At 43.5% G+C, this 72089-nt stretch overlaps 4 protein-coding genes and 1 pseudogene across 6 annotated transcripts; 2 read left to right on the forward strand and 3 right to left on the reverse strand.

Moving 5' to 3' along the window:
• Nucleotides 1-2221: 2221 nt before the first annotated feature.
• Nucleotides 2222-4851, reverse strand: LOC139446795 (uncharacterized). Its single transcript, XM_071228124.1, has one exon. The coding sequence runs from the start codon at nucleotides 4849-4851 to the stop codon at nucleotides 2242-2244; it is 2610 nt and encodes an 869-aa protein (XP_071084225.1). The 3' UTR covers nucleotides 2222-2241.
• A 12617-nt stretch (nucleotides 4852-17468) lies between these two features.
• LOC139445925 (filaggrin-2-like) lies at nucleotides 17469-34655 on the forward strand (annotated as a pseudogene).
• Nucleotides 34656-45934: 11279 nt separating this feature from the next.
• On the forward strand, nucleotides 45935-49213 carry LOC139445693 (uncharacterized). Its single transcript, XM_071226888.1, has 2 exons — nucleotides 45935-46650; nucleotides 48193-49213. The coding sequence occupies exons 1-2, from the start codon at nucleotides 45987-45989 to the stop codon at nucleotides 49137-49139; spliced, it is 1611 nt and encodes a 536-aa protein (XP_071082989.1). The 5' UTR covers nucleotides 45935-45986; the 3' UTR covers nucleotides 49140-49213.
• Nucleotides 49214-50151: 938 nt separating this feature from the next.
• On the reverse strand, nucleotides 50152-51423 carry LOC139446655 (collagen alpha-1(IX) chain-like). The gene has a single exon (XM_071227929.1). It carries the CDS (start codon nucleotides 51421-51423, stop codon nucleotides 50152-50154), a length of 1272 nt encoding a protein of 423 aa, XP_071084030.1.
• Nucleotides 51346-63628, reverse strand: LOC139445694 (probable methyltransferase-like protein 24). Of its 3 annotated transcripts, none has more exons than XM_071226893.1 (8): nucleotides 63575-63628; nucleotides 59356-59457; nucleotides 58913-58984; nucleotides 57437-57504; nucleotides 56682-56810; nucleotides 55374-55448; nucleotides 54771-54906; nucleotides 51346-53756 (listed from the first exon to the last, which is right to left on the reverse strand). In XM_071226893.1, exons 2-8 carry the CDS (start codon nucleotides 59443-59445, stop codon nucleotides 53454-53456), a joined length of 873 nt encoding a protein of 290 aa, XP_071082994.1. In that variant the 5' UTR covers nucleotides 59446-59457; nucleotides 63575-63628; the 3' UTR covers nucleotides 51346-53453. The 3 variants fall into 3 exon arrangements, with proteins under 3 accessions (XP_071082994.1, XP_071082990.1, XP_071082991.1); XM_071226889.1 differs by having other exon boundaries at nucleotides 59353-59457; XM_071226890.1 differs by having other exon boundaries at nucleotides 59353-59457; nucleotides 63579-63622.
• Nucleotides 63629-72089: the final 8461 nt, after the last annotated feature.

Genomic DNA, 72089 nt, shown 5'->3' on the forward strand with positions numbered 1-72089 from the left:
TATGAATGTATTGCTACAGTATCATCTCATTACATCTTTGCTTTGAATGTATTGCGACAATGGAACCTATTACATCTCAGCTACTGAATGGATGGCTACACTTGAACGCAATCACACTTTAGTTACTGAATGGATTGCTACACTTAAATGTAATGACACCTTAGTTACTGAATGTATGGCTACACTTAAATGTAATGACACCTTAGTTACTGAATGTATGGCTACACTTAAATGTAATGACACCTTGGTTACTGAATGCATTGCTACACTTAAATGTAATGACACCTTAGTTACTGAATGCATGGCTACACTTAAATGTAATGACACCTTAGTTACTGAATGCATGGCTACACTTGAATGTAATGACACCTTACTGAATGTATTGCTACACTTGAATGTCATGACACCTTAGTTACTGAATGTATGGCTATACTTGAATGTAATGACACCTTAGTTACTGAATGTATTGCTACACAGAAACGTCATCACATCTTCGTTACTGAATGAATTGCTTCTGTGGAACCTGATGCAGAGGATTACGCCATTTATGCTAAATGTCCTATATTGGTAATAAACAATTTATTCCTCGAGCCTTACGAACCGAATGATCCTGTGTATAACATGCACATCTTGTTCCTGATTAAGATTTAACTTCTGAGTGTTTTGAACAATACTAATGTCATATCACTGTGTTAATTGTATATCACACTTTTTAAGAATCCAGTGTCATCAGGTAAATATGTTCACTGTCGACCGACTGACCATTGTCTCCTACACCAGAAATACACACATCAATATCCCTGTGTCATTAGGTGGATATGTACATTGTTGTGGCGACAGATTCATCCTTGTCTCCCCATATCAGTAATACGAAGATAGTCTCACCCGAGTTTCTTTTGATATCAAGGAGTCGATAAAAGTTTAAGACTCCGGGGGATATCTCCTTGGAAGCCAGATCAATACAACTATCCTTGCTCGTTGGTTTCACTGCTCGGTGATGAACATACACGGGGCGGACATACACGAGGCGGACATACACGAGGCGGACATACACGGGGCGAACATACACGGGGCGGACAAACACGGGGCGGACATACACGGGACGGACATACACGGGACGGACATACACGGGGCGGACATACACGGGACGGACATACACGGGACGGACATACACGGGGCGGACATACACGGGGCGAACATACACGAGGCGGACATACACGGGGCGGACATACACGGGGCGAACATACACGGGGCAGACATACACGGGGCGGACATACACGGGGCGGACATACACGGGGCGGACATACACGGGGCGGACATACACGGGACGGACATACACGGGACGGACATACACGGGACGGACATACACGGTACGGACATACACAGGGCGGACATACACGGGGCGGACATACACGGGACGGACATACACGGGACGGACATACACGGGGCGGACATACACGGGACGGACATACACGGGGCAGACATACACGGGGCGGACATACACGGGGCAGACATACACGGGGCGGACATACACGGGACGAACATACACGGGGCGGACATACACGGGACGGACATACACGGGACGGACATACACGGGACGGACATACACGGGACGGACATACACGGGGCGGACATACACGGGACGGACATACACGGGGCGGACATACACGGGGCAGACATACACGGGACGGACATACACGGGGCAGACATACACGGGACGAACATACACGGGGCGGACATACACGGGACGGACATACACGGGGCAGACATACACGGGGCAGACATACACGGGGCAAACATACACGGGGCGGACATACACGGGGCAGACATACACGGGGCGGACATACACAGGGCGGACATACACGGGGCGGACATACACGGGGCGGACATACACGGGGCAGACATACACGGGACGAACATACACGGGACGGACATACACGGGGCGGACAATATCCTGCTCTCTACGGCCCTCCAGATGTAGAGGTACAGATGGGAAGATGAACACGAAGCACTATGCAAACAATAGAGAACAATGTTTAATACATCACCCAAACAGTGAGAGCTGGGAAATAACCCGAACCCTAACCCTAACTCTGTAAATAATCATTACCCATGGTGGAAGCGACAAGGATATAAACGTCCTGAGACGTGAGTGTCAAGTGTAAAAACATATTGAGGCGAGAGTGTCATGAACAAATAGTTTCCATCACAAGGTGTCCACGATTGCTTTCATAACTAGATTTAGGGGCTAACCGAGGCGGATCTGACACAAGAAATAGCACCACACGTGTCCTCGTCTTCTTTCAACTCAGCCTCATCCTCTTCGAATCCACATATTTCTGGTGTATTTACACCCGTTAAATCCACAATGATATCAATTTCCTTATGGGTGGCGGTTTCAGATTTGCTCCCAACCGCGCCAATATTCCACGTGGACGTGGACACACCATTTCCGGCAGGGGGGACAACCGTTGGTCTTGCCCTGTCTGCATCCGTAACTGGAATTATGTCGTCTATCTTCCAAGACTGTCGAAAGAAGTTCTTCATTTCGTCAAGTTGTGTGGTGAACCTGAGATTTTCAACATCAAGTCTGGAGCTGCTGTCTTTCTTAAGGAAGAACTTTTTGAGTGCGAATGGTATCAAGCCTGTAACAAAAGTAGCGAAGAATTGTCCCTCCGGGGATATGTAGCTGATATCTCCATAGGCCATGACTATAACTAGGAGACAGGCCAGGAATACAATAACTCTACAGAATTCAAATATTGCTTTGATAACGGACCATGTAACGTTACCTGGCCCGCCATGACAGTTGATACCTGTCGTCAGATGGAAGAACTTTTTGGACAAGTATGGTGTGTCGTCTTTGTGAAGAAACAACACCAAACCTCTAGTATTCATACGCAGAGTGCCATCTTTCACCGAGAAAAGAGGTCCTAAGTATCGGTGAACTTCTTCCTGGGTACAGACTTCAAATACAATATTTTCCTGGTCATGTAGGCTCTTCTGCGCGACGTCCCGGAGCGCCTGCATCTTGCCAGACATTATGAGGCCCAGGATGGTGTTGTGGTAGGACAGGTAGGTGGAACTCACCTGGCTGAATGTGTCCCGGATGTAGAAGACAAGGAGGAGGATGACAGGCAGGATCCGCATCGTCAAGTTGATGTTGATGACCATGTCTATTATGACCATAGTGATGACATGAAGCAGGAAGTTGAAGCCCACGGTCAGCACAATGAACACAGCAAATATAGTGGTGCTGAAGGCGAGGTTTTCAAGTGTCCTTCCACCTGTCTCTTCCTGTCTGTTGCGCTTGCTCTGACATGTTCCAAGGAGGAGTCTGAGAACCCGGATGGCGATTCGGAACACTGGTGACGTCACAATGAAGTACAAGAGAAGAATGACCGGGGAAATAACGAGGCACACTAACCACAGAGGAACAATAATGAGACCAAGTTTTTGAACTGGAAGAACAAATGTTCTTACTACTGATTGTATCCGGTTCGTGTTGTATGCCACAGAAGACCTTGCTGCGTTGCTGTATAGTAACTCTCCGTACAGTTTTCCCAAGTTTCTGTCAAGTATTCCGTCAATGACGACAACGGCAACATGCAGGACATACACGGCGCTCAACACAGCAACGACGACAGTTCCCGCGGTGATGTTGATGTCGTAGTTATAAGTCTGCTTGAGACCAAGGTCGGTCATTATTTTGTTTACCTCCCGGTAGTGGAGCTGAGGTGAACAGAAGTAATAGAGTCTTGGCACTGCCGGTAACGCAAGGAGTGCGAAGATAAGGATGGTCCGGAGTGCTCGAAGTAGAACCTGCCACTCCGGGCATGCGCGGCAACTACACTGGCCACAGACTCTGCTGGTACAGCAATCTTCCAAAGGGTCGCTATGGCGGATCTTAAACCTGATCAAACTATCAAACAATGCGCGGAGGATTCCAAATGGCGGTTCATTCTCAGCTAAAATACGATCAAAGCCAACTTGAAAATCCACTTTCTTGACTTGAAATGTATGTACAACATCTGTAGGTATTTCAGATAGCATCGTACGAAATTTGGTCATTGACAGACATTTCTTGAAAGTGACAAGTAATGTCTTCTGCGTCAAAACTTTAAAACCAGGGTTTCGAGTTGTCATTATATTTACGAATTTCGGCGTTTCAGGAAAGTATGAAAACACGTCCAATTTGTAACTTTTCGGTATCAATAATGGGAAATACAGAAACAGCACCACAGACGCTATAATTATCAGGGACCGGAGAACCCAGATCCAAATATCATCTGCAACCAGATAGCAGGTCAGGCCAGCAGACGACATCCGGCAGCACTTGTAGCCCTGTTTCCCCCACCCGTTGTCGTCAATGATCCTCATGGAACATACACTGGTATCTGACGCCGTCGGCGTGGTGGTGTTGTCGGTTGGAGACATGTTGTTGAGGATGGACAGTTTAACTAGCGTTTCAATCTCCACTTCTGACATTCTTCTCAAACAATTTAGAGGTTCGGTAGTAATGTCCACCTTTTGCGTCTTGAGACCAACATTGACTAAGGGTTTGAACATTCCGTAGTAATAATGAAACAAGAGCAGAAACCTTTCCGTTGTAGAGCTGCTGCATTTATAAAAACGGGTAGGATTGTACCAATATGGTCCAGTGGCCTCGCTCCAGAACTCAGAGGAATACTCGTTAAATAGCAGGTCATATTCGATGATATTAACCCCATCTGACAGTGCTTGTTTCTCCTCCAGTATATGCGGCGCTGTAAGAGCACACCCTGCAGCTTCACTCCGCCCCTGTAGAACACACACTACACATACAACCACCACCAGTCCGACCCCTCCCATGGCTCAAATGTTTCTACGGCTGCGGTCCACAATCCCCCGGCAGTGTTGACGACGGAGGTAGGCCTGGATACCGGCGTATTTGTTTCACGGGACGCCCGTGCTTACTCCAATGTACTGGGATCACTATGTGCTGCTTCACATAACAAGTCGTCATGCCGATGTGTTGATGTATGTGCAAGGCCGCTGTGTCGTTTCTAGTATGTGTCAAGTCAGGATCAACTTTGGACTAGTGTCTGTGATACCCGGTACAAATCTCCCACCCTGTCGCAATAACATTCCCTGTTTTATTAACTCTTTCTGTCATAACACCCAACCCTATCGTAATAACTCCCCCTAATATAATAACGCGCCCTGTTGTATTAACTCAACCTATTGTATTGACTCATCCTATTGTATTGACTCAACCTATGGTATTGACTCACCCTATCTTAATGACTTTCCCTTACCTAATGCCTCACCCATATCACAATAACTCAGCCTATTGTATTGACCCACTGCGTCATGATTACTTTCCCTTACATAATATCTGGACAGCCCCCATGGTCTAGTGGTAGAGCGTCCGCCCGGAGAGCAGAAGGTCCTGGGTTCGATCCCCGGCCGCGTCATGATATATGGACGTATTCCGTCCCTGAGTCCTCCCAGGGAGACAAGCATGGGAAACTGGGTAAGAATTCTGCCCTTGAATCCCCGCGGGGAAACGCATGAGTTCTGTATGTACTGGAATACAAAAGGGGTGCATGCACGGGCACTAGGAACTGATGTCGTAGTTTTACAGGTGGAGTAGAAGTACCATCATGTGATTCGGAGTAAACATGACTGAAAAGGTGTTATCAAAATAACTGTGTGGGGGTTAATATCACGTGACATTAGATAAAGTAGGGAACTTGAGTTTATTTGTTTACTCGGTATGTTGAAAGTGTGTAGATTCCGCTGGGCGGCAGCTGTGCCACAGACATGCCACGCACAGCATGGGCAAGGCGAGACACACTGTTCAGGCGATACATCACAAGAAAGTGAAGTGTGAAAAAATATTACTAATAACTCGATGTCACAGTCGGCGATCTACTAGACATCTAGTGTGTTTAATTTTGTGAGTCATCAACACAGATCAAGATGCTTTTTACAGCAGTGAAATTTAAACGATTGTGGATCTAAAGTACACATACATGGTCACAAACAATATAGAAGACTGGTAGTGAACAAGCCTCCACTATCAAAGGTAACACGCAGTGTCTAATGTGTTGGACGGTTCTTACAAACAAAAACTTATACTGGGAGCATACAATGTCTACAATGTTGGACGAATGCAAATTTTCTATACAATACTGTGTGTGAACAAGCCCCTGGCATTAAAGGTCGCATTAACGACGACTGAAACAGGTAACGTCTAAACCAAAAACATTATATGACGATAGATAGATGAACACAGTCAACAATAGCTAGTAACTGTTCGCTTGTACATCCATCAAAATCGTAAGCAGTAGCTAGTCCTATTGTACAACATATGTTTATCAGAATAGAAAGCAGTAGCTAGTCCTATTGTACAACATATGTTTATCAGAATAGAAAGCAGTAGCTAGACCTATTGTACAATACACGCATATCAAAAGCAGTATCTTGACCTCTTGGTACTTTCATGGTCTCGCACAACACCGCTCTGTCTCGTCATTGTCACGCATAACACCTCTCTGTCTCGTCATGGTCACGCATAACACCTCTCTGTCTCATCATGGTCACGCATAACACCTCTCTGATTCGTCATGGTCACGCATAACACCTCTCTGTCTCGTCATGGTCACGCATAACACCTCTCTATCTCGTCATCGTCACGCATAACACCTCTCTGTCTCGTCATGGTCACGCATTATACCTCTCTGTCTCATCATGGTCACGCATAACACCTCTCTGTCTCGTCATGGTCACGCATAACACCGCTCTGTCTCGTCATGGAGCCAGCACCGCTTTGTCTTGTCATCGTCTCGCACAGCACAGCTCTGTCTTGTCATCGTTTCGCACAACACCGCTCTGTCTTGCAGCCTCTCGCACAACACCGCTCTGTCTTGTCATAGTCTCGCACAACACTGCTCTCTCTTGTCATCGTCTCGCACAACACTGCTCTGTCTTGTCATCGTCTCGCACAACCCCGCTCTGTCTTGTCATAGTCTCGGAAAAACACTGCTCTGTCTTGTCATGGTCTCGCACAACACCGCTCTCTCTTGTCATCGTCTCGGAAAAACACTGCTCTGTCTTGTCATGGTCCCGCATAACACCGCTCTCTCTCTTGTCATCGTCTCGCACAACACCGCTCTCCCTTGTCATCGTTTCGCACAACACCGCTCTCCCTTGTCATCGTCTCACACAACACCACTCTCCCTTGTCATCGTCTCGCACAACACCGCTCTCTCTTGTCATCGTCTCGCGCAACCCCGCTCAGTCTTGTCATCGTCTCGCACAACACTGCTCTGTCTTGTCATCGTCTCGCACAACACCACTCTCTCTTGTCATTGTCTCGCACAACCCCGCTCTCTCTTGTCATGGTCTCGCACAGCACTGCTCTCTCTTGTCATCGTCTCGCACAACAACGCTCTGTCTCGTCATGGACCCGTACAACACTGCTCCGTCTTGTCATGGTCCCGCATACCACCGCTCTGTCATATCATGGTCCCGCATACCACCGCTCTGTCATATCATGTTCCCGCATACCACCGCTCTGTCATATCATGGTCCCGCATACCACCGCTCTGTCATATTATGGTCACGTACAACGCCGGTCTGTTTTGTCATGGTCCCGCATACCACCGCTCTGCCATGTCATGGTCCCGCATACCACCGCTCTGTCATATCATGGTCCCGCATACCACCGCTCTGTCATATCATGGTCACGTACAACGCCGGTCTGTCATATCATGGTCACGTACAACGCCGGTCTGTTTTGTCATGGTCACTGGTGGTTAAAGTGTTTGCTTGTCACGCCGAAGACCCGTATTCGACCCCCCCCCCCCCTGGAATATTGCTCAAGCGGCGTAAAACAACACTCACCCACTCACTCTCCCTTCAGTCCCGCACAACACCGCTCTGGCTTATCGTCCCATGATTCCGCGCAACACTTATACTCCTCGTCTTGTCCTTGCGGTTTTGAACGCCGCAGTTCTAAGTCAACAAACTTCGTATTCACTATTCACGTTGAGATCAATAGACTATTGATTTTCTTAACAGATTCTCTGACAGACGTGGAAGTTGTTAGAACATCTAAATGCATGCTTTTAAAGGAACACCTAAGATATTCACACATCGACGTCACTTACATCGTCCTCAATACACCTTGTAAAAGAAGCACCTGAAGCTCTAGTTCATGTTCGTAGAACAATAGGCACAAGCGCGCCATCAATGGCACAGTTTCAACAAAATAATAAGGCGTGATTTACGTCTTGGCTGACCAGAGGTCATGTGCTGTCCAGTGTCCACATCCCCAATGTATGTGTCGATCCTGGAAGATCCTGTATGTGGACACTGGTCCATCTATATCCCACATATTTAAGAAATAAACGACTCGTAGTCATTGTTTATCTTACAATAAAACAAACCTCTCGGGGAACAATGAAACACGAAAGGGAGAATAAACCCTGCGGGGCAGAGTCCCGAGAAGTATATTCCTCCTGCAGAGTTTTATTGTACGACAACAAGGACCATGAGTCGTTCATTTCTTGAATGAGATTTCAACACCATATACAGCCTATTTAAGGATGTTAATAAAATGTACAAGCTTTAAAAATATTTACCCGTATTATCGTATCGTATCCCGCATAGCCAGTACGGTGTTAAACAACAAACAAACAAAACATCTATTGGAGAACTCACAACACACTTTCCCCGTGTCCCACGTGTGTGTGTGTGTGTGTGTGTGTGTGTGTGTGTGTGTGTGTAAGCTAAAATACCAAAATGAAACTTTCAAATGGTAAAGGGGGGGAACGGGTGGCCCAGTCGTCTAAGGCGCCGCGATTCGCCGTGCAGAGTTGCGTCCCTTGGGCAGGCCAGAAACCTATGATTGTGGGTTCGAATCCCGGTTCGCCCCGATTATGTTTCTAAGTTTGTCAGCACCATACCCGTGCTCGTAGGTTTCACCGAAGAGGTAAACGTCTGCGACCCGCATCACTTCGGGCTTTCCTCCCACATTAAGCTGACACGCCGCGATATAACTGGAATACTATTAAAAACGGTGTCAAAACCCAACTCACTCACTCACTCAAATTGTAAAGGGGCTCTTTTTTTCTTTAATACTCCATGCATAAGCGAAACAAGCAGATGTTAAAAGTTAAGGGTGCATGGCCTCACAAGTATTCACATACTGCATATCTCGATAAAGAACATACTAAAAGGGTTAATGAGGTTTTCACGTACTTACATCCTCCATATCTCGATGTGTAATTGATCTACAAGACATCTTCTCTTGTGGTTGCTAACCAGAATATTTTCCCAGCACTGTAATGATGTTTGCGTTGTTTAGGAAATATTTGACAAAGCTGCCATGACGACCAGCCGTGGGTGTACGCCCAGTGTCTAGGGGATACAGTCAGTGACAGCCACCCCTGCACACACGACCTACTACCGAACAGTACAAATATTGTGCAATGCTTATATTGATCACGAATCCGTCATGTTCTGAGTAATTACTTGACGTGATGTGTGAGGAGAGAATCAGCAGATACGTCTATTATGCTTGAGCTTGGATATTATTATTATTATTATTATTATTATTATTATTATTATTATTATTATTATTATCATTATTATTATAATTATTATTATTATTATTATTATTACCTCTATGGGCAATAGCCCTATTGCAATTGTTCGATTTAATATTATTCTTTATTATTATGTACACATTCAAAAAAAAAATGCAGTAAAGAGAGTTTAGGTGATCCTTGGACAGTCAGGCTGGTTAGGCTCATCATCAGCTCAGTTTGTTGGCCTGGATACGTCTGAGGCTGTAAATATTCCAAATAATTTTGTATTTATCATTTTCCATGACGCCCTCTACATATTCCGGGTCGTACCATGGGTGGACCTCTGTGTCAAAACCACAAGCATTGCGAAGACGGTAATAAAATGATCGAGCTACACCATCATGTCGCTTAAGATATTGTGTTTGTGCCAAAGCTGGGCATCCACGGACAATGTGTTGGACAGTCTCATTAAATTCATTACATAATCTACATTTCAAATTCACATATTGATGCAAAATCACACATTGACGGTTTCGAGTTGTAAGTGACTGGTCCTGAGCAACAAACAGAAAGCCTTCTGTTTCACTTTTCAGGCCAGACGACTTCATCCAAGCGAAGGACTTTGTAGGATTGCTGATCTTCTCAACACACTGCACATTAACTCGATGCAGTGGTCGTTCAGATAGCCTCTCCTTTAAAAACTGAGTTTAGGCCGATTTGATACGGCTCTTCGCTTGGTTGACACTCATTTCTGTACCGACCAGCAGTACAGAACCATCAACAAAATCAAAACCGACATTGAGATTATGCCCACATCCTTGGCTTGTTTACGAAAACTATGGAATGCCTTGTTTTCATCATGTATCTTGACATGCTTCAAAGGAGGATCATCAGGCAAAAAAATGTGTGCAAAAGTGCGCAATACAATTGTATCATGAAGAGCCTCCACGTTAATCAAACCACGTCCTCCCATTATGATTGGTAAATATAAGCGATTGAGGGAAGAGCGAGGGTGGTGGGATCTATTGTCTGACATGATTCTTCGTGTGAGGGTGTCAATACCCTACATTTATTGATTTGTCAAGTCAACAACATCAAAGGAATATGAAAGGACAGCTGCAGGTACAGCAGGGTTAGGGTTAGGGTTAGGGTTAGGTTAGGTTAGGGTTAGGGTTAGGGTTAGGGTTAGGGTTAGGTTAGGGTTAGGGTTAGGGTTAGGGTTAGTTTAGGGTTAGGGTTAGGGTTAGGGTTAGGTCAGGGTTAGGGTTAGGGTAAGGGTAAGGGTAAGGGTAAGGGTTAGGGTTAGGTTAGGTTAGGTTAGGTTAGGGTTAGGGTTAGGGTTAGGGTTAGGGTTAGGGTTAAGGTTAGGGTTAGGGTTAGTGAGCTGGTGTGCTTTATCATGGGAAGGGCAGATAATTGGGGTAAATAATGTAATTATTTGAAGCAACATAAAATGTACCTGTTACCTTATCCCTTGCCGATAGGTTTGTATCAATTCCCCTTTGTGTTCCTAACCTGAAACATGTTACCCTAGCCGCTAGAGATGGTTATGCGGGATAAGCCAAGACGAGAACATTTAGATTCTTATACATCATGCAAACAAGCTGAGCGAGAATTCAGACGTCGCCACAGACAGTCAAAGCAGGCTTATTCCAAGAAATTTGGTTTTGACTTTTGTTGTGAGACTGATGTGAATACGTCTGTTAGAAAACTACGTAAGCTGAAGATCGGAGTTGATACACTTGTGTACTTATGATAACGGTAATGCAACAACCCCCACTGGCATATGTCAGCTTTGGGGTAGGTATAGATAGATAGATAGATAGATAAATAGATAGATAGATAGATAGATAGATAGATAGATAGATAGATAGATAGATAGATAGATAGATAGATAGATAGATAGATAGATAGATAGATAGATCTTCTTTATTTCCTCCATTTCATGAGGAGTACAAGGTATACAGTGATAAGACAATATTTATAGGATAAGTGCACACACACACACACACATATGTATATTACATATATTTGGAAGAAGTTCATATACATCTGTATAATATTGATTATTGGAGTAATTAAATGGACAATTAGCATATGCTCTTTCCAAGTGTACACTTGCTTACAATACATTCATTGTTTAGTATAAGCAGCTTCGGATGACTTCATCCTACTTTGTAAATGCGCCACCAATATTTATCACGCTTTCTGAACATACATTGTAGTCTAATTCATCTTCAAGTTGTTCAGGTAAACCTCCGGGCAGAAAAGACAGAAAGGTATCATCGTCTGTCCTGATTCCAACAAATATTTTACCATCAAGCAAATCAATGATTTTATAAAATTTGATATTTCTTCTACATGTCAATTATAGGGTAGGTACAGTGCAGATCTAGCAAACTCACACGACTCTGACCATTTTAAAGATGGTATTGGCCATGGAATTGAGAAATTAACCTCTAGTAATGAAACTAACTCATGTATTGATAATATCATGTGTTGCTGAAATATCCGTTCACGAAGTGACTAGATATGTACAGACACTGAGGAGGAACAACTCACCTGGCCCTGACAATATCAATAATGAACATGTGATGTTTGGTGGTGAGCTGCTGCTAGCACGGAAGTTAGCACTACTATTCAATGCTAGTCTTGAACTTCAGTACACACCTGCAGCTGATCTGACTTACAGACCCTGATACAAATATATCAAATACAGCCCATGCAAGTCTATAATGTTGGGCAAGTCTAGATTTCTGCAGTACCTGAAAACGAAGAGAGTCTCTAGGCTCCTTTTTATTATTTTTTAAAGATAATTTAACAACTGCTTTTTTTCTGTACGATATGTTCATTTCAGAGACTAGATGTTTGTCTAACCTGCAGCCTATAGACACGGGGCAATTATACCTATCTATGAGGTCAAAAAAGACAAACCAAACCCTGTCAATTATAGAGGTATTACGCTTACATCTTGCCTCAGTAAGCTTTTTGAGAAAGTTCTCCAAGAAAGATTAGAAACGTGGACATGCCTGTAACTTTCCCGATTTGTTGCAGTTTGGTTTAGGAAGGAGCAGGCTATTGTCACGTCGCTATGTACTCGCACTGAATGTGTAGAAAGTTATGTAACAGGGGATCATGCATCTACACAGCATTTCTAGATAACGAGAAAGCTTTTGGTCGAATATGGCACTCGGGTCTCTTCGTAAAACTCCACATCTTGGTATTAGAGGTGGCCTCTGTTACATCACTGCTATACTTCCATGTATGCGTGTGTTCAGTATAGGGGCGAACAATCTGATGTATTTGCTGTAAGACAAGGTATAGGTCAGGGTAGAGTTCTCAGCTTAGCTTTTTCTGGTGCACATAAATGACCTTATAACTGAGCCTCGGCAATTAGATACAGGAACATATGTAATTTATATAATGTATATAAATGCGTGTTACTGGTTGATGATACTGCACCTGAACGTCTACAAAGAGCTTTAGATACAGTTGTTAATTACGCATCCAAATGGCGATTAACTTATAATGCATCGAAAAGTAAAATTGTTGTGTTTCATAAAAAGTAGCAATTATTGCAATTGCTTACGCATGCTTATCACTTTGGGCATTATGACATACCTGTGTTTGATAATGCAAATATGCGGGTGTTGCTCTACAAAGTAATCTTTCTTTCATATTATGTATTGAAGAGAGTTGTACAAAAGCAAGGCGCACTGTTAACTCTCTCCTCTATGTTGGTCTATAAAGTAGTGATTTACATCAGTATGCAAGTATTAAGAAATGGAAAAGAATGATATTAACAAGTTTTTTTCTGGATAAGAATTACTACCTCCTCTGCATGGTGGGGGGGGACGGGTGGCCCAGTCGGCCTATGTCTGTTCCCCCCCACTGATGCCAATATTCCTAAGCTGGGCCTGTGGAGCATGGCTGGCTATATAGATAAATGTAGACTACAGCTGCTGGGGCGTCTTTGCAACAACTCCTGTGTCGCAATTTGTAAAACTATTTACTGCGCATCTCGCTCCATTATTTTCATAACAGTAATTTACGCAGTTTATGTCGAGTTTTGCTTTCAACAGCTAGGAAAAATAATCCACTCCATCATGTATTTCACAACGTTTGCACAGGGGAATTCCCGAACAATAGGTGTGTAAGTATGGAAATATGAATTATCATGTAGAGCTGACCTGTTTCGATATTCTAAACTTCACACAACGCTTACTCAGCATGTGCAATACAGCATTGTACTGTTGTATCCAGAATGGAGAAATACAATATGTAATAAGGATTGGATCCAGGAGCCAAATATCTGAGGAATGTACAAAATGTAAAGCTTTTGCTAATGATTATTATCACTATGTCATCTTAAACTGTGAACGTGTACTTTCAGAGAGAGAGAGATGTACTCTTTCCCACTCTAGTTGATAATCTTGATGTTGAAATGTATGTTAAAATAGAGATGATGGAAGACCATGATATGTTAGCATTCCTTCCTGGTGCAGATAACAATAACATTGATGAAATAATGTGGCATTTCACTATTAAAGAATTCTCAACATTTTTATATCAAATTAAAAATATGTTTAATTATTTTGTTATTTAATCATTTTATTACATAGTTTTGATGTTTTGAAAATCTTCGGATTTACCTGGAGGAAATAAAGACATTCATTCATTCCTTGACACGGGCGGTGGTCGCATGTTTTTGCCAGTAGGCGTCATTTAACGCATTAACATATATAGCGACGTGCATGCACGTGTGTGTGTGTGTGTGTTTGGCTGCTTGTACTAGTCCGGACTGATGCCGATTTATAGTGCTATCACACTGAGATACCATGCCGCAGTTTAACATGAATACCCCACTCAGACAAAGTATACAGACTCCGAGCTGACCAGTCCTTGTTTTAGCCCCTTAATGCCGAGCGCCAGGCAGGGTAACAACAAGTACCATCTTTTAACGTCTTTTGGTATGACGCAGCAGGAGATCGAACCCCGGACCTTCCGCTCTACCACTTGACCACGGAGGCGGTCTTAACATGAATAGAGGACTATTTATACGTAATACTCCCTATATCGCTCTAACAGCTAACTACTATATTGCATTCCCATGCAAACACTCAATACGACAGTGTGGAACGGCGGAACGCAAACCAACCAATCATGAGGTGGAAATATTAACATTGGTGGTAAAACACATCCCTGTTTAACTCCCCTTTTCGCTGAAACGAATGACGCCAAGAAATCATTCACTCGCACAATACAAGTATCGCCAGAAAGTGATTGTATATTGTTGTCTGTTGACATTATCGGAAGCTTTTTGAAAGTCTGTGAAGCAAGTAAATGTTTTCTGCTTGGGGTCATGTTTTTGGGTTGTTGTTTTTTATAACCGTGTATGTACTGTCACTACCTGAGTTCAAAGCTTCTCTTGCAATAAAACATCAGTGAGGTCAAGCTGAAATGTGTCACAAACACATGCAGAGGCAAGTCATCTGTTTATCTGAACAAACATGGGAACATGTGGTGTAGTTAGAATAGGGAATTGCCACAGACATACTGTTGGTCACGGAGAGGTCAAATATAGAAACTTACTCCACATGTGTACCATGGAGAGACAGGCGTAGGGAAGGTCGGGTATTTTTCGAAAAACAAATGTCCCTGAAAATTCTTGAATACTTATGCCTGCCATAAACAAACTTGTACATTGTTGCAGACTCATATTTTTAAATGAATATCTAGTCTCGAGACAAAATTTCAGCCTCCGAGCCCACCGTTCTGACAGTAAACCTTGACGAGTTGTCTACCCTTGAGCTGTGTCGGGCTTAGCATGAGCGGCACATACGCTGACCCAACACTGTACCGGGGAATAGGACACCTGGCTCGGTTCAGGGGAGGCAACTCGTGACGGCAAACTAAACGTGACTTGTATAGCCACACTTTACGCCCAACAATATACGATACTCGCTTTCATTGAAGTGAACATGAAGTGTTTATATCCACTCCTTTGTGAATATGATACTTGTTTATATGGAACTAAACATGACTTGTATCGTCATACTTTATGTAAAACAATATAGTTTTTTACGATACTTGCATAACAGGAATTAGCAACTGATTTTGTCACTGGCTGCTCCCACGGCGGGCGTTGAAGTAACGTGGAATAACTGTCCCCCGAGTACCAAAGCCACGTCTCTCAAAGTATTTGTTGTTGTTTACTTTAATCAGAGTATATCTGCACATTTAATTGTCGGCTAAACTTGCCACTTGTCAGCGGCTAAAGGGATGGCGTAACTCCAGCTGTGAGGCCATGGGGAGTCACCATGCTTGCTGGCGATCTGTTGTCCGAGTGTTATATTGAGTTGTAGCTTAATACATGTCGCTCATCTTTTTCATGTTCTTGATAGTTTTAAAATGCACTTCTGTTACAGTCCACTGGATGTTTTGCTGTCCTTTGTCGACAAGTTTTTATATGACATATAGTTACTGAATGGTCGTCACAATATGGCTGAAATATTGCCGATGTTTGTGTGCATTGCACGCACTCACTCACTCACTCACTCACTCACTCACTCACTCACTGACTCACTCAGCCACTCACTCACTCACTCACTTAGCCACTCACTCACTGACTCACTCAGCCACCCACTCACTCACTCACTCAGCCACTCACTCACTCACTCACTCAGCCACTCACTCACTCACTCACTCAGCCACTCACTCACTCACTCACTTAGCCACTCACTCACTGACTCACTCAGCCACTCACTCACTCACTCACTTAGCCACTCACTCACTGACTCACTCAGCCACCCACTCACTCACTCACTCAGCCACTCACTCACTCACTCACTCAGCCACTCACTCACTCACTCACTCAGCCACTCACTCACTCACTCACTCAGCCACTCACTCACTCACTCACTCAGCCACTCACTCACTCACTCACTTAGCCACTCACTCACTGACTCACTCAGCCACCCACTCACTCAGCCACTCACTCACTGACTCAGCCACTCACTCACTGACTCAGCCACTCACTCACTCACTCAGCCACTCACTGACTGACTGAGCCACTCACTCACTCACTCAGCCACTCACTCACTCACTCAGCCACTCACTCACTCACTCACTTAGCCACTCACTGACTGACTGAGCCACTCACTCACTCACTCAGCCACTCACTCACTCAGCCACCCACTCACTCACTCGTCCACTCACTCACTCACTCAGCCGCTCACTCGTCCACTCACTCACTTAGCCACTCACTCACTCACTCACTTAGCCACTCACTCACTCACTTAGCCACTCACTCACTTAGCCACTCACTCACTCACTCACTTAGCCACTCACTCACTCACTCACTTAGCCACTCACTCACTCACTCAATCACTCACTTAGCCACTCACTCACTCACTCACTTAGCCACTCACTCACTTAGCCACTCTCGTCCGCTCACTCACTCACTCAGCCGCTCACTCGTCCACTCACTCACTGAGCCACTCATTCACTTAGCCACTCACTCCCTTAGACACTCACTCACTCACTTAGCCACTCACTCGTTCACTCACTCACTTAGCCACTCACTCGTTCACTCAGCCACTCACTTAGCCACTCACTCACTTGTGAGTGTTGCCTCTCCATCAGATGCGTCTTTAACATAAAATGTTGTTATCCCCGCAATTCATAACAATTAATATATCACTGTACTTAAAAACAATACAGACAGTAAATTCCCTCACGGGTCTATCTATTTACTACTATACATTTTCTAAAAGTGCAAGCCGAGGTTTGATCACGGGCTGAAATTGGAGCTCGTCATGTGACAGCGGCTTTGTTGTTGTTGTCCAGTCGGCATGGTGCCGTCAACTCCCAGTCGGTCGACTCCGTCACGTAACCCCAGTATACAACCTGGTCGGCTGTCCTCGTCAGTGTCAGGTTAGTTTACTTATAATGCTAGTTTAACAGATGTAGGCAGCATAACGATACACGTAGCCGACATAAGGGAGTGTGTAGAGCTCATCTGTGTGTACTTTGTAAACTGTTTCGGTGAAAACCCGCCTGAACTGCTAAAGGACTGTGCCTGGACGTGTGATTGTTAGAGCCGTGCTGGAACTAGTAATCATTTCAGGGAATAGCAGGAACAGCTGGCAGTGGACTGATTATCTTAGCGATGTATTGTGTAATACAGTAGGGTGTTCAATGTGATATATACAACACAATGGCCAGTTTAACGTGATTTCCTCAACAAAACTAACTTCTGTTTCCTGTCTCCTTCTAGTTGATTTTTCGAGGTGTTCGTTGGAATATGTTCATGTATGTATCTTACACATATTGTAACAACATATTAATATAGAATATGTAGAACTTCCAGAATACAATCAAACAGTAAGTCTAATAGTCATCTGAACACTTGACACTCTTATGGATAACAACCTGTTTGTAACAATGGTTCAGGTCTACTTCTGGCCCCTTCATCAGGTGAATACTGAGTTTGTTTGTTGTTTAACGCTACACTCAGCAATATTCCAGCTATATAACGGCGGTCTATAAATAAACGAGTCTGGATCAGACAATCCAATGATTGACATCGTGCTCATCGATCCTAGCAATTTGGATACGGTGACATGCATCAACCAAGTCAGCGACCCTGACCACCCGATCCCGTTAGTCGCCTCTTACGACAAGCATTGTCGCCTTTTATGGGTTGCTGAAGACCTATTCTACCCCTGATCTTCACAGGTCGAATACTGAGTAAGTGTATTAAGTTAATATATTAGAGCCCGTCACAGCCAAGTCTTTCCCAGACACGAGTAGCCCCTCTTAAGTACAGGCCATATATACACGCCCTGCTACATACACGCCCTGCAACATACACACCCTGCTATATACACGCCCCTTCTATATACACGCCCTGCTATACACACGCCCTGCTATATACACGCCCTGCTACATACACGCCCTGCTATATACACGCCCTGCTATAAACACGCCCCTTCTATATACACGCCCCTGCTATATACACGCCCTTCTATATACACGCCCCTGCTATATACACGCCCTGCTATATACACGCCAATATAGGACATGGTTGTTGTGTGGGAGATCACCCTGTCCTCAAATACACGTGGACACTGTGGTCAAGGCACTTCTACTCATGTTGTATACGAGTTGCCACGTCCAGGTATATCGGTGGACAATATCTCATGTGTTGTGACCCGTTGGAGAACCCCTTACTAATGCTGTTTTGTCTGTTGGTGGTTGCCCAGGGTAACGGCCCCATGGTAGGCACATGCCATATAGTCATTAGACAAGATCACTGATAGGCTCTTTCATACGCTGTGAATAGTCAAACTGACTTGACTCGGCCTCGACCTACACTTTGGTTACATGAAACACGTTAGACTTATAGCTTGTGTGTGTTACATACATACGTACGATTTCATAACTGAATAAGCATCTTGACGAAAACCCCATGGTTTGCCTGTTGTGCCAAGATCGTGTAATTTGAGCAATATTAAGCCGTCTATTCTTACTTTGCCGGCAGGCTGGTGGATTAAAACTAACGGTCCGGGATTTCAAAGCTAGTAAGAGTAAACTAAACTCAAGGCGTGATGCAGCCAGACCTGGGTGTCGTTTCACAAAAGCCTCTTAGCGCTACGACCTCTTCAGCAAATCTAATTTTACGAGGAGGAGCTCTTAAACGCTATTTCCTGCATTTTTGGACCGTTTATGATTGCTTTTATTTGCAACAAATATTGGTGACAAATGAAATTTTAACTCTAAAACGAATCGATAATATTACTTTATGTGTTTTTAAATGTTCATTCATAGTATGTGACGGTTACTTATTTTTTCATATTTTAATGCGCGCTGAACTATCATTATAATGAAACTAATTGTGTGAGCGCGGTTTCCTTTTATTACAAACCATCTATCACTAAAATCCTAAAATGCGAAAGATTAAAGACCAGAAGACAAGAAGGGTTGGTGAGTTACAGGGTTGGTGAGTTACAGGGTTGGTGAGTTACAGGGTTGGGAAGTTACAGGGTTCGGGAGTTACAGGGTTGGGGAGTTACAGGGTTGGTGAGTTACAGGGTTACAGGGTTGGTGAGTTACAGGGTTGGTGAGTTACAGGGTTGGTGAGTTACAGGGTTGGTGAGTTACAGGGTTACAGGGTTGGGGAGTTACAGGGTTGGTGAGTTACAGGGTTGGTGAGTTACAGGGTTGGGGAGTTACAGGGTTGGTGAGTTACAGGGTTGGTGAGTTACAGGGTTACAGGGTTGGGGAGTTACAGGGTTGGTGAGTTACAGGGTTGGGGAGTTACAGGGTTGGTGAATTACAGGGTTGGGGAGTTACAGGGTTGGGGAGTTACAGGGTTGGTGAGTTACAGTTACAGGGTTGGGGAGTTACAGGGTTGGTGTGTTACAGGGTTACAGGGTTGGGGAGTTACAGGGTTGGTGAGTTACAGGGTTGGGGAGTTAAAGGGGTGGGGAGTTACAGGGTTGGGGAGTTACAGGATTGGTGAGTTACAGGGTTACAGGGTTGGGGAGTTACAGGGTTGGTGAGTTACACGGTTGGTGAGTTACAGTTACAGGGTTGGGGAGTTACAGGGTTGGGGAGTTACAGGGTTGGGGAGTTACAGGGTTGGGGAGTTACAGTTACAGGGTTGGGGAGTTACAGGGTTGGGGAGTTACAGGGTTGGTGAGTTACAGTTACAGGGTTGGTGAGTTACAGGGTTGGTGAGTTACAGGGTTGGGGAGTTACAGGGTTGGTAAGTTACAGGGTTGGGGAGTTACAGTTACAGGGTTGGGGAGTTACAGGGTTGGGGAGTTACAGGGTTGGTGAGTTACAGGGTTGGGGAGTTACAGGGTTGGTGAGTTACAGGGTTGGGGAGTTACAGGGTTGGGGAGTTACAGTTACAGGGTTGGGGAGTTACAGGGTTGGTGAGTTACAGGGTTGGAGAGTTACAGGGTTCGGGAGTTACAGGGTTGGTTAGTTACAGGGTTGGAGAGTTACAGGGTTGGGGAGTTACACGGTTACAGGGTTGGGGAGTTACAGGGTTGGTGAGTTACAGGGTTGGAGAGTTACAGGGTTGGTGAGTTACAGGGTTGGAGAGTTACAGGGTTGGTGAGTTACACGGTTACAGGGTTGGGGAGTTACAGGGTTGGTGAGTTACAGGGTTGGAGAGTTACAGGGTTGGGGAGTTACAGGGTTGGGGAGTTACAGGTTTGGTGAGTTACAGGGTTGGGGAGTTACAGGGTTGGTGAGTTACAGGGTTGGTGAGTTACAGGGTTGGAGAGTTACAGGGTTGGTGAGTTACAGGGTTGGGGAGTTACATGGTTGGTGAGTTACAGGGTTGGTGAGTTACAGGGTTGGTGAGTGTTGGGGAGTTACAGGGTTGGGGACTAACAGGGTTGGTGAGTTACAGGGTTGGGGAGTTACAGGGTTGGGGAGTTACAGGGTTGGGGAGTTACAGGGTTGGGGAGTTACATGGTGAGTTACAGGGTTGGGGAGTTACAGGGTTGGGGAGTTACAGGGTTGGTGAGTTACAGGGTTGGGGAGTTACAGGGTTGGTGAGTTACAGGGTTGGTGAGTTACAGGGTTGGTGAGTGTTGGGGAGTTACAGGGTTGGGGAGTAACAGGGTTGGTGAGTTACAGGGTTGGGGAGTTACAGGGTTGGGGAGTTACAGGGTTGGGGAGTTACAGGGTTGGGGAGTTACATGGTGAGTTACAGGGTTGGGGAGTTACAGGGTTGGGGAGTTACAGGGTTGGGGAGTTACATGGTGAGTTACAGGGTTGGGGAGTTACAGGGTTGGGGAGTTACAGGGTTGGGGAGTTACAGGGTTGGTGAGTTACAGGGTTGGTGAGTTACAGGGTTGGGGAGTTACAGGGTTGGTGAGTTACAGGGTTGGGGAGTTACAGGGTTGGTGAGTTACAGGGTTGGGGAGTTACATGGTGAGTTACAGGGTTGGGGAGTTACAGGGTTGGGGAGTTACAGGGTTGGGGAGTTACAGGGTTGGGGAGTTACAGTTACAGGGTTGGTGAGTTACAGTTACAGGGTTGGGGAGTTACAGGGTTGGTGTGTTACAGGGTTACAGGGTTGGTGAGTTACAGGGTTGGTGAGTTACAGGGTTGGGGAGTTACAGGGTTGGGGAGTTACAGGGTTGGTGAGTTACAGGGTTGGTGAGTTACAGGGTTGGTGAGTTACAGGGTTACAGGGTTGGGGAGTTACAGGGTTGGTGAGTTACACGGTTGGTGAGTTACAGTTACAGGGTTGGTGAGTTACAGGGTTGGTGAGTTACAGGGTTGGTGAGTTACAGGGTTGGTGAGTTACAGGGTTGGTGAGTTACAGGGTTGGTAAGTTACAGGGTTGGGGAGTTACAGTTACAGGGTTGGTGAGTTACAGGGTTGGGGAGTTACAGGGTTGGTGAGTTACAGGGTTGGAGAGTTACAGGGTTGGTGAGTTACAGGGTTGGGGAGTTACAGGGTTGGGGAGTTACAGTTACAGGGTTGGGGAGTTACAGGGTTGGTGAGTTACAGGGTTGGAGAGTTACAGGGTTGGGGAGTTACAGGGTTGGTGAGTTACAGGGTTGGAGAGTTACAGGGTTGGGGAGTTACACGGTTACAGGGTTGGGGAGTTACAGGGTTGGTGAGTTACAGGGTTGGTGAGTGTTGGGGAGTTACAGGGTTGGGGAGTAACAGGGTTGGTGAGTTACAGGGTTGGGGAGTTACAGGGTTGGGGAGTTACAGGGTTGGGGAGTTACAGGGTTGGGGAGTTACATAGTGAGTTACAGGGTTGGGGAGTTACAGGGTTGGGGAGTTACAGGGTTGGGGAGTTACATGGTGAGTTACAGGGTTGGGGAGTTACAGGGTTGGGGAGTTACAGGGTTGGGGAGTTACAGGGTTGGTGAGTTACAGGGTTGGTGAGTTACAGGGTTGGGGAGTTACAGGGTTGGTGAGTTACAGGGTTGGGGAGTTACAGGGTTGGTGAGTTACAGGGTTGGGGAGTTACATGGTGAGTTACAGGGTTGGGGAGTTACAGGGTTGGGGAGTTACAGGGTTGGGGAGTTACAGGGTTGGGGAGTTACAGTTACAGGGTTGGTGAGTTACAGTTACAGGGTTGGGGAGTTACAGGGTTGGTGTGTTACAGGGTTACAGGGTTGGTGAGTTACAGGGTTGGTGAGTTACAGGGTTGGTGAGTTACAGGGTTGGGGAGTTACAGGGTTGGTGAGTTACAGGGTTGGTGAGTTACAGGGTTGGTGAGTTACAGGGTTACAGGGTTGGGGAGTTACAGGGTTGGTGAGTTACACGGTTGGTGAGTTACAGTTACAGGGTTGGTGAGTTACAGGGTTGGTGAGTTACAGGGTTGGTGAGTTACAGGGTTGGTGAGTTACAGGGTTGGTGAGTTACAGGGTTGGTAAGTTACAGGGTTGGGGAGTTACAGTTACAGGGTTGGTGAGTTACAGGGTTGGGGAGTTACAGGGTTGGTGAGTTACAGGGTTGGAGAGTTACAGGGTTGGTGAGTTACAGGGTTGGGGAGTTACAGGGTTGGGGAGTTACAGTTACAGGGTTGGGGAGTTACAGGGTTGGTGAGTTACAGGGTTGGAGAGTTACAGGGTTGGGGAGTTACAGGGTTGGTGAGTTACAGGGTTGGAGAGTTACAGGGTTGGGGAGTTACACGGTTACAGGGTTGGGGAGTTACAGGGTTGGTGAGTTACAGGGTTGGAGAGTTACAGGGTTGGGGAGTTACAGGGTTGGGGAGTTACAGGTTTGGTGAGTTACAGGGTTGGTGAGTTACAGGGTTGGTGAGTTACAGGGTTGGTGAGTTACAGGGTTGGAGAGTTACAGGGTTGGTGAGTTACAGGGTTGGGGAGTTACAGGGTTGGTGAGTTACAGGGTTGGGGAGTTACAGGGTTGGTGAGTGTTGGGGAGTTACAGGGTTGGGGAGTTACAGGGTTGGTGAGTTACAGGGTTGGTGAGTTACAGGGTTGGGGAGTTACAGGGTTGGGGAGTTACATGGTGAGTTACAGGGTTGGGGAGTTACAGGGTTGGGGAGTTACAGGGTTGGGGAGTTACAGGGTTGGGGAGTTACAGGGTTGGGGAGTTACAGGGTTGGGGAGTTACAGGGTTGGGGAGTTACAGGGTTGGGGAGTTACAGGGTTGGGGAGTTACAGGGTTGTTCAGTTACAGGGTTGGTGAGTTACAGGGTTGGTGAGTTACAGGGTTGGGGAGTTACATGGTGAGTTACAGGGTTGGTGAGTTACAGGGTTGGGGAGTTACAGGGTTGGGGAGTTACAGGGTTGGTGAGTTACAGGGTTGGTGAGTTACAGGGTTGGGGAGTTACAGGGTTGAGGAGTTACATGGTGAGTTACAGGGTTGGGGAGTTACAGGGTTGGGGAGTTACAGGGTTGGTTAGTTACAGGGTTGGGGAGTTACAGGGTTGGGGAGTTACAGGGTTGGGGAGTTACAGGGTTGGGGAGTTACAGGGTTGGGGAGTTACAGGGTTGGTGAGTTACAGGGTTGGGGAGTTACAGGGTTGGGGAGTTACAGGGTTGGGGAGTTACAGGGTTGGGGAGTTACATGGTGAGTTACAGGGTTGGGGAGTTACAGGGTTGGGGAGTTACAGGGTTGGGGAGTTACATGGTGAGTTACAGGGTTGGGGAGTTACAGGGTTGGGGAGTTACAGGGTTGGGGAGTTACAGGGTTTGGGAGTTACAGGGTTGGGGAGTTACAGGGTTGGGGAGTTACAGAGTTGGGGAGTTACAGTTAGAGGGTTGGTGAGTTACAGGGTTGGTGAGTTACAGGGTTGGGGAGTTACAGGGTTGGGGAGTTACAGTGTTGGGGAAGGGCGGCAGTACTCTAGGCCTGCCTCGGACTAGAAAACCTGAAAACACAAAAACAATTTGATAATACCTTAGCATCAAACTGACATAAATTCTGACATAGTACACTATATGATACTCAGAATACAATTATACAGATATATGTATCAGTGATGTTACCGTTATCTCTCTGAAGTACCAATACTGACACAACAAACCATATCTGAAAGTATCAACTTGAAGCAATGATAAACAATAGTGTCATATGGATAGGCAGCCCGACATTAAGTTGAAATAGAGCATAACGACATAACCTATAACACCTGTAGTACAGATAGACTATATAACACAAATAACAAAGACAATTCATCCCTCTCAAAGTACCAGTTAAATGATGGCAATGGACATTACATATTAGTTAAATGACCTTTGACCTATGGTGGTGCAGTGCACTTTACCGGGCGCACTTTTTCATTTCCAATTAGCTCTGTGAAGGCTCGAACACGCTTCTGCTAATTAATGCGTCAGATAGCCCACGCTCTACCACTGGACCACGTGCGCTATCACATGCAATAAGTGCTCGTTTAACGGGTCATTAGCACCCCATTAACAATGTCTGCCTATAGCTTCCATAAAATACCCGACAATAGTACCACGACTAGAGATATATTGACACAAGGCTGCTATCTGATAATATACGTCAACATTCAGTCACGAAAATTCAGGAGTCGTCCACTCGGTATATTATAGCTGTGTGCCTCACTTCCCGACAGTGTTTGCCACTATCGGGTCAACTGCAGTATTTGGATCCCAAATCTTCTTCTTTGCATTATTTATCACTGTATTCGTAAAGGCGGAATTCAGCGTGTCAAAATTACTTTCCACACATAGAGGACATAATGGCATCTATGTCAGCCGAGGAGAATTTTCATTTTCTTTTCTTTACTCCAGAAGCGTCCATTAAATATTTTCATGTCGTCTGCCGTTTCGAAGGGAAACAACTCTAATATTACAATGTTCCGTGTTTCCACACAAGAGAGTTACTATTGTTGCCGATGCATCCTGCAACTTCGGGGAATCGCGGTACTTGTCATGTACGCTAAACGGAACAAAATGCACTCACTAACCTTTATGTTTATTCGTGTTCTCTATATCAGATATCATTTATTTTATCAAACAATGCATATTTTACTGATAAAAGTTCATTATTTACATTAGTAGCTTCGAGTAAAAGCCGGGCCTCGCGCTCTGTTTGACAAGGGAGAGAACTCCATCGTATCGCATTACAGAGAAAAGTTATGTATGGAGGTCCGAATTGGACAAAAAGAGGACATAATTCTACCAACCGCTTGGTATGATCATGCCAGACATCACTGATTTGTCCAGACAAGTGCAAAATCAGCACAAGTAAAATTCTAAATGTGTTATCAGCAATAGGTATTCAATACATATTTACCGAAAAGTAAGAGAAAAATATTTTTATAGGTCCACATCAAAATATCAGAAATGATATTTTAAGACTGTTTAAAAAAAATGGATGACAATAATTTGTCACAAAATGGAAAAATGTTAAAAGTCAACAATAAATATATAAAAAGCACTCCTAGTAGTCCCAAAGTATGTATTTATCTTTTGGCTACTAGAAGAAAGTACTTCTAAGTTTGGCATTATGGCCCTTATGATCTCCCAATAGATTCTGGGCACAGAGCGAGAAAAAATGTGCGGACTACGTAACTTCCGTTACCTCATTAGTCGCTATGAATATGCAGATGATCTAGTTCAGGTCGATAGAGAAAGTTTACTTGGGGAACTGCGGGTTATATCGTTGGCCATTGATAGATGGGGGTAAGGCAATATTACAACAGATGCCAGAAATATGTATCAAGGATTAATAACTCCTTACTTACAGAAGACGGAACATTCCGAGGAAGTTGAAATTGTTTACGAAGTGAGCACTTCCTGGTTACTGATTTGCATTAAAGGGGAACTGATCTAACGCAATGCCCCGTGACTGGTTGTTGCCTTTGTTATTGTTTTTTCCCAGTGAGTACCCGGATGTATAGCAGAAATCTAGACTAGTTCGCGACCTCTGCTGCGCCATTCGTAAGCGCATTAGTCACTTTTATTGTTAGTAATAAGGGCGTATGGTCACATTGATCAACAAAATGAAATAGCACCGGTAATGGTGACGAAGTTTTGATAAGTCACTTGCTTGGTAATTTTGCGATTTTCGTTTACACTATTTTGACTTGCAACACAAAGTAAATATTTCACCTGAGCATTGCTTTTTTTATAGTGTGTATATGTTTTTACTGTCAAATGTGTAACACATTTATTAAACTTCTAAATATTCAGTTATTTTACAAAGTGACTGAAAAACATTTCCATCTGTATTATTATGATAACGAATTCCAAACATTTTGATGTTTAATGTCATCACCAAGAGACTGAAAATGTTACGTTGAAAAGTACATTTCTATGTTGTTTGGTTTCTAATCCTACATAATAATCTGTTGTGATGTTTGTAGGCCCTTTTGATCGTCTTAATCAATCTGGACAGATTACACATTTTATAAATTGCCTGAGAGAATCACATTTTACAAATTGACGGTAATATATACACGCTTACAAAGGAAAAGACTTGTGAAAACAACGTCTATCGCGCATTGAAGAATTTCCCAACCAAGACGTAGAGAAACAAGAACGAATCGGTTTAAAAGAAGGAAAACAAAATGCAAATATCATAATTACAACCTACCAAATTTATGTGTATAAATTTTAGGCAGCTTCCTTGTTCGAGGAATGTATCCGTGAATATCCACACAAAGGAACAATATCCCACTCGTCTGCAGCTGTACAAAGAAACTTATTCGATGTCACGGGTCTCACTAACAATCAAATATTTTAAAATATATATATCGTTTCGGGATATTATAACCCGTGTTCGTTTCTCAACTGATCACTTGGATTGTTTCAGGTGTTTTACATAGGTGTCACGTCTTAATGGTCGGCTGAGAAAGCCCACGTGACAACTATTTTCATAACGTCCGTGGTTCCTAAAAAATCCATTGAGTGATAGATAACAATGATCAATCAATCAACGTATTATCAGTTTACCCTTTGAACAAAGTATGTTGTTTTTACATCGGCACTTCACGCCATTATATGAGTGTATTCCCTTTTTATTAGAAAACCTAGACATGTAAACACTCACTCCTGACATATCAACTGTGCAAGATAACAGTGATTAATCAATCAACGTATTTTCTGTTAATCCTTTGATGACTAGGAATGATCCGTTGATTTACAAAACCAAATAAATCAACTGATCATTCATCCCTTGCTGGGCTGACACGTGCATATTACATAACACACATTTCACCTCACTTCAAACCTGGATTTAGATTGAATAATTACCCCAGACACAATAAATGCCAAATGGGAACCTTTGTCAGGTAATGTAAGTGGTGCTACCACTAATTGCACCTGTAATAAATTCATTAACTGAGCATCAAGTGAATGACGACAAATACGCAAGTGTAGGGTTATACGAGAAAACGTGGATGACAACAAGGTAGTAGTAATCGTATTATCGACGCAAGCCGAAATCCGAAAATCCTTTCACTGCATGGATACTTTTTTAAGTATTAAACTATAACCATCTGGGGTATTTCCAAATGACATCTGATGAGCTCCGCTGTTATTCTTTTTTTCTGTTTGTTTAGGCTAAAGAAATTAATTAACGGTCGCCCTTTGTCGAAATCTTTATAGATCACAGTTAACCAATCAGTGTTTATGCAAAAATGCGTAAAACAAATATTGCCTCCAGCCTCCAAGTTTATTTAGTTGTCCTTGCAGAGGGTAGCCCAGTCTCTGGTCACGCTCAGTTGCGTTGCTTGTCACCCGGGTACTCACGGGGGAAAAAACAATAACAAAGGCACCAACCAGTCCGGGCTCAGTTGCGTTGCGTATCATCCGGGTACTCACGGGGGAAAAACAATAACAAAGGCAACAACCAGTCCGGGGAATGGCGTTAGATCAGTGCCCCTTTAATAGACAGCCGCTAAGAGGCGTGTCCCGCGTGAACTATCGGAAATCACAAATGTCGCGATACGATGAATGCCGAGTATTCAAACCATCACACTTGACAACTATTGATGGAACTTTGATGTGTAACAGACTATCATTAAACTCCAACAGGTTTGTAGTTATCAATACTCACCATATAAGCTTTTATTTCATTCATGTTTAGCATCTTGCTCTTCTTTGATGAAAATTAAACAGGTGCGCTTCCATTTCCGGTTTGAATTGTATAGCGTTGCTATGCGACGGGCTTACGATGCCTTGGTGAAACGGTCGTAAAACATGTCGCTAGGAGATCCTAAACTAGGTTGTAGCGGTCAGGAGGTCGTAGCGTTAGAGGCACCCAGGTATCGCTTCCCTCGGCATACCACCCTACCGTATTTGTAAAGGCGGAATTCAGCGCGTCACAATTACTGTCCACACCTCACAATGGCATCAATGTCAGCCGTGGAGAGGGTTTCATTTTCTGTTCTTTACTCCAGAAACGTCTATAAGATATATTTCTATGGTGTTGCTATGCGAGTTTGAATGTCGTAGATCGTAATGTCACTCTTGTCTAAAGAGGGTTTATGACGGGCTTGCGATGCATTTGTGAAACGGTCGAAAACATGTCCTATGACATCATAAACTAGGTCGCGCTGTGTTCCTGCTGGCTTTGGCAACTGACAGTCCTATTGGACTGGCAACTCTAAAAATTACCAGTCCTCCCCAATTCTTTTCAGTCCCAAATTTCAACAAATAAAAAAAACGTATGAAAATTACCTAATTTGAATTCTTTCAACATCATGTTAAATGCAATGATGTCATCTCTGAAGTAACTTAGTTAGATCTACATGTCATTCAGCCGTTCACACAAGTTCAGTTACAATTGTCTCTTTTTCTTAAAAAAATACGAGACAAAGTCGCTACAAATATATATTTATCCTGGAAGCAAAGCGAAATGTTATATCCTTGAACTAAAAATAGACAAGGGGAAACAATGACGGTTACAGACAAGCTGACTTCGTTCGAAAAATATACTTTTATGAGTGAGTGAGTTTGGTTTAACGCCGCTTTTAACAGTATTCCAGTTATATCACGGCGTGTCAGCTTGATGTGGGAGGAAAGCCCGAAGTGATGCAGGTCTTAGACGTTTACCACTTCGGTGAAACCCACGAGCACGGGTATGGTGCTGACAAACCTAGAAACATAATCGGGGCGAACCGGGATTCGAACCCACAATCATAGGTTTCTGGCGTGCCAAAGGGACGCAACTCTGCACGGCGAATCGCGGCGCCTAAGACGACTGGGCCACCCGTGCCCTCTACTTTTATGAATATCGCCAATGTTTTGTTCAACAACAAAGATGTATAAGGTACATCATTTGCCGGTCCACAAAGGCTGTCAGTCACATGAATTACTGGTGCAAGCCAAACCTAATAATAACTGGTAAATACGGTAAACAGGATCACTGTCCTAGCAATTAGGAGGTCGTAGCGCTGGGGGTCTTTCGTGAAACGCCACCCAGGTGGTTACCAGAGTTTGAAACTAACTATCGTAACAAGCTCCATTGTTCTTAGGATTATCGGCGTCCAGTGATTTCTATATGAGAACAATGCCTACCTGCAAAGGGAGTGCACCGCATGTTCATCTCAGTCTGCACTTAAACCTTGCTATGAAGTTGTTTGGAGCGCCCAGTTATATAATAATTCAATTATTGCCTGATAACTCGTCACCGCAAGTGTCTTAATTATCACAGAAGCCGCAATTCGATGTTCACAGTTGCCTTTCTTGGACACGTGATACACTCACACACACACACACACACACAATTAGCAGTACATGCATTGCCTAAGCAGACACACACCTGTGAGATCACGATAGAACAGGAACTAATATATATATATAATGTAATTTGGGCAAATAAGTTAAACATATTTTGAACAACTATGGATTTTGCTACGCCTGGGAAAATCCTAATTGCACTCAGAACAAGGCATTTTCTCTATTTTTCAAATGAAGGCTAATATATTTCGAAGTTATACATGACATGTGTTTACGTAATGCAGTTACCGTATGGAACGTAATAAGCACCCAGGGCGCTTTCAAAACTAGGAATATGGGATTCTTATTATACCCCTGTTTACGAAGTAAATCGGGGGTATGTAGCGTTCTGTCCGTCCTTCCATCCGTCCATCCGTCCTTCCGTCCTTCCGTCCGAGTTTTTGTACGGCCCATAACTTTTTAACCATGCACCCTAGCTTCACCAAACTTGCTACACACATTTACCACAATGAGTACTTGTGCCTTTTGCTAGTTTGAAGACTCTGAATCTTTTTATTTTTGCTGTTTCCATGGAATTATGGTGAAGCATACATTTTGGGTGGAGTTTTTGTACAATCCATGTTTACAATGTTATGTATCCCAGCTTCAGCAAACTTGCTACATTAACCACTATGATTTTTTTATATCTTTTATAAGATTCTGAAAGTTTTCTATTTTGATGTTTTCATGGAAACATGACGGAATTTAGAAATTTTGATGACTGGTTTTGTATAGCTAATATATTTTCCAAAATTGTTTCCACACATGTAGATCATCATAAGTATCTGTGCTTTCTGTTAGTTTGAATTTATGAATTCTTTACACTATCTGTTAAGGCTAGATGGAAATTATTATTTTATTGATTTTCTTATATGATATTGTTCCATTTTTTATGTGTTTTTATATCAACAATTCTTGGTCCTTCTGATAATTCTTCTTATGTAACTCCTCTATCAAATTTTTATTCAAAGGTGTTCATGGTGATCTACTTCCTCGTAGTGAACACTGGTAACATGGGAGATTTGGGGGGGAGGGGGGAACTGGAACTCAATCTTAGTTTTTAAATCATTGAAGTTAAAATCAGTTAGAAATATGTATTTACTATTTGTTGTTGACAAGCGGGGATAACGGGGGTATGTGAGCTTTGCTCACTTCTTTCTTTTCAGAATATTATTTTTGGGAAAAAAACAGAGTTGAAAGATAAATTTTGTGGTTTATGCTGACAGCCTGAAATGTTTATGTACGACAGATATATTTTTCCAGAATTTAATTACCCATAATTAAGGGTGCATATAACACACGAGTGCGTATTATACGCGAATAAATAAGTCTTCTGTACATTGATCAGTTGGAAGGGGTGCTAACTGGGATTGTTCACTAGCCAATGTATTAGTTGCAGTGGGTGCTTATTACGTCGAATAAGGTACAGAATATAGAATCTCTGTACTCGAGTTAAGCATTGAATACTGACAATACAATAATACACAAAGAAAATTAAGAAATTGTGATTGTTGCCTTAATGTTAGAAATTGTCATTAATTAGAAGATGAGTATCATTTTGTACTTGTCTGTTCTATGTATGTTAATAATTATCATACATCTTACGTTAAGAAATGTTATTGGCTTAGACCAATTGTAGTCCAAGCAGTGTTTCAAAGTAAATGTAGGGCAGTTTTAGTACAGGTAGGGTAGTTTTAGTAAATGTGGGGTAGCTTTAGTGTATCAGAAACCATGTCTCCTCGAGATTACTAGCGATTGTAAATGACATGGTTTCTCAACGGTGCGAAATCTGCACGTGCGTCTCGCAATGGCATGAAATCTGCACGTGCGTCTTGTAGCCTGAGACTATTACACGTTTTGCTTTGACTGACGTTCATTCATTGTACAGCCTGTTGCTGGCGTACAGATCTTGAAAATACCAATACCATGTACGTGTGAAGAAATTTCCATTCATCTCTCTAACAGATTGTCACTTGGCTGATCACCATGGGTGTCTCAAAGACTTTTCAGAAAGAATTCCTTGACATCTTCTGGACAACAGGACTGCCAAATCATCAGAGACCACCTTATGGGGTGGCGCTTGTAAGTGTTGGTGAAAACAGAGCTCAGAACCCACAAATGTTTAGAAGTTCAAACAAAGACACACACGCTGAGGATCACCTTATTGACTATATATACAACCTGCCAGAAATACAAGATGATGTGACAATGGAAATATTTCAGAACTACAGTCCATGTAAAAAATGTGCCAAACGATATGTTTGGCTTGTGAAGGAATATGAAGCAGTCGGCATTAGGCTCCGGCTGTATGTACATTTTATATCTTTGTACAGAATATGTGACGATGTTGAGCACCCGTCTGATTCAGGACATGCTTTGGCAAAGGAAACACACTGGAAAAACATTTCCGGTCTGAAACGAATGGCGTCTGTTGGGATTATACTGAAGGGTTTCACCAAAAGTACATGGACGAAACTTATCGGCATGATTAATGTTCCGCTTGATGAAGACTTTGACAAGCAATATCAACGGCAAAGGAAAGAGAGTGATGCACTCTGTGTAGAAACACTTGTCAAAGTTCTGGGTAAGAGGCCATTTTGACATCTTGAAGTTCTGATTGTTTCATATCTCTTGATTCAGAATCAACATCATGCAAATGTTTTATTGTGTTGTCCATAATGACACCATGTCTCATTTCCGAATTTCCTTACAACATCATGCAAATGTTTAACTGTAGTGTCAAATCTACAATAGCACTACGTTGCATTTCAGAATTTTCTGACATCATGCAAATGTTTAATTGTGTTGTCTAATCTATAATGGCACTGCGTTGCATTTCAGAATTGCCAGAATACCTCATGCCAGAGGAGGCCCAAGACGGAGGGATCCACAGCAAACGGCATCATCAGTCCCGACCTAAGCACCATGGTCGAGACTACAAACAACTTCTGTCAGGTAGTTTCCGCGCTCCACAAATCCAACATGTAGGCCATCCAGTTCCGGTCCATGGTGGAGACAACCAACCACATGGTCCCTCCATTCATCTCCATGGTGACAAGAAACAATCGCAAGCCCACACACTTCAGTTCCATGGCAATAAGAACAAACCACATGGTCCTTCCGTTCATCTCCATGGTAACAAGAAACAAGCCAAAGGTCACACACTTCGGTCACACGGCCCCCCAAGTTGGTTTTACAGTGGAAGAAAACAATCACAAAGCCCCCAACTTCAGTTCAATCATGATGGCAGTCACACTCAACTACACGGCCCCCCACTCCAGTTGCATGGAAGAGACAACCAACCACAAAGTCCCCGAGGTAGGATCCACGTTAGAAACAGCCAACCACTAGGCCACACTCTTCCGATCCATGGTAGAGAAAACAAAGCACGCGGCCACACACTTCCGATCCATGGTAGAGAAAACAAAGCACGCGGCCACACACTTCCGATCCATAGTAGTCACGATCATCTACATTCCCCCCAACGTTGGTTCTTTGGTGGAAAAAAACAAACACAGGCCGCCCCAGTTCTGTTCCATGGTAGCCATGCCCAACCACAAGAAGCCCCAGTTGATTTCCATGGGAGAAGCATCGAACCCCTTGCTCAGTTACATGTTAGACACAACCAACCTCAAAGTCCTGCAGGTAAGATCCATGTCAGAGAGAGCCTCCCACTAACCCCCCCAGATAGCTGGAATGGTAGAGGCATCCTACCAAAAGGCAACCCAATTCGGATCCATGGGAGACACAATGAACCTCAAAGTCCAGCAGGTAAGATCCACGTCAGAGACACCCCCCTACTAACCCACACAGATAGGTGGAATGGTAGAGGCATTGAATCACCAAGCCCCCCAGTTCAGTTCCATGGTAGACACAAGCAGCCAAAAAGCCCCCGTGTTCGGATCCATGATAGAGACAACCAACCACGTGAACTCCCAGTTCGGATCCATGATAGAGACAACCAACCACGTGAACTCCCAGTTCGGATCCATGATAGAGATAACCAAACACGTGAACCCCTAGTTAAGTCCCATAGCAGAGACAACCAACCAAAAGGCCCCTATGCTGGTTCCGTGGTATAGACAACAAGCCAAAAGGCCCCTATGCTGGTTCCGTGGTAGAGACAACCAACCAAAAGGCCCCTATGCTGGTTCCGTGGTATAGACAACCAACCAAAAGGCCCCTATGCTGGTTCCGTGGTAGAGACAACCAACCAAAAGGCCCCTATGCTGGTTCCGTGGTATAGACAACCAACCAAAAGGCCCCTATGCTGGTTCCGTGGTAGAGACAACCAACCAAAAGGCCCCTATGCTGGTTCCGTGGTAGAGACAACCAACCAAAAGGCCCCTATGCTGGTTCCGTGGTATAGACAACCAACCAAAAGGCCCCTATGCTGGTTCCGTGGTATAGACAACCAACCAAAAGGCCCCTATGCTGGTTCCGTGGTATAGACAACAAGCCAAAAGGCCCCTATGCTGGTTCCGTGGTAGAGACAACCAACCAAAAGGCCCCTATGCTGGTTCCGTGGTATAGACAACCAACCAAAAGGCCCCTATGCTGGTTCCGTGGTAGAGACAACCAACCAAAAGGCCCCTATGCTGGTTCCGTGGTATAGACAACAAGCCAAGGGCCCCTATGCTGGTTCCGTGGTATAGACAACCAGCCAAGGGCCCCCAGGTTGAGTTATGCTAGACGCAGCCGTACAGTCCCATTGTGTGTGTGTCAGCCTGTCTCGCATACAGTTTGTACTGTTGGAAATGCTACACCCTGTGTTGTACACACTGTGTTGTACATTGTACACGCTATTGTATATTGTACAAACTATTGTATAGAGTACACACTGTATTGTATATTGTACACACTGTATTGTATATTGTACACACTATTGTATATAGTACACACTGTATTGTATATAGTACACACTGTATTTTATATTGTACACACTATTGTATATAGTACACACTATTGTATATAGTACACACTGTATTGTATATTGTACACACTATTGTATATAGTACACACTGTATTGTATATAGTACACACTGTATTGCATATTGTACACTCTGTATTGTACATTGTACACGCTATTGTATATAGTACACACTGTATCGTATATAGTACACAATGTATTGTATATTGTGCACACTTTATTATATATTGTTCACACTTTATTGTATATTGGTAAGTGGAGAAGACACGAATGTTATCTCGCAACATTTATTCTGTGAGAGTGGGTTATTAATGATGATTATTTAATCACATATTACCAGTTAATTGTGAGTTGATTATTCTACTTCAAAGTTAACCAAGTGGGTGTTTCTAGGAGACCAGACGCACACAGTACTCAACCTTGGTGTAAATGTTTGCTTGGCCCTTCAAACCAATACTCCACGGCAAGTCCTATAACACCAATATTGTCTAAAATCATAACCTGATTCACAATTCATTAACTAGTACTTAATAGTGTCATTATCAATAGGTTAATCATTTAATAGCGATTCATAAACACATGCTTACAATGTTGTCTGAATCGTTTAGATTTTGTCACTTATATTTGTCAGGATCGAATCGAAGCAGAGGTGTTACCAGCGACTTCATCTCTTACCTGTGCAAATAGTGTGTCAGACATTAATTGGTTACATGGTTATGATGTCTTTTCCAGCCCCGCAATTAAATTATCTGAGTATGGTCGACTCTCAGGTGGCGTATGCATAATATATGTGTCCAACATTTTGTATGCATTAAATTAGCAAAACAATTGGTCTGTGTTGACAGAAATATAAATTTGATATGTACGTATATCCCACCGTCAGGTTCGCCATACTATAACAATAATAACTCTGAATGTAACATTGAACTGCTTGATCAGTTCTTATTAGAAAACCTTTCAGAGATTAGTGATTCACAGTTATTTGTGGTGATATGAATGTACGTACAGTTGAACAGAACAATCAACTTGCTAACTTTGATGATGCATTTGATAAACACAACATTCCATTGTCTTGATCTTTTTCAATACATTGACATGTTCAACACTGGAGATCATAATGCATTAGAATTGACATGTAAATTCCCAAACATGAACAACCAAAATGATAAGCTAACATTTGGTTGCTTTAAAGAAAAGATTGTTTGGATTGAATCTCTTTGTGAAATGGTTTTGAAAACCTGCAGGAAAGGATGGTGTCTTGTAATCAACTACTTTTAAGTAGATTTTAACATAGATGGGGCTATAGATGATTTCGTCCATGTTATCTTAGATTCTGCAGATTTATGAGGAAAAGCACTAGAATTATGCACTATCAACATACCAAGGCACCATTAAGTGACGAAAGTAAGATTGCAAGACAAGATGCTCGAAAAGCATTGAGAACCTTCAGACGTATACCTACTGACTCGCATAGAAACATCTACTGCAAAAAGAGAAATCACTACAAATCCTGCTGTAGGAAATATATCCGTATCTGACTTGTGTAAATTTAGGCTAAACAAACTGAGTGATACTATTTTAGAATCACTCATATCACAGGATGAGATTCTGCCCGAGATAACATGTTCCACATTTGAAATGGACCCTTTTCTTAAAATGTTTCAATAAGATGTTTGACAGTGGTATATTCCCCAGAAGCTGGTCTTGTTCGGTAATTATTCCAATACACAAGAAAGGAGAGTTTAACAACCCAGACAATTATAGGGGAATATCCTTAATAAGTATTCTTGGAACATCAGTGCTTAATTCCAGGATTAGGAATTGGGCTAACATGCGAGATGAGATTCCCAAAACTCAAGCTGGTTTTAGAAAAAAAGTACTCAATATCAGATCATATATTCACATTATATGCAATAATCCAAACATGTCTATCACGTCGCAAACACAAAGTGTATGTAAACATTGTCAATTTTAAAAAAACCTCTTCACTCCGTTGATATAAACTGTGGTGCTCTTTAAGAACTACTGGCCTTCAGGGGAAAACGTACTCTGTATTAAGAGCTATGTATTCAAATATAATTTTTCAATTTGAAGTTTACACGTTATACAGCCTATCCATTGGATGAGAAGCTGGTCACATGACCACGAAACTGACGTTCATGAGCGTATGAACAACAAAATTTGACGTTCACACGTTCAGCGCGAGCTGTCACTCCATGCCGGGACTACTTTCTAATACATTCCTGGGAAAACCCTTCATGGGAATTCCTTTGCCTTCCGTGTATTCTATTTATATCTTGCTCAAGTCACGTGACAAAAATAACATTATACTGTGTTATTTAATTACACAACTGTTTTGGTAAACCATCGGTTAGAAAAGTGTTCTGCCGTGTTTGCAATAAAAACAATAATGCATTGATAAATTTGTTTTGTTTTGTGTTATCGTCTGCTAGACGTCAACACTAAAAAATGGATGATGAAGAGGTATCAAAGTTTGATTACGGTTCATTCGATGTACACTGGATCGATAGTGATGATCTCGATGACATATTATTGTCACAGGGTCAAGAAAATGAGACAACCGCATGTGAAGTTCCTGTTACGCAAGTTAAAGAAGAACTCGTGGATGACACGCCCACTGAGAGTGACGGGAGATTCCAAAGAATTAGTGAAGAAACACTGGATGACATTGAGGCACAAAGGCAGTCAGCATCAACAATAAAAAACACAAAATGGGCTCTTAAGATGTTCAGCGGTGACCATCTTTTATTGCACTTAACATATTCCAATTACTGTAAATATTGCAATGGATTCGCTCAATAATGTTCACACTCGTCAATAAAACATTCTACACCATGTTACGTACGCCCGATACAGGTCCAACCTACAAAAGTACAATTCTATGACATTCATAAAATTATATATATATAATCAGATTAAAAAGATGTAATGGCCACATATCTACATCAATCAAATTTACATACCTTTCATTTCAGACTGGTCCTCCCATACACGTAAAATCCAAACAGATTGCGTTAACATATCTCCAGAAGAGCTTGCCACAAGTCTGCGATCCTTTTATGCTGAGACTAGACCGAGAACAAAGTCTCAGTCCGATGATGTTTATCACAAAAACACAATGCGGAACATTCGGCCTGCACTCAACAGGCATCTCAGGGTTATCCGGAGAGATATTGACATTGTGAAAGATAAGGCATTCCATAAGGCTAATGATTTGTTGAATGGTCAACTGAAACAAGATGTCAGATCTGGCTTGTCCAAACCAACCAAGCACAAGCCGATCATTGACAAGGGAGATATCGTTAAAATCATAGATTATATTAATCACGATACCCAAACATGTGTTTTGCAGAAAGTTGGGTTTGACGTAGCCATTCATTACGTCACAAGAGGCCCTGAGTTTCACTCTCAGTTGTCCTAATGTTCGTTCACGTTTAACGTTGACGTTGAAGGCAGAAAATTTGCAACTCTTACCCATGACGTAGCAGGAAAAACTAGCCAGGGGGTATTGATGATGGCGAAAGCAATGCGACTGACAAACGCATGTATGCGACAGGCACACATAATTGTCCCATTAGTCTCTAAAATTGCTCATTGAGAAACCCCACCCTGATGCAGTCAGTCTGTTCTGTATTCCAAAATCAAATGCAGTTATTGATGATAAGGGGGCACGGGTGGCCCAGTCGTCTAAGGCGCCGCGATTCGAAACCTATGATTGTGGGTTCGAATCCCGGTTCGCCCCGATTATGTTTCTAGGTTTGTCAGCACCATACTCGTGCTAGTGGGTTTCACCAATGTGATACGTCTGAGACCTGCATCACTTCGGGCTTTCCTCCCACATTAAGCTAACACGTCGCGATATAACTGGAATACTGTTAAAAGCGGCGTTAAACCCAACTCACTCACTCACTCACTATTGATGATAATGAGTGGTTCTCTTCTAAACCTCTCCCCCAACGTCAATACGGGAACATAATCCGTACAATATCCCACGAAGCTGGTTTGAGCCGCATCTATACACCACACAGTGTCAGGGCTACTGCTATTCAAGCGTTGAGCGACGCCTCCGTTGAATTACGCCACATCATGTTTATGTCAGGGCACAGGAATGAGGCAAGTGTCAGAAGCTACAACAGATGTTGTACTTCTGACCAACAGCACAAGGTTAGTTCCGTACTTCGAAACATAGGATTTGAGAAAGCCGCCAATCGGCAGCCATCTGCGACGGTTTCAAGGCCGCCGTCAGAAGACGATGATGCACAGTATTTGGCTCAGCATTTGCCATTGTTTCAAAACCTGTCGTCACAAGTGGCCTCTTCCGGCAACTTTATGTCCAGAAGTAGTTTTCACAACTGTCATTCAACTTTAATTTCGCTGGTAAACAATAAGTCGGACACAAATTCCGTCTCGACGTTTTGTTAACTGAAGTTTATGAATTGTTGCAAAGTATTAAACTTTATTAATGTCAAAAATAATGTTCTGTTTATTTATTGAACCTGTTTCAATGGAACCACTTTTGTAAGGAGGATGGATATGTAAACAGGAAGTCGCTTGAGGTCGGCCGTGTACTCGCATGAACGTAAAGCAATGTTGATAGCTTGTTGCGATAAGAGGTATGTGTACCGTAACACTTCAAAAGAAAAATTATAAGAATTGACCTACACTTTGTGTGAGTTCATTGGAGTATGAACCTTCATAGAGTGAGGGCCAAACATCGTGTGAACGTCGTCGCATACAGTTTGGCCCTCACTCTATGAAGGTTCATACTCCAATGAACTCACACAAAGTGAAGGTCAATTCTTAAAGGAAATAATATGTATGATGTGGTGACGATGTAACCAATTTCTTTGACTGTCCTGTTGGCTTATGACAAGGATGTATATTGAGATCATATTGTTGTCATTTTTTATTAATGAATTATATTATGAATTCAAATGTTCTCAAATGTAATAGAAATCTGTATGCTTCTTTTAGCCGATGATGTCATTTTAGTATCAGATTATGTTGTTGGAATACTAAAAAAAAAATTAACATTTTAGAATGTTACCGCAGAGAGTGGAAACTATCAGTTAACTATGATGAAACAAATATTGTCATTTTCAGAAGAGGGCGTCAGGTGTCACTGAATGAAAGATGGTTTTTCGATGGTAAATGTGTTAATGTTCTAAGCAATTATACATATCTTGGTGTAATGTTTACCCACACAATGAACTTCAAGAAAAGTGTCTCGGTCTTAACATCACGTTCAAAGAAGGCCTTAATCAATGTAATGTCTGTCTCGCAGAACGTTGGAGCTTTTACGCTGAATAAATATTTTAAATTATTTGATGCCCAAATCCAACCAATCCTGTAACATGGATAAGTAGTATGGGGATTTCAGCGATATGATAGTCTCGAATAGCTTCATCTATTAGTAAAACCTTTATCCGTTGGTCCATCAACACCCCATTGTATGGTCTATGGCGAGTGTGGCAGATACCCGTTATACATCAACTCCCAAATTAGATGCTTGAAATACTGGTTTAATATTCTTGGAATGCATGAATGCCGAATCCCCAAACTTGCTTATAATATGCTTGAACATCTAGTCGACATGGGCAAATTAACATGGGCATCACATATTAGAAACCTTGTGCTTTCTCATGGCTACAGCTTTGTATGGTTAAACCAAACAGCTGGTGATGTTAAACTCTTTGGGAAACAATTTCGTGAACAATCTATAAATATCTTTCACCAAGAATGGCATTCCACTCCAGAAAACAGTTCACGGTATGACTTGTATACGACGTTTAAGAGTCTTATTTCAACCAGAAAAATACGTATCTACATTAACATCAAGAACTCTTCGACGTCCATATATTCAATTTAGGCTCGGATCGTTAGACTCGTGATAAACGAAGGAAGAAAAATGTCCACTAAAAAGTCGAAGAGGCTGTGCTCACTATGTAATTCAGCTACAGAGAATGAAATTCATTTTACTTTTGTATGTCCTTATTATTGTGATCTAAGAAACAGGTTTGTACCAGAACGCTATCTGTCAGTTTATCCTGTGCCTGCTTTTATTTCTCTTCTTTCTTCAAAGACGATGCTGTCATTTCAAAACTGGCTATATATGTTAAAAATGCAAATTGTTAAACATGACTATATATCCATATATGTAAACTACTTATTTGTAACTCCCTTGTATATGGGCCAAATGCCTTACATGCAATAAATATCTATGACTTTGACTTGACCACCTGGCTGGTCATTACTGCTATACTCCCGGGCTGGTCATTACTGCTATACTCCCGGGCTGGTCATTACTGCTATACTACTTGGCTGGTAATTACTGCTATACTCCCGGGCTGGTAATTACTGCTATACTCCCGGGCTGGTCATTACTGCTATACTCCCGGGCTGGTCATTACTGCTATACTCCCGGGCTGGTCATTACTGCTATACTCCCGGGCTGGTCATTACTGCTATACTCCCGGGCTGGTCATTACTGCTATACTCCCGGGCTGGTCATGACTGCTATGCCACCTGGCTGGTAATTACTGCTATACTCCCGGGCTGGTCAACTGCTATACTCCCTGGCTGGTCATTACTGCTATACTCCCTGGCTGGTCATGACTGCTATGCCACCTGGCTGGTAATTACTGCTATACTACTTGGCTGGTCATTACTGCTATACCACCTGGCTGGTCATTACTGCTATACAATCTGGCTGGTCATTACTGCTATACCACCTGGTTGGTCATTACTGCTATACCACCTGGCTGGTCATTACTCCTATACCACCTGGCTGGTCATTACTCCTATACCACCTGGCTGGTCATTACTGCTATACCACCTGGCTGGTCATTACTCCTATACCATCTGCACGGTAATTACTCCTATACCACACATTATACCTTGAGGTCGTGTGTTTCACGTGTTGTTACGTGGAGATTCGCTTCGTTTCTTCATTCAATTTCGGTGTACATTTTCATTTGCCTCTAATCTGTTCACTCGTTTCGTTAACGGCCCCTTATCCTTCTTGGTCTTATTGATTCCGCACTTGTACATATTTTCCAGAACTTGAATTTCATCAGTTAAGGATTTGATCTGCGCAGGGTAATGTTTTTGTTCAATTGCACTTTTTCCTGCTGTAGGCCGGTGTCCCCCACCGTGATATCAAGCGGTGTAAAACTATACTCACTCACTCACTTGCTGTAGTATATCTGTCATTTGTGGGGTGACTCTCGCTTTTATATCCATTAACTGTTCTGTGATTATTCATCTCCATGTCATTGCTGGCACTTCCTAGTTCCAAGCTGGAGATACTGGAGTTATAGGTTCACAGATCTCAGCCTCACACACAACAGAATTAGTGTTCGACAACAGGGCTTCAACATAGTTTGAAGAGTCCATTAGTGACATCAAGTTTAGGAGAATTTCATAAAACATACACCTTAATGCCGCTTAAATGATACCTGTTTACAGTTTCCAGCACGTTGTTTTGCACCTTTGAAACCTGATGTTTGATAAAACAGACGATTCTGTATCTTAGTGTCAGGAGCACTCACAAACCACGCCTTTGCAAATCAGGGGACGTAACTCGTAAACAATCTCTAACGATTGACTTGGTTCAAAGGGAGTTACTCTCATTTGCAACATGAACTTCAAAGTCGTAACGAATGAAAGATTGCAGTGATATTTCGACATCATGATTTATGTGAACCGTTAGTGAACCGTTTTAATGGCAGGATGATGGAACTGCTACAACCCGACAGTGAGAGTTCGCACAATGGACGCACTGAATGTCTTGTCTGCGAATTTCACATCGATCTTATCAATGATGGAGACAACTTATCTCATAATTTTTATTCTCAGTATGCTTCAGATGATATTTGCTTTCAATTTTGACAAATTGCCCTGAACCTTGAAGATAAAGCTATACCAATATACCTCCATGGTCAAAGAAGTCAAAGAAGTTTCTTGTACAAAAGGCCACCGGCCCATATACAAGAAAGAGTTACGCATGTTAATACAATCATATATGTTACACATTGGGATATACACGTTGTTTGAATAATTCATTTCTTTTGGCTAATGCATGCTTAATATAAAGAGAAAGATTTAATATATTTGATTCGTTCTTTGTCGTCAGCATAACTACAAAGGCGTTTATCGGTGACATTGCTATTAAATAATCTTTTATATATTTCTTTCGGGGGTCATTGTAAAATGGACAGACAAACACAAACTGAATTTCATTTTCTATCTCTAGATTACACAATGGACAAATTCTTTTCATTTTTTGAAATGGACAGTTTTCTTCCTTCATTTACAAATAGGTCTAGCAAACCAAGTCGTTATTTAATTAACTGTTTTCGGAAGTTTTCCGTAGTGAGTACTGATAAATATATATTTCTGGTTGAAGTAAAGTCTTGAAAGTTTTGTAATATTCATAACGTGAACTATCCTCTAAAGTGGAGTGCCATTCTTGGTAGAACATATTTATAGACCGATTCCGAAATTCATTAAGAAACATATCTACGTACGTTTCCAACTGACTGACATAGCCATATAAAACCGAAACCATGCGAAAATTAAAGATTTCTTATATGCGATATCCAAGTATTCTTTGGCAGCCACCACCTTGTCATGGATGGGAAGTTGCAAGGACAATGGTTAAGCAAGCGCAGCTGTCAACAGTTTTCAAATGCAGCTCAAAGATCTATAAGGTTACAGGTTAATGGAATAACGTGCTCCAACACTAGACTTATGTAGAGAGATTGACATGTACATCGATACTTGCAGCAACAATGGAGGCGCCTAATTGTTTATGCTCCATTCACGCATACCCGAAGTTATGATGCTGTGAATACACCAAAAGTGCATGGGTATGTTCGTATCCCCGAAGAATGCAATGAACACATAGTGTCAACTGTATGAGCATTTCCTCCATGCCCTGTTATTCAACTTGTGCCACAATCTGTAGTTTAACCTGAATGCTTCACTGGTGTATTGAACACTAGACTACAGGTACATAGGCGTCGAAATATTCAACACAAGATGCAACAGTTTATATTGTTTCTGACAATGTTATGTTAATTATGTTTATATCTTAAGTGATATTTGAACAGGGCGGTACTTCGGTATCTACAAACAGTCAATACAATTCTAAAATGATTGAAAACGAGAAGGCAACAATTATATGTTCAGCTCAGGTGAAATGCTTCCATGATTTATCGATCAATTAGACCGTTCGACAGTGTTTGAAGGTGAATGTCACACTGACCTCTGTATCTCTGTGTTAAGGGTGTATGCAGATGCTGTTTCATTTGAGACAACAAGACGTCAGTGTCATGAACGATTACGATAACATTCAATAAGCTGGCAATTGTACACATTACACACATTGAAGTGTTGCACAAGCAATAGCAACAATGGACGTTAGAGGCGCGAAGTTCACAGTGATAAAATCAATGGCCGGTCGGTGAGTTGCAATCAGTTTCTGAGAAGTCTGTTTCCGGGAAGGCGGGCCATAAATATAAACCTGATAACTACATATCACATGATGAGGAAGTCTGGTGGGGCGTCATAACTCCATTGTAACACTGACTGCCGCAGTAAGAGGTAAAGAAAGCAGTAGCAAAGTACGTGTCGTATGTATTAATACCTCCCCATGTAACACGTTCTGTGCCTACTGGGTTGTGTCTAACGGGCAGAGAGGAGTCCTTACAACCCTTACATGGTTTAGTAACGCCATTTTAACACTGATTGTCACAGTATGGGGAAACGAAAGTTGGAGCAAAGTATGTGTCATATCTATTTACATGTTTCCAGGAACTGTGAGGTGCCTCAGGTCCTTTCAAGTAGCTGTTGCTATGACGTGGAATGAGATACCTGATCACTTGAGAAGTAGCCCTGATCGAGCATACCTGCGTCATGACTGACAGCTCTAAATGGCTTGTATGAAGCATTAACATGTCTTATCCCTGCCCACCGTCGTGTGGCAGGAGTACAAAATATTTCCTCTTTCTTTTTACTTGGAAGTTCAAATTGAAAGTAGGATTTCTTTCAAATCGTCCCCAGGCTTGAGGTCCTAGTCCAGTCTGGACAGCTCCGACACATCTCTAGTCCTGATGGGCACATGGATCTAGATTATGACATCTCTGTCTAGGTATATCTTGTGAAAACTGCGATACAGATATCTTGTTAGCGTTATTCGTCTAGTTGGTTGGGATCGGGGGATACTGAATTACGAGTGTAAGTTGTTAAGAGACAGAATGTTACTAAAGGGCGTTGAGTGACGTACTGTTGCCCTGCCATGTTTGGGGTGGCATGCATGTGTTTGATCCTGATCTTAGGAACAGCATGTCTTTAAAGGTCGGCCTGTTTGGCACGGAATCGCACAATGCTTCATAATGAATTTCAATGCATCTTTTCAGTACATGTGTAAAAATGTCACACGAAACCCACCCCTGAGTCAGTTTAGTGACTAACTTGGCTGTCTGATAGTACTGGGTCTGCTTGTGAGTCCTCTGGGACTGGAGGTTGTGACTGAGCCTTCACTGCACCGTCCCATGCCGGCAACAGACAGTACGAATACGTGTTTAAAATAACTCACACACGATTAGAGATGCCCCAGAACAGACATAAAAACATATCAAGAAACTTCCAAACTTTAAGGGTACTTATGTTTATTTTTAAGTTTATAGATATTTTCCATCTGGATGCGAATGCTGCTACTGATCCCCCCACCGTCAACAACTCAATATGGACCGATCTCTGACAGCTGATCTGTGGACATTTTGGACTTCTGGGGTACGTGAATATGACCGCCCAAGGCTGGGCGTGGCTGCTTGTGTTTTGGGAAACAGAACATGGAAGGTGTTCTATTCTCAGAAGATGTCAAGCACCTGGTGCAAACATGCTGAATATTTTTTAATAAAGGAATTGGAGGAACTTTTGAAAAACAGACATTTCTTGCGCATGTTTGAGTTGGGCAGTTCTTTCGAGGTAACGATTTATCAGAATTACAGCCCGTGTGGAAAGTGTGCAGAACTTTATTGTGGTCTCGGCAATACGTTTAAGCGGCACGGACTTAATGTGACATTGAATATTTATTTTGCGGCTTTGTACAAGATTTGTTGGGACATTAATCGCCCTCACGACGTTGGTAACTTCCTCAATGTCAGCGATCACAACGAGAACGTTACAGGGTTGATGAAGCTGGTGGAGAAGAGGACGAATCTGAGATCATTTTCAAAAAACACCTGGATAGAACTACTCGACGTCCTCGCCGAAATTGGACCATGCATGTACCCGGCTGAGTTTGTTGAGAAATATGCGTGTTCCCGGTTGTGCATCCTCAGGAAGTATTCTCAGGGAAGACGTTCTGCGGATACACAAATAGCTCTGACCTTTCACAGAATAGTTGGTACGTACAATACTTTCATTATTTTCTTAGACGCGGTGTCAAAATACATCATCAGCTTGTAAAGATATCCTTAAATGAGGATCAGGCGGTCACAATGTCTGACCTGATGCTGTGGATCGTTGCACATGCTATTAATACTGGTTTGCAAGTAGATTTTAATGCTATTATGCGCAACGTCCAACACAAAATCAACCAAGTTTCCGAGCCTGACCACACGAAGCAATTAGTTACTCTTACAAGTATCGTTTACTGATATATACTCACCACCAAAAGAAACGCGAACCATAGAAAATATAGAGAAGTATGTACGTCACGGAGAGATGTTTCCAAGGTGTATCACTTTATGACAAAACTAACGATCAGTCAAGTGTTACCAGAGTGTCTTCATTATTTTCACGGTATGCTGCACGTGCGGTCCAAACTTTACATGCTGGTCCTGCACGAGACAAATGGTGCAGCTCGAGTCATGGATCTATGACGTCACATGTGATGCGTTCATGAGCGTCGGTTCACACAACATAACGGTATGTTCGTTTGTGCATCGAACCACTCTAATATCTATGAATATGAGTAATTCTTCATAATATAAACCAACATGTTGGGTATTTGCATTTTATTTGGCGGTGACAGACCGGTCGGCTTCGTACCCAGCTCTCAATACACCGACCACCTTGGCTGCTCTCTGTAGTCACACCCCAATATAGATATGTACTTTGTAAGCCGTTTACTTTACCTTGATAAACCCGAAATCATCCGCCCCAAGGACCGTGCCTTGATGTGTGAGGAACAAGAGAGACGTGTTGTAACTACCCACCATGTCTCGAGACAAGGGCAAGGACCGAGGTTGTGACTCAGTAGACAGTGATGTCCTTTACGTAACACAATAGCCTGTTGAAGGTGCCGTCACGCCGCGGTATTTTCAATAGAGATCCGCGGTATTTGTTTGCTTTTAAAAAAATCCTTGTTCAAACATTTGAAGTTATAGACCATGTTTTGACGATGGTCGTGCACTGGAGAAATGTTTATGGTCGGTTGGGATTAAACTGAAGGGTTTTACCGGGGACACCAGGGAGGAGCCTATCTTCAGGGTCAGCATGTCACTGAATGAGGTGAGGTGGAATGGAGCCTAACGTTGCGTTCAAGATAAGTGCATTTATATAGCGATGTGCATGCACGTATGTGTATGTGTGTGGATGATTGCATTAATACCGATATTATAGTGCACGCCGCCTTTAGCAATATCACTGCGGAGGAGAAATCGGCTTCACCTTTTGTACCCATGTGGAGAATCGAACCCGGGTCTTTAAGAAACCCTTGATCCACTAGGCTACCCCACCACCCCTCTTCTGGATGAAGACTTTGGTGCATGCTGTGTGTATGAACGCTTCCTGAAAAGAATGTCTGGGTATCAGGCCCTTTTGTCATCTTGAAGTCCCCCTGAGTGTTTCATAGGATTCAGAATTAACATCAAGCAAAAGATTTATTGTTTTGTCAGATCTACAGTAACACAGCATCACGTGTTTTCGTCTTATTGCTTTTCAGAACGTACAAAAAACATCATGCAAGAAGAAGCCAGACAACGTCAACACCAGGAGACAAGTCTCAACCCCCGTTATGTTCCAGATGGAAGGAGACACAATAACCGTTATCAGTCTTTACCCGGGCACCTTGTTGAAGACTATCAGTGTTGGCCAACGTCTTACCCTCCACACGGAGTTCAGTACAATGGCAGAGAAATCCCACCACACGGGCCCTTCTTTCAGTTCCACGGTAGAGACAACCAACAACGTGGTCCCCAGGATCACTACACTGGTAGAGACAGCCCCCCACACGGGCCCTTCTTTCAGTTCCACGGTAGAGACAACCAACAACGTGGCCCCCAGGATCACTACACTGGTAGAGACAGCCCCCCACACGGGCCCGTCTTTCAGTTCCACGGTAGAGACAACCAACAACGTGGCCCCCAGGATCACTACACTGGTAGAGACAGACCCCCACACAACCCCGTCTTTCAGTTCCACGGTAGAGACAACCAACAACGTGGCCCCCAGGATCACTACACTGGTAGAGACAGACCCCCACACAACCCCGTCTTTCAGTTCCACGGTAGAGACAACCAACAACGTGGCCCCCAGGATCACTACACTGGTAGAGACAGACCCCCACACAACCCCGTCTTTCAGTTCCACGGTAGAGACAACCAACAACGTGGCCCCCAGGATCACTACACTGGTAGAGACAGCCCCCCACACGGGCCCGTCTTTCAGTTCCACGGTAGAGACAACCAACAACGTGGCCCCCAGGATCACTACACTGGTAGAGACAGACCCCCACACAACCCCGTCTTTCAGTTCCACGGTAGAGACAACCAACAACGTGGCCCCCAGGATCACTACACTGGTAGAGACAGCCCCCCACACGGGCCCTTCTTTCAGTTCAATGGTAGACACAACCAGCCACAAGGCCTCCAAGCTGGGTTCCGATGGTAAAGACAACCAAGCACAAGGACCACCACGTTGGCTCCGTGGTATACATCTGCAGCCATAAGGCCACCACCCCCACCCCCCACCTCTGGCTCCGTGGTATACATCTGTAGCCACAAGGCCCCCTCGCTCCGTGGAATACATCTGTAGCCACAAGACCCCCTGGCTCCGTGGTATATATCTGTAGCCACAAGGCCCCCTGACTCCGTGGTATACATCTGTAGCCACAAGGCCCCTCGCTCCGTGGTATACACCTGTAGCCACAAGGCCCCTCGCTCCGTGGTATACACCTGTAGCCACAAGGCCCCTCGCTCCGTGGAATACATCTGTAGCCACAAGGCCCCCTGACTCCGTGGTGTACATCTGTAGCCACAAGGCCCCTCGCTCCGTGGAATATATCTGTAGCCACAAGGCCCCTCGCTCCGTGGAATACATCTGTAGCCACAAGGCCCCTCGCTCCGTGGAATACATCTGTAGCCACAAGGCCCCTCGCTCCTTGGAATACATCTGTAGCCACAAGGCCCCTTGCTCCGTGGTATACATATGTAGCCACAAGGCCCCTCGCTCCGTGGAATACATCTGTAGCCACAAGGCCCCCTGACTCCGTGGTATACATCTGTAGCCACAAGGCCCCCTGGCTCCGTGGTATACATCTGTAGCCACAAGGCCCCCTGGCTCCGTGGTATACATCTGTACCCACAAGGCCCCCTGGCTCCGTGGTATACATCTGTAGACACAAGGCCACTTGACTCCGTGGAATACATCTGTAGCCACAAGGCCCCTTGGCTCCGTGGAATACATCTGTAGCCACAAGGCCCCTCGCTCCGTGGTATACATCTGTAGCCACAAGGCCCCCTGGCTCCGTGGAATACATCTGTAGCCACAAGGCCCCTCGCTCCGTGGAATACATCTATAGCCACAAGGCCCCTTGCTCCGTGGTATACATCTGTAGCCACAAGGCCCCTCGCTCCGTGGTATACATATGTAGCCACAAGGCCCCTCGCTCCGTGGAATACATCTATAGCCACAAGGCCCCTTGCTCCGTGGTATACATCTGTAGCCACAAGGCCCCTCGCTCCGTGGAATACATCTGTAGCCACAAGGCCCCCTGACTCCGTGGTGTACATCTGTAGCCACAAGGCCCCTCGCTCCGTGGAATATATCTGTAGCCACAAGGCCCCTCGCTCCGTGGAATACATCTGTAGCCGCAAGGCCCCTCGCTCCGTGGAATACATCTGTAGCCACAAGGCCCCTCGCTCCTTGGAATACATCTGTAGCCACAAGGCCCCTTGCTCCGTGGTATACATATGTAGCCACAAGGCCCCTCGCTCCGTGGAATACATCTGTAGCCACAAGGCCCCCTGACTCCGTGGTATACATCTGTAGCCACAAGGCCCCCTGGCTCCGTGGTATACATCTGTAGCCACAAGGCCCCCTGGCTCCGTGGTATACATCTGTAGCCACAAGGCCCCCTGGCTCCGTGGTATACATCTGTAGACACAAGGCCACTTGACTCCGTGGAATACATCTGTAGCCACAAGGCCCCTTGGCTCCGTGGAATACATCTGTAGCCACAAGGCCCCTCGCTCCGTGGTATACATCTGTAGCCACAAGGCCCCCTGGCTCCGTGGAATACATCTGTAGCCACAAGGCCCCTCGCTCCGTGGAATACATCTATAGCCACAAGGCCCCTTGCTCCGTGGTATACATCTGTAGCCACAAGGCCCCTCGCTCCGTGGTATACATATGTAGCCACAAGGCCCCTCGCTCCGTGGAATACATCTATAGCCACAAGGCCCCTTGCTCCGTGGTATACATCTGTAGCCACAAGGCCCCTCGCTCCGTGGAATACATCTGTAGCCACAAGGCCCCCTGACTCCGTGGTGTACATCTGTAGCCACAAGGCCCCTCGCTCCGTGGAATATATCTGTAGCCACAAGGCCCCTCGCTCCGTGGAATACATCTGTAGCCACAAGGCCCCCTGACTCCGTGGTGTACATCTGTAGCCACAAGGCCCCTCGCTCCGTGGAATACATCTGTAGCCACAAGGCCCCTTGCTCCGTGGAATACATCTGTAGCCACAAGGCCCCTCGCTCCGTGGTATACATCTGTAGCCATAAGGCCCCCTGACTCCGTGGTATACATCTGTAGCCACAAGGCCCCTTGCTCCGTGGAATACATCTGTAGCCACAAGGCCCCTCGCTCCGTGGTATACATCTGTAGCCACAAGGCCCCCTGACTCCGTGGAATACATCTGTAGCCACAAGGCCCCTCGCTCCGTGGAATACATCTGTAGCCACAAAGCCCCTGACTCCGTGGTTTACATCTGTAGCCACAAGGCCCCTCGCTCCGTGGAATATATCTGTAGCCACAAGGCCCCTTGCTCCGTGGAATACATCTGTAGCCACAAGGCCCCTCGCTCCGTGGTATACATCTGTAGCCACAAGGCCCCCTGACTCCGTGGAATACATCTGTAGCCACAAGGCCCCTCGCTAATAATGACAAATGACTCTGTTCAAGAGGTTTGTTTCCATTGGTCAATATGACTGCCAAAGTAGCCATATTGATAAACACTAATTTTTTAAACTTACCCCTTGGTATTTTTCCGATGGCGACACACATAAATTCATGGTCAGATCTAAACTTGTAACGAATCAAATGGAGGTATTGAGACATGTGACAAGGACAGGTCAGGCTCGAACACTATAAAATGATACCCTCAACATTAGGAGAGGGAAGCGCGGTTTGCAGTCGATCGAGTCGAATCCCGATCGTTCTAAGTTTCCCCCAGCTAGTGACGAGCCTGACCAGTCTGATCCTGTTCTGTATTGATAGATGGGCTGAGAGTAAGTAAAACTATGTGAGTATAAACTGGTGTTGCGTTTCTTTATTATGTGAGTATGAATGCTGATAGAGACAACTTGGAGTAAGGGTCATTAGGCCAATCACTCCTTGACGGAGCCGAGCCGTGGTGGACAAGGCGAGGGCAATGTCCTGGCTTAATTGACCACAAGGACCAGGAACGGCAATACATTTAGTAACTGTAGCAGGGTCGCACTGGACGCCCAAAAGCAGTTACGACAGTATTCTGTTTTCAAGTTATTTTCGCCATCCCCTTTTCTCTCATTTGAGCAGATGTTTTTAAGTAGTATTTAAAAGTGTATCCATTGTCGATTTGGTTCCTTTGATTCCACACACATGGATATTGATTGCCGTGTTTAGCAAACTTTAAGATTATATTCATTTGATATGAGTTTATCCTAGAATGTCCTAGAGCCTTTAACTGGTTATATCAGATCACTTACACCGCTGTGTATTAACAAATTTTGTAATATTCTCTTTCAACTATTTTTTATTTTTACTTTCCTTGAGTCTGGTATATTGAAAATACAAAATCTATAATCTAATGTTATCCATTCTATTGGGTAGAGTTTAATGAAGGTTCTTTCAGATGAATAACTTTAAAATGCACAAAACAATTTTGATGGGTGTGTCACTGAGCGTTTGCTGGGTGAGGTGCATATCAACATTACCCGACGCTCTGTGCCTACAGAATGTGTACCCGACGCTCTGTGCCTACAGAATGTGTACCCGACGCTCTGTCGTGGGGATGAACTCCTAATAAACCGGCTACAAGTAACACGCTAGTTTGTTATCTATTGTAAGTTAGAATCAGGTATATTCCTTAGTCACCAATAGTCAAGCGATAATCACAGCGCCCTCTACCTATAGGTGGTGTAAACATGATAAACGTCACTCACTCACTCACTCACAGAGAGCATCGTTGAAAGGGGGGATTCCCTCACATCCCAAACACAAACATTTGCCCTTTCATTCTGGGTACATAATTGTTGACAAACCTTTTCATTGTAAATAGATATAAATAAGATATACAAACGACACAACAAATGGTTACATGAACCTAAAATGCATGTAAGAATCGGGCTGAAATCGGAGCTTTGGTAGCGAATGGATCCTGGGTATTTATCAGACTAGAACGGAGCTCTAATACAACCGGAGCATCAGTCAGGGGGATGGCGTTGTACAAATGCACTTCGTTTTCTGTACTTTTGTGTGACAAGGGCCGTGATCACAAACACGTTTAACGAGGTCACAGTTTAGTTACAGATGGAGTCCAGCAAAACAAAGAACGGGAAACATGATGTGATACCTATCAGGATGTTCTGGACGACTGGGTGTCCTATATTTCCCTGTCCATGGACGGATGTAGCTGGTGTGCATGTCTAGGTTTTGTTGTTTCCTGACCAGCTTCAAACACTTGCTGGACCAACAAACAATGTCCACCCTTGACCGAGAATGTTAATGTGCTTTGAGGTTGGTATTTACGTAATGAATTTCATAGCAGAATGTCCGTTCGACGGGAAATACAGACGACTTCAAGTGGCAACCAGGATTCTTGTGGACATAAAACTTCCTGAATCCCAGGTCGTAGACATCTTTGAGCACCTTCAGCATCTGTATACACTCGTCTCGATCCGTGCACTTTCCATGGTATTCTACAAGCAACTGTCGGACTGAGCGGAGGTCTCGAGAGGCCACCATTTCCGGCAGGGATCGCCATTCTGAGCTTTCAACGTCCATTTTTAGAACATCGATGGCATTCTGAAAAAGAAATATTGCTTCAGTACTGAGTTAGGTTAAACGCAACGTATTTCATCAAAATAACCAGACGTCACACTGTTACTGACAGCAACTACACACATGATCCTAGTGAACTGAAAACTGTTAACTGAAATGAAAGAATAATGATCACGTCCACAGCAGCACTATCACGGCTGCCTGTAAATAATTCAGTCTGAGACAAACAAACGTCAGGACCCCAGGAATATCCTACATCGTCCGGGTACGAGCACACCTAATCCACCAAGACACCGACTGACCACCCAATCCATCAAGACATCGACTGGCCACCCAATCCATCAAGACATCGACTGACCACCCAATCCACCAAGACATCGACTGACCACCCAATCCATCAAGACATCGACTGACCACCCAATCCATCAAGACATCGACTGACCACCAAATCCACCAAGACATCGACTGGCCACCCAATCCATCAAGACATCGACTGGCCACCCAATCCATCAAGACACCGACTGACCACCCAATCCACCAAGACATCGACTGACCACCCAATCCATCAAGACATCGACTGACCACCCAATCCATCAAGACATCGACTGACCACCCAATCCATCAAGACATCGACTGACCAGCCAATCCATCAAGACATCGACTGACCACCCAATCCATCAAGACATCGACTGACCACCCAATCCATCAAGACACCGACTGACCACCCAATCCATCAAGACATCGACTGACCACCCAATCCATCAAGACATCGACTGACCACCCAATCCACCAAGACATCGACTGACCACCCAATCCATCAAGATATCGACTGACCACCTAAACCACCAAGACATCGAGTGACCAACTAAACCATCAAGACACCGACTGACCACCCAATCCACTTACGTCGATTCGTAGGTCACGCCTGGGCGGAGTAGTTCTACCCAGAAATCACCGCGAGGGTGACTGGAATTCCAGGCGGCCAATGCCAGCTTGTAGTTGGTACTGCTAAAGACTTACATCTTCTAACGTGCCTACCTGATTATGATTGAGCATGGCCTTCACTCGGCCCAGGGTGTGCATCTCCCAGTTTCCGTTCACTGTGTTCTCACTATCTATGCCTATGTTTAAGAAACGAACACGCGCTGATCTCTGGTAGCTGTTTTTCTTCATGCTGAAAAGATACCATATTCAAACACATGTAAAACGTCCACTTTACAGTTTAATAGATTTCAAGACGCTACCAGCGACAGAGTACGGCTTGTATGAAGAGGAATATGTGTGGTCAACGGTACTAGCGGCTCGGCTCGAAATGCAAGAAGTTTGTAGTGCCATGCATACACCGGCCCTTGGCACGTACACAATGATGCGAGGCTGTCGGGGAGTTTTGACAGGGCACCTGCGAACGTTCCGCACAACAGGATATGTTATTAATACGTAACTTTGCGAGGAAGAAGAAAACACCCAAAACAGCTGTGATACTGAAAACAAACTGATCCAAGACACACCTGCATGTATCCCACGCGCAGCGTTTGGTGGTGTGACACCAACCTCCGTGAAAGGGGGATTCGAACCAGTGACCAGCGGATCCTGCAACTCCTAGCTGGCATCGTGATATTAGGATTACAAACAGGTACAAACCTTGGGTCAAACGAAAATACGTCACACTCGTAGTTTTTCGCCATGGCATCGTCGAAGGAATAATCATAGTTGATTCTGAAAATAAAATAAAAACACTTATGCGGACATGTTTACAGCCTTGGTGTTTCACGTTAGAAACACGAGTCACTTGGGACACTCTCTACCCAGGAATCCCCACTTTGACCCAACACGAGGTACTTGGGACACTCTCTACCCAGGAATCCCCACTTTGACCCAACACGAGTCACTTGGGACACTCTCTACCCAGGAATCCCCACTTTGACCCAACACGAGGTACTTGGGACACTCTCTACCCAGGAATCCCCACTTTGACCCAACACGAGGCACTTGGGACACTCTCTACCCAGGAATCCCCACTTTGACCCAACACGAGGCACTTGGGACACTCTCTACCCAGGAATCCCCACTTTGACCCAACACGAGGCACTTGGGACACTCTCTACCCAGGAATCCCCACTTTGATCCAACACGAGGCACTTGGGACACTCTCTACCCAGGAATCCCCACTTTGACCCAACACGAGGCACTTGGGACACTCGCTACCCAGGAATCCCCACTTTGACCCAACACGAGGCACTTGGGACACTCTCTACCCAGGAATCACCACTTTGACCCAACACGAGGCACTTGGGACACTCTCTACCCAGGAATCCCCACTTTGACCCAACACAAGGCACTTGGGACACTCTCTACCCAGGAATCCCCACTTTGATCCAACACGAGGTACTGGGGACACTCTCTACCCAGGAATCCCCACTTTGATCCAACACGAGGCACTGGGGACACTCTCTACCCAGGAATCCCCACTTTGACCCAACACGAGGCACTTGGGACACTCTCTACCCAGGAATCCCCACTTTGATCCAACACGAGGTACTGGGGACACACTCTACCCAGGAATCCCCACTTTGATCCAACATGAGGTACTGGGGACACTCTCTACCCAGGAATCCCCACTTTGACCCAACATGAGGTACTGGGGACACACTTTGTCCAAGAATCCCCACTTTGACCCAACATGAGGTACTGGGGACACACTTTGTCCAAGAATCCCCACTTTGACCCAACATGAGGTACTGGGGACACACTCTCCCCAAGATTCCCCACTGTGGCCTAACGCAGGGACATATTGAGAAACGTCATGTCTGTAATTTGGAGAACATACTCGCAACTGTTGGTCGCCCCTGCCACCTGGCCCCTGCGGCCACGGTTACTCGTGAGCTCTCCTTAACTAACGGTTGGCTGGTGACAAAACTAAATAGTTGCATATAGGAGTCACAGACTCACCCAAAGGAGTACACAACACAAGGCTTTACGGGACGATATTCTCTGTCATCACATATTTCCCAGCCTCCGTCTCCCAATCTTCCCATCCGCAGCTTCCGGGAGCACAATATGTCTACGTTGTCAAGGTAACTATGTGAAAAACAGAGAGATGAATGTTATATGCGTGTCCACGATTGCATGTACAAAACCAATTTTATAATATCTGGTATCGATAGTGTACAAAATCACGTGGCGTGTTTGGGCACATTGCGTCATCATGCAACTTATGTCAGCATCACAGACAGATCACGACCCTCTGATGAGTCTTTAGTCATTCAGTATTTGTTTGAGAGATATTTAGATTTCAAAAACTTGATGAACTTTTGAAACTTGTAAGTTCCAACAATACACAGTGAACCCTTGTTAGTCAAGACCTTGCTACTCCGAACGCCTTACTTTCAGGAGGCAATTTTTGAAGGGAACGAATTAAATATATACAGGACTTTTACTCCTCACTGTAAACTGGAAATTCATTAACCTGCACAGTTTTACCAGGAAGGGTCCCGTCCGGTTTAACAAGGTGTCACTGTACACACGGGAACCTGGGTTCGGATCGCGGACCCACCCCGATTATTTTCCTTGGCGTCTCAGCATCATTCTCGGCATCACGTGCACCCTGGCGCCGCGTTACGTCCCCCAACATGAAGCTGACTATGCAATAACAAAGGCACTGTCCAAACCGGCGTTAAACTCAACTCACTCACTCCACAACATACCTGTGGTAGGTCCGAAACACTGCGGCGGCTGACAGCTTGTCTATAGCAGCTTTGTCCGGCAGGATAATCTAGAATCAATGTCATCAGTATCAGGTGTCGTCATTCAGGTAAAGTGTGGGAAGAATTATCGAAATACATTGTAACCCCAGGAGTTCTCCCGACAGTGATCACACTTCATTAGGAATCTGTAACGTGTGGGTTGAACTATATTTTATATGGAATATCTTTGGTTACAATGCCATACACTCTTCAAAAAAAGAAACGCACAGGTAGTATGTAGTTCATTGAGTCTGACTACACAAACAATCCGGTATATAGATTATGTATGTATTGTATATTATATATAACATGTTCTCGGAAAATGTTGGTGGCCTGATGTTCGACAAACGGTGCGTCCAAACGCAGCCATTTTCGATTTGCAATGTATTAAACGGCATTGTTTCCACACTTGTCATGGAGGAAAACAGTAAAGCAAAATGCAAGTGCAAATAATGGCATTCGTTACTCGTGGTAGTGGCTATAAAAAGGCAAGCATTAGCCAATACTTTGTCATTCAGTTGTCAACGTTTTTCAAGAGTCAGCCCTACCGATCGGAACACCGCCATAGGACGTATCCAAAGAGGGAAATCGCAGTCTTCTGGTTCACGCCACTTCAACGTCCACCACAGCACCATATGCCACCTTTGTGACCGATACACACAGTTCGATTCAACTGCCGACCGTCCGAGATTTCTTCTTCGCCGGCGAGACGTCGTCGAAATGAGCGTTTTGCCCCACATTGTGTTCGTGACTTCGACAATTCAATTGTGGTTCAGGGAAATTTGACAGCAAATCGCTTCATGTATCAAATTCTTCAACCTCACCTTATTCCAATCATTGACCGCCAGAGGGAGCAGTTTCAACAGGACAGCACTCCACCGCACACAGCTCGTGTCACGGAAGATTACCTTCATAATGCCAACATCAACGTCTTGCCTTGGCTGTCGAGATCTCCAGACCTCAACCCAATCGAACACCTCTGGGATGAACTCGATCGACGTGTACGTCAACGTCAGAACACTCCCACAACTGGCCATTGCGTTACAAGCAGAATAGCACAGAATTCCGCAGGACAGAATTCGTACACTTCTCCAGTCAGTGCCGAGGAGATGCAGAATCGTCATTGCTGCTCGGGGCGGTCACACGAGATACAGCTCAACCTTGTGGCATTGCGTGACATGACAATGAAAAGTTTTCAATGCCGTTGTACAACGACAACATGTGACTATCGAGCTTGATATTTGTATCTATGATATTAAATTAAATATATCGACTTTCTTAGGTACAATACATTTACTAAAAAAACTACACGTGCGTTTCTTTTCTTTGAAGAGAGTATTACTGAAACGACCATATGCTATTTGGAAATAACAGAGAGCTATTCTATGTCAATAGTAGACCCCTTCTGGTGTTTGGCTGTAGATGACAAGCACTTACCTGGCCTTGCCCCCGCAGTTCCTCGAGAGACGTCTTGTAGATGAAGTCGTCGCGATACTCTGTCATGTCCACCTTAAATAAACAAGTGCCATTCTACACAATCATTCTACAACCTGTCCCTGTAAGAAACTCGTAATCCACATTCCTGTTTCCAAGCGGTGTTGTGGCATGGACTGCCCAGCTAAAGAATCAGTGAGTAAAAAGTGATTTTCGCCGCATCAGCAATTTGGTAAGCATTCAGCCATTCCAGAGAAACAGAATTATAGAAGTACTGTTAAGTAGTAATAGTTGAACGCCAATTGTAGCCATGTTCAATCAAGGATATCATGGCGGTTGTCTGTCGTTTATGCTACGTGTGCTACAGGTGTACAGAATGTTATAACTGTACTGTACTGTACTGTACGTCCGTCAACAAGCCATCACCAGCTCCCTGAACTCACCACCTGGAAGTATTGCCTCAGGATGACCAGCGCCCCCACAACAACACAAGCCACGACCGCGACCAGCACCGATCTCCCCTTCATTGCACCCATTATGACTTCACTCTGAAAAAAAACGTTACACAGATTATTCTCAATAATGGCCGAGCGAGTTGTCAGTAAAATTCAGGAGAGCAACAACTGAGGCAGGCTGTCGACTTGTAACCACCGTGGTGACCTCCCACCTTGGTGACCTCCTCCCACCTTGGTGACCTCCTCCTACCTTGGTGACCTCCTCCCACCTTGGTGACCTCCCACCTTGGTGACCTCCACCTTGGTGACCTCCCACCTTGGTGACCTCCACCTTGGTGACCTCCTCCCACCTTGGTGACCTCCCACCTTGGTGACCTCCACCTTGGTGACCTCCCACCTTGGTGACTTCCAGTCGGACGGGCATGTTTCTGACAAACCAGGGACCCTTAGACTGTACCATTGTTACGAGACGTAGGTTAAGAGACACACTGTGCCCGGTGCGTTGTAGATCAGATGTCAGAACCCTATTTCAGCTATATGACGGCGGTCTGTAAATAATCGAGTCTGGACCAGACAATCCAGCAATTGACATCATGGGCAACGATCTACGTTACAGGTGTATGGTAGTATGCATCAAGCAAGTCAACAAGCAAGTCCGCAAGCAAGTCAGCGAGCATGACCTCCCACTCCCCTCTTATGACAAACATGGGTTGCAAAAGATCAATTCTAACCAGATCTTCATAGGGCCCCTTCTAAGCGATAGATAGGAAACGTTTCTGGCTCGGAAATCCCACATTGAGAAATAGATTAAGAAGTAGAATGCAATCACAGCGTAGAACAAATTCACTTGTCTGAATCATCAGAACATTAATTATACCAACCTCAACCACGGCGTGAGAAAAGTGGACTTTTATTTATAATCCCACTGCTAATCCCTTTGTGAGTGAGTGATTGAGTACGGTTTTACGCCGCTTTTAGTAATATTCCCGTAATATCACAGCGGGACCCACCAGAGATGGACTCCACACATTATACCAATGTGGGGAATCGAACCCGGATATTCAGCATGAGGATAGAACGCTTTAACCACTAGGCTACCCCACCACCCCACCACCACCCCTCCACCACCCCACCACCACCCCTCCACCCCACCACCCCACCACCCCACCACTCCCGTAGAAGTGATTGGGTGGAACAGAGAGCTGTAGATCAAGTATAGACAAATAGGTTAACATATAAAGTAAATGGTTTCTTACCTTGAAAAACAAGGTTGTTGAGTTGTTGGCTTTACATGGGTGGGGGCCGAATGAAGGAGCTGCCACCAACACCGACTACACAGCCCCTACACTCATTAGGTTACATAACTGAAGATTACGACTTCCGAATCTTTCCCAACATCCTAGGTGTGGTGTATCGGCTGTAACTATGGGTGATTGTGTCGTTATTTAAGAATTACATTAAGTAGGTTGCTATACTGGCTAATTAACCATTGTCCAACAGGTTCCCCCCATCAGCGCCAACTAATGATGCTGGGTTTTGTAACAAGGGATGCGGGAGGATTAGGCGGTAGTATCACCAGACGTTGCTATATCCGATAATACACAGCAAGTGCCCTGTTTATATAGAAATGAAAACCACAAAACAATTTTTCATTCAAAAACCTCAGAGTCGATTTTACGAATCTAACTATATCATGAGCATGTGGTAGAATAGCAGGGTCTTCAGCACCCCAGTCTTGTCGTAACAGGCGAATATGCTTGTTGTAAGAGGCGACTAACGGGACGGGTGGTCAGACTCGCTGTCATGGTTGATGCATGTCAGCGTATACCAATTGCGTAAATCGATGCTCATTATGTCAATCAGTGGATTGGAAAGAATCGCTCTCTCTCTATAACGATATAAGTGATACAGAGGATTGCTACTGATGTAGTTTTGCCTAAGGACCTCCTCTGTGGTCTTGTGGTAGAGCATCCACCCGGAGAGCGGAATGTCCGGGGTTCAATCCCCGACCGCGTCATACCAAAAGACGTTAAAAGATGGTACTTGTTGTTACCCTGTCTGGTGCTCGGCATTAAGGGACTAAAACAAGGACTGGCCGGCTCGGAGTAAGTATACTGTGTCTGAGTGGGGTATTCATGTTAAACTGCGGCATGATATCTCAGTGAGCTAGCACTATAAATCGGCATCAGTCCGGACTAGTACAAGCAGCCACACACACACACAGACACACACATACACACACGTGCATGCACCTCGTTATATAAGTGCAAACATCTTGGACGCGACGTTAAACCCCATTTCAACTCCCCTAGTTTTGCCAAAATAATGTTAATACAAATATATAGTCTGATTCAAGTACATTTATACAGTTGAAATGTGTATAGAACCTATATCTCTATATAAAAAATAGCATGGTATTAACATTGGATACATACATGTATTTGAGATATGTGATTGTGTAGCTAAACACAATCGCAATAGAAAGTAATTGATGAATTATGATTAAACAGTGATACGGTGACAGCAAACTGTATGGAACAAAAGTCGCCGTAATGCAGAGCATGCACTGTCTGGTCGGCCTGCCACTGAAGAATGGATTGATAAGACATATGTCGAAGGACTGTAGAAATCAGCCTTTCTCTGTCACATTCATGAGGGTCCTAACAGATACAGGACAACCCGCATTCATCAAGTATAGCTTCAACATCTACACTCCGGGGTAATGAATGGATGGCATTTGTAAACGTATTTACTAAACTGTTATACACAATAATATAATATATATTTATTAACATTTGTGACAAGTTGGGGATTTATACCAGGCCACCACTACTTTGAACCTGCTGGAAATACCATGAAATACGTTAGTCACTAGATCAGCACGAACATGTTTGTATGGTTGTCTGTGATATGTCTAAAGCATTTGACAGAGTTTGACATGAGGGTTTATGTCAGTTTAAACAATATGGTACATTCTGCGTTCGAACCTATGCGTAGAAACTTCTAGAATATGTAGATATTTTATTGTTGTTTGTTTGGAGAACTAAAACAACGTGTTGTATTACAGCAGTTCATGAATGTATGATGTGGTATGTACCACTCTACTATTTTCCTCACGTATTGACGTATTGCCGGAACATTATGTAAGATATATTATCATTTCATGTATATTTTGTATACACAATATTTTTTTTAAACTATCATAAGAGATGATACACCTTATGCAGAAAGAACTTATGGAATCACCATGCAAGCCGCAAAATCAGGTAACAAAATCAATATAAAACGATTACATGACTAATTAAGTGTTGTATTGAGGTAAATGATAATTCATAATTAGATATTTATAATATATTGCTTTATGCACTGTAATGCAATATAATTAATGTTACTCTTAATGTTCAACTTTAACACAAGGATGTCACGTCATAAACTCGCAGGCGCAGGCCTACAAATAATAGTTGAGAACGTTGCTTGCCATCTAGGTAAGTGTCAGCATTGAAGTGGACTTCGTTGTCACAGTGAAAGTTTGTAAGAAGTCACGGAGCCACACAACTGAACGTTTACTCACATTAACACCTTGGGTTGGTTTAGAAGTACTTGAAGAAATCTGGTTATGTTTGACCTTTCCACCATCTGAGTTCATTTATCGCATCTTCCGAATATACCGCTTAAAAGCTTAGTTGTTTAATTTCAAAAATTTGAATAAAAATAATTAAGATTATGCAAGATCATGCATAATAACAAAATCAATTGACACTAATACGTTGCCAACTAACAACACACACAGTCTGCCATATTACATGTCTCTTATTTCTCGGCGTGCAGTGTACCGGAACCGATACCCCTGAACAGGTAACACCAGGCTCACGACGCATGACACATCGTGCACCGATATACCTGTACATGACATCCCTGTACCATTAGTAGTCCGTATACTGTGGCTAGAACGTCGGTATGTAAGTGCTATTGTCTAGGATGCGACGTTAAACGTGGTTTCAACTGACCCCACATCGCTTAAATTAACAAATCCACTGTCAACAATGACACTCGACGAAATGCAAACAGGTGAGCTCTTTGTTCTTACGGCTATTGGATATACATCGTCTGCATCTATTTAGAAACTGTAAACTACCCGAACACAACAGGTACACGAGTATATATAGCAGGCAAGGTGGTGTGTTAAGACGAGGGTAAAAAACAGACCGACCTACCCGTTCACTGCACGCTTGAGTCTGTGACACACAGGAACAGCCGCTGCTACAGGGCGGCCAGTAACACCTTTATACGAAACCGGTTCGGAACAGAGAAATCAATGGTTATAAATAGATAGGTCGTTGGGGACATTTGCTCCGCGTGTTGTGTTTCAAGGGAGGTAAGACTTCCGCCCGTGTCCCTCTCAAAATATAAAAGATTGAGTGGCAATGCATTTGATATAAATTTAACGTTTGGAGAGGGAATACGGGTGGAAGTCTTTTCTAAAGGGAAACAATACTCCAAGTTTGAAAGTCGTGACATATGGATGGGTATTTTCTTCGCGAATTCAAAATTTGCTTATTTCAAACTATAGTTTCGACTGGTTCGACGCTCTTCTCGCTGATGGACAGAAGAATGTGAAGCCGTATGTTATATTAAAGGTATGCAATAAAGAGTTGTAGCTAAACTGACATGTGTTTTGTTGTTGATTAATGCATGTAGGACTGTGAAGCTATTGGTCAACATTGTACAATAAAACACTACATAGTATCCCTTCTGAGAATGCAGGTGAATAAACGGGTGATAAACTTGATCAATAAAAATGTGAACTTCAGATAAAGTATCACTGTAAATGATGATTTGTCACTTAAATTGTATTTTCTGTTCTTTACATATAGAAATAAAGATTACCGTGTGTATTTTCTCGTAAACTAAGCCAGGAATAGCACACAGCTGTACACACGTTTTCTACCAATCTACCTGTGATTCGGGTAAAATATACATAATTTTCATGATTTCAAAGATTTTTTTATGCAATGATCGGATAAATAGTATCTGAAAGTATTATTTCATCAGATATAAAACAATATTTCAGTTGCAGCTTTTACTATATATATGTAAACTAATAATAACAAAAAGAGCAACTGATTGATATAACCGGATATATGTTTTACGAACGGAGCAATTTGATCAGTCACCGGTGAGGCCTCCCGCGTTTTAGCTCAAGCAATTGAATGAAAACAAAAGCAACTATGGTAATTACAACCGACAAAAGTTCTATGTTATCAGGCAGTTCGAGGAATCTATCTGAAGCTATCTGAAGCTTAATACAACACAAATACTTAAATCCAATACCCCTGTGGTTCTCCATTTGATTACGGAAATTCCCCCAAAGTTTGGATGCCATACTATTCTAAAATCATACAAAAACGTGCTATAGAATAAAAGAATTGAGAATGTGTATTTGACATTCAGTCAGTCCTACTACACAGACTCTTGACATGGGTCGGACGTAATGTAATAACTAGTCCATGCTATAAATAAATAATGAAATAATATGTTTTTGAATTACTGTTGTATGTGTGTATGAGGGGGTAATAAAACTAATGAATCACCAGATTTGCCGACGTCGGGGAGAATTTGAAATGATTAGGCCTACAAGAAAACCTTAAGTGAAGCCATCCGCCTTGTAATCGACGATGTGGACTGAAGGACACAAATAAAATCTTATTTCGTAATATTGTATTAAAGGTTTTTTATTTACCTACTAAGATAATGGTTTGATGTTAATATTGTTATTTATGTAATTTCAATACATTCTGGACAGTTATTAAGGGGAATAAAATAAAAACATCGGGTAAGACATATCACGATATTGCCAAAACGGCACGAAAACGTCTCATAAATCACATAAAAATAATTCATTAATAAGTTAATACCGAGTTAATAAAAGTCGTATGTGCACACGGCAGTGTTGGCGTTATTCCAATCTTATTCTGACATTAGAAATTACGTCATAGCTGAAGACGATTGTTGACGTCATTCGACGATTGTGGTTTTTTCCGAAGACGGTCAACAAACAAACAAATACACCAACAAATCGTTATCTTTTAGATAAATTTAAGAATAATTTCATACTTTGAAGTTTACACTGTTTCTTTCATGATTGGCGGAAGGGGTAGTCACGTGATCTGAAATTTGGAGTTCACACACCTGGAACGGACAAAAAATGTTCACACGATGTGAACAATTTTTTTTTTAAATTGATCGTGTGAACTTTTGCCGGAACTACTTTCTGGGGTTTCCCCGAACTCTCGATCGGTGTTTATCAACTCGTTTTTCTATTTTATTTTTCCTTTTTAATACCTACATTTGTCGGCATCGAAATTAATTATAGTATTTTGCCTGGTCTTGTAACAGTTTATCTGACTTCAAAATATATAAATGCTTTGGTTCTGGTGTTTGTTGTCGTCTGCTATATGAAACAAAATGGATTCTCCTTACGGTGATTTTGATATTGAATGGCTATCTATGAATACTAGTAACGCAAGGGAAGAAAATGAAAACTACTGAGGTGAACGAAATCGATTTATTGAGTGATACTGACTTTGATGCATTGTTTTCTGAAATGACAGGAATCTAGCATCAAGACAATTGTGAGTGTCAACAATGTTGTTAGCCCCGTCAGATGTGGCCGCCGACGCAGAGATCAAAGCGACTGCTAGCGATCAACCCCAACCAAAAACCCGATTTACTATTGTTTCGGAAGAAAACCTCCAAGATTTAGAGAAACAGAGGCACAGCAAAGAAACAATGAAAATTACTAAATGGGCTTTGAAAATGTTCCATGGTAAGCCAAATAAAATTAATTAAATCTAATCTAGCGTTAAATAAATAAAACATTAAAAAGTAAGGAATAAAACTTAAATTTACTATAAATACTGAAAAAAACTTGCCTACCTGTTTTACAGATTGGTAATCGGAGACGAGAAAAATATCCGTCGACTGGATTACTATTCCGGTTTGTGAGTTGGCCGACCTTCTCCGTGCATTCTACGCCGAGACGCGGCGGCACATGAGGAAAGATGGCAAGGGTCCAGTGTCCGCTGAGTACCATAGAAACACGATGAAAAATATGAGAGAAATATCCGTCTGTTGGGTCGCCACATAGACATAGTAAAGGACAAAGAATTCCAACGTGCCAATGACCTTCTCAATGGAAAATTAAAATCCAATGTCCGTAACGGTCAATCTATGACAACACAACATAAACCAATTGTTGGCAATGGCGATATGACAAAAATCAAGATTATCTGTCACACGAGAGTCTGTATAAAGTTTGGTTCGACATCCTGTTCATTTTGTTTCACGTGGCCTAGAATTTCACTCTCAGCTGAGACCTGGTTCTTTTGAATTTCATTTTTTATGACGAGGGTCGCGAATATGCCGCAATTTCACACGACACAATCCACACAGGGGGGTTTGGATGACCCGGAAACAACACTACCGACAAACACATGTATGCTTCTGGTACGTCACAGTGTCTCGTCGCGACCTTTTTCTCGTGTAAAAATTGCCCCCAAATGCAGAAAAGTTGTTTTGCATTCCAAAATCAAGTGCCATGGTTAATGACCCTGTGTGGTACTCGAGTAAGCCCATGTCGGAACGTCAACTTGGTTTGATCATTCGCACAATTTCCAAGGAAGCAGGTCTCAGCCGGGTGTATACTCCTCACTGCATTCGTGCAACTGCCATTCAAGCACTAGCCGATGCAAATGTTGAATTGCGTCACATCATGTACTTGTCAGGGCATAGAAATGAAGCAAGCATAAGATCATACAGTAGATCCATCACAGGTGACAAGAAACACCAGCTGAGCAAAGTATTACAGGAGATCGCACACGACAAGTCCCAAACACCAAACACAGTTGAAACACAAAACACACAAGTTTTCAGGCACTCCGTTGAATCCCCACCAGTCCAATCCATAGCATCCGAATCTGTTTGTGATTATCCAAACACAAGCAACACCTTCACAAATCAGTCATATTCCCAATTTGCTGGTGCCATGGGAGGGTTCATGCCGCAGGGTATTTTCCATAACTGTTCCATTAACTTCCCATTGAACAGCAGGAAGTAAATTCCGTCCTCGTGCTCCCGTACGAATTGAAATACACCTCTTCACAAACTTCTATGACGTAATGTATAAATAGGCTCTTGAAGGTTGACCTCGCCTCAGTGCATCGGGTCATGTTTATATTTATATTTACTTAACTTTCGTGTTTAACACAGTTTAACCAGCGCTTTTAAATCATTCACACTTCAATGAACCCATCCAAACTGACGTTCAATTCTTAAAAAGACAAACACCTTTGAAAATGTATGAATGTACGTTTTCTTTGAGTTTCGACAAATGAAGGTTTTTATCGCATAATGATACATGTCCAATATTTACAAAAAGAAATCACGTGAATGGTATCGGGAAAAACCTGCATACCAAATTTTATTGTACTTGTATCTTGTTCACAAACAGAGGCATGAAAGGATTTTTTTCTGTACTGAAATTAACATTGGTTGCATGGAAAAATACCCCGTGTTGCGAGGGGCTTCAAAATGCAACTAAACAATTGGGTTTACTTGTTTTAACAAGTGACAAGTCTTTCAATAAAGGTAATCGCTAATGTGAACGCGAACTTCACCATAGCGTGGTGTATGTCTAACGAGTGCTTCCATGTCGACAGTGTAATATTCACGTGCCCCGCACTTGTCCAAGTCCGCCGACTTTGGCTAGTCTCGGCTAGTCTGTCATAAAGACCCTGAAATAAATATATCAAATGCAGCCCATGCAAGTCTTTAATGTTTGGCAAGTCTAGATTACTGCAGTATGAAAATGAAAAAAGTCTCTGGACTCTTTTTTATTATTTTTATAACTATAATTTTACAACTGTTGTTTTCTGTAAAATATTTCATTTCAGAGACCAGAGGTTAGTCTATCCCTCGGCGTGCCTCCTCCTCAGTGTGCGTGGAGGCGCTAGAAAGTGCGCACGGCATGCGTTTCGTCATTAGGATATATTCGGAGGCACTCGCTCGCTGCCGCATCGGCACCTAACGGCTTATTGAAGGCACCTCCGGTGTTTCACATAGGGGCAAAGTCTCAATGATCAGCTGAGATAGCACATGTGACAACTATGTCCGCGGTTCTTTAAAAAATCCAGCGAGTTAGATAACAATGAGCAATCAGTCGACGTATTATCGGCTTTGATCAAAGTATGTATGGGTATATTCCGTCTGCTTTAGTATTTATATTTGATTGAGAAAGGTGATGTTGTTGGCCTACTAAAAAACAAAAACAGATTTCCTTGATAAATTCGATATAAATAATTTAACAATGTACCCGAAGCACAGACCCAAAGCAGCGAGGAAATAAGGTGGCATTGGTATTGCAGTGAGAAATAAATATAGATTTTTCGTTTCCATTATGGAAGATAATAACGAGTACCTGTTTTCAGAAAGTAGACACAATTTATGGATAACAACTTAGATCCGCATACCTTTGACTTGACAACGGTATAAGGATCTATACCGAAATGTCGCCTTTACAGTAATTAAAGAGGTTGTTATACATAAATTGTGCCTACTTTGTCATCCGTCAACTTCAAAAGTAATGCCTATAAAATAATACAATACATGTTATGGACTAAACTTTGAAAGTAATTTCTTAATATTGATCACGACAGTTACTTTGGGTGTCTGTACACACCACCCGAAGGTTCTAACTGCTTTTATATATCGCCTTAAAATAGAGCTCATTGCCGCCAAATGTCTAAGTACTAACGCAAAAAAAGAAATTTGGAAAATGTTAAATAGCAATGATAGTAATAAAACAGAATTACACCAGATATAGATAGTGTTCACGCCCACTTTACATAAAGTAATGAACCCTCTACACATGATACAACCATCGACCACAATTGGCCCGGCAACCTTACATTAGATACTAAAGTTTTTAACACAGAGAATTCCGCCAAAGAAATTACATTTGCAATTCAAGGTCTGTAGAGGTAAAAGCTACAGGACAGGATTTTATGGAGAATGATTATTTTATGGAGAAGGATTATTTTATGGAAAATAATTATTATATACATGCTATTGGCACCCTAGTCCCATTTGTTACAAATTTCTTTAATGTTATATAATCTTCAAAAAAAGAAAAGAAACGCAAAGCCAGATTTGAGTGCGGTAGGAAAATACCTTTATACGGGGAACCGTGCAAGGTATTGAGCCAAAATGTTGTGGAGAGAACACTTGGTGATTGTAGTCATCTCAGTTATCGGTACAGAGGAAAAGTCCAAGGTGAAGGTCAGCTACCATCAATAACGCATATGTCCCCCGTCGGAATTGATAGCGGCCTGACATCTCATGCCCATGGAAGAGACGAGTATGCGAATCACATCTAGGGAATGGTAGCCCACTCGGACTGCAACGCAAAAGCCAACTGCTGCAACGTCTGGGGTTTTGGTTTACGTCGGCGTAGTCGTCTATCCAATTCATCCCACAGGTGCTCTATGGGGTTCAAATCCGGGGATCTGGAGGGCCATGGGAGAACATCAACGTTGTCGTTGTGTAGACAGGCTCCTGTGATCCCTTCTGTATGTGGTCGAGCGTTGTCCTGCTGGAATACACCGTTGCCCTTGGCTGCAATTGGGAGGACGTGTGGTAGGAGAATTTCGTTGATGTATCGTTGAGCCGTAAGACTGCCCAGGATATGGACCAAACCTGTCCTGCCATGATGCGAGATACCCGCCCACATCATAACGCTACTCTTACCAAACCTTCTCCCCGGCGTCTGTAGACCTGTGCTCATCCATCCTCTCGACGGAATAGAAATCTTTATTCGTCGCTGAACCAGACATCTCTCAGTCGCAATTTAAGCCATACCCTGTTTTGACGACACTAATGCAGTCGTTGTTGACGATGTTCAACTCAATATGACGCGTCAAACAGGACGTCTTGCTCGTAGACCTGCTGCTCTTAAACGGATTCGTAGGGTCTTGACGGAAATACTGTGCAGTCCGGGTATTTGGGATGCGGTTGAGGTGGCTGTTGTCGTCCTTGACGTACGTGGCGCAGTCCGATGTAGGGGATGGTTACTCTTGGTCGTCCCGACCTTCGCCGATCACCCATGCTGTAGAAAGCAATCCCATGGATGTGTGATGGTGCTGGGCGCTACATTGAAAACCCTGGCTACAGCTGATCGGGATTCCCCTGCCTGCAAGCGGCCTATGACGTTATTTCTTTGTCTTGTCTAGTTGTTGAATTGTCACTGTTCAATTGACGCAGATTCAAGGCAATATAAACCCTACACTTTAATACCGTTCATAATGCTGCTGCACGTGCAGTACGTGCAACTCCATGGTACATTTCGTTTATGCACTGGGTGCGTTTTTTCCGAATTGTACGTGTTTCCCGGCTAATGGTTTGCAGGTCCTTGTTGTGCTCATCTGTCACTGACACTATAAAACACGAAACCTCTTCATTTTGCACCTCTTGGTCCGCTAATTTTGCTTTTAAGGCCAAATATATCCGTATTGCGTTTATTATTTATTTTGCCAGATAAATGGCTTACGGGGAATGTGAGATGAGGTGAAATGGGGTTTAACGTCGCGTCCAAGATTATTGCACTTATATAGCGACGCGCATGCACGTGTGTGTGTGTGGCTGCTTGTACTAGTCTGGACTGATGCCGATTTATAGTGCTAGCTCACTGAGATACCATGCCGCAGTTTAACATGAATACCCCACTCAGTATACTGACTCCAAGCCGACAAGTCCTTGTTTTAGCCCCTTAATGCCGAGCCCCAGACAGGGTAACAACAAGTACCATCTTTTTACGTCTTTTGGTATGACGCAGCCGGGGATCGAACCCCGGATCTTCCGCTCTCCGGGCGGACGCTCTACCACAAGACCACGGGGAATGTGAACCCAGTCTGTAAAGGGAAGGGCAATCGCCTAGACCCTAAATCATACAGATCTATAACTAATTTGTGTTGTTTCGGCAAACTTTTCACCCGAATATTGAAAGACAGATTAACTAACTAATTTGTTGATGATAAAAACATTTCAAAACCTGCGCAAGCAGGTTTCAGAAAAGGGTTTTCTACTTGTAAAACATGTTTACGATGCAAATGTTTATGCAAATAATGAAAATATCAAAAAAGAAATTATATTTGTTTTTGTTTTATAGTTTTCACTAAAGCATTTGACAAAGAATTGAGAGATGGTCTATGGCATACATTTAAAAAACTTGGGATGGAAGGAAGGTTTTTCACCCTGGTTAAGAATATGTACCACAACATCAAATCTAAAATCAGCATTAATAACCAGTTCTCTGACGATATTATTTGTCATGATGGGGTATGACAGGGTGAAAACCTTTCCCCTCTCCTATTTTCATTATTCTTAAATGATCTTAAACAATATCTGCTGAACAGTGAATGTATCGGTAGAGAGTCGGCGAATTAATGCACTTATAAGCCAAGCTGGTTCGTTCCAAAAGTGGGCGAGATATGACAATCGGTATTTTGAGAAAAGGTACAGACAATCGACATAAAGAGTGTGAGAATATCCAGGAAATACCACACTTAACTCCCCTGTTCATAAAATAGACTTGTCGGACATTGTATTCAGGGAGTCATCATTACTTAAATACGAGAAAATACTTTTATAAAGCTTGTACAATTTATTAACAT

Source organism: Haliotis cracherodii, unplaced genomic scaffold, assembly GCF_022045235.1.
Source record: "Haliotis cracherodii isolate W230 unplaced genomic scaffold, xgHalCrac1.p SCAF_6, whole genome shotgun sequence".
NCBI classification, from domain to species: Eukaryota; Metazoa; Mollusca; class Gastropoda; order Lepetellida; family Haliotidae; genus Haliotis; species Haliotis cracherodii.

What these genes read in the sequence shown, in the direction of transcription:
- LOC139446795 (XM_071228124.1), bottom strand. Translation starts at nt 4,851, where the DNA reads ATGGGAGGGGTCGGACTGGTGGTGGTTGTATGTGTAGTGTGTGTTCTA.
- LOC139445693 (XM_071226888.1), top strand. Translation starts at nt 45,987, where the DNA reads ATGGACCGATCTCTGACAGCTGATCTGTGGACATTTTGGACTTCTGGG. An exon ending in GACCTTTCACAGAATAGTTG is followed by an intron (nt 46,651 to 48,192) that starts GTACGTACAATA and finishes ATTGCTTTTCAG; the next exon opens with AACGTACAAAAAACATCATG.
- LOC139446655 (XM_071227929.1), bottom strand. Translation starts at nt 51,423, where the DNA reads ATGTATTCCACGGAGCGAGGGGCCTTGTGGCTACAGATGTATTCCACG.
- LOC139445694 (XM_071226889.1), bottom strand. Translation starts at nt 59,445, where the DNA reads ATGGGTGCAATGAAGGGGAGATCGGTGCTGGTCGCGGTCGTGGCTTGT. An exon ending in AACTGCGGGGGCAAGGCCAG is followed by an intron (nt 57,505 to 58,912) that starts GTAAGTGCTTGT and finishes CATTGATTCTAG; the next exon opens with ATTATCCTGCCGGACAAAGC. An exon ending in GTATTTTCGTTTGACCCAAG is followed by an intron (nt 54,907 to 55,373) that starts GTTTGTACCTGT and finishes GTATCTTTTCAG; the next exon opens with CATGAAGAAAAACAGCTACC.